This window comes from Schistocerca nitens, chromosome 1 (assembly GCF_023898315.1).
Source record: "Schistocerca nitens isolate TAMUIC-IGC-003100 chromosome 1, iqSchNite1.1, whole genome shotgun sequence".
Classification (NCBI taxonomy): domain Eukaryota; kingdom Metazoa; phylum Arthropoda; class Insecta; order Orthoptera; family Acrididae; genus Schistocerca; species Schistocerca nitens.
This window is the reverse complement of record NC_064614.1, coordinates 519,374,793-519,446,881: the sequence shown is the minus strand read 5'-3', so window position 1 is coordinate 519,446,881 and position 72,089 is coordinate 519,374,793. Positions and strand designations below refer to the sequence as shown.

The 72,089-nt window shown below is 41.5% G+C and overlaps 1 protein-coding gene across 1 annotated transcript; it reads right to left on the bottom strand.

Moving 5' to 3' along the window:
* Window positions 1-14,961: 14,961 nt before the first annotated feature.
* Window positions 14,962-65,853, bottom strand: LOC126236195 (mite allergen Der f 3-like). Its single transcript, XM_049945305.1, has 6 exons — window positions 65,740-65,853; window positions 59,497-59,650; window positions 47,899-48,034; window positions 34,465-34,581; window positions 29,032-29,184; window positions 14,962-15,427 (listed from the first exon to the last, which is right to left on the bottom strand). Exons 1-6 carry the CDS (start codon window positions 65,783-65,785, stop codon window positions 15,284-15,286), a joined length of 750 nt encoding a protein of 249 aa, XP_049801262.1. The 5' UTR covers window positions 65,786-65,853; the 3' UTR covers window positions 14,962-15,283.
* Window positions 65,854-72,089: the final 6,236 nt, after the last annotated feature.

The following is a 72,089-nucleotide window of genomic DNA, read 5'->3' as shown; positions in this document are numbered from 1 at the left end:
GAATCTCCAAAAGCTGTGCAACACGTATTTCTCATTTCTAACTCAGAAGCAAAATGCCAGCTTTCAAGGATTTAGTATTAAAAAACACTTTCTTAATTAAATGTTTTCATACAACATTTCACTTCCTTTACTGGTTGAATTTCCAGTTACCGTAAAAAGTGTGTTTTTTGATTTCTAACAGAAAAGTCAAATAGTCATTGATTTATCTTCAAAAATGCTTATGTATTGAAATATTTCAATAATAACGTTCATTACCGATTTCCCTCGCATGGGGGTTGAATTTCCTAAAAGAGTGTAACACGAATTTTGTTATTTTCAATAGAGCCACCAAACTCATTTTTTTTACAGATCTAGTTTTAAAAATGCTTTCGTTATGAAATAATTTCATGAAACATTTCATCCCCTATTCCAGCCGCTTAAGGGATGAATTCCCAGAAACACTGAAACACATATATCTTTATTTGTAACTGAGTAGTAAAACACTAATACACAAAGATGAAACTTTTCATTTATTTTAGTAGGTCTTTAATAATTATTTACTTCCAAAATAATCTTCTACCCACTATTTCACTTCCATAGGGGTTAAATTTCAATAAATGCTGAAACACGTGTTTCTTTATGTCAGATCGACGAAGCAAATACCAATTCTTGTAGGTCTAGCTTCAAAATTACTTTAATGGTGACACATTTTCAGAAAACTTTTCATCCCCTACTTCACCCACTAAGGAATGGACTGTCGAAAAAATCCATTCTTAGGCGCTACTGACAAGATTAACACCTTCTACAAATTTCTAGTTTCTATTCGCAGTGGTTTGAGCTTCGCAGTGATGAGTCAGTGATTCCGTCAGCCGGGTCATTGCCTTTTATACACGTATAAAGATATTCGGCGTTGAAAAAACGTCGAGTCGAAACAAAATTTCAGACTTTTGAGAATTCATACGTATAGTAAACGCTTAAAACCACAGTGCGCTCATAATTGGCTCTATGAAGGTCTGGAGCTCTACAGCAACTCACAACTTTTCCAAGGAACGTAAAAAACTGTGCTGTATTATTATCTTGTTCATAAATAGTAGCGTCTGAAAATCTCATTTTGATTCGATAGTCCTGTATATATTTGTAAGTTGTACATGAGACCTGCCACTAGGCCTGTCTTCGCGATTATTATCCCTCCTAACCGATATGAGCTTGGGTATCGTATTTCAAAGATGTTTCACAGTTCCCAGCCAATTGCAGGTTGAACGTTTGGCAGGAGAAGCCCTACACCCACAGTTAACATCGTATGGTCAAATAGATATCTGTCTTTTATAAGTAACACCCATTTGGTTCTGCTACCTGCAAAATGTCTTTTAAATGGGGTGTAACAAAAGGATCAGTTGTTACACTCTGCGTAAGAAACAGTTAATTAGTACGGGTTTTGCGCAAAGCCACGATATTTTGTTTGTTTCTAGTAACATTCACTTTTCGATTGTGGGTTACGTTCGTTTTCTTCTGCATTTATCGAATGTCCGATAAACATTATAACTTGAGCGTATACCTCTCATATAGTGGTCATTTATTTTCCCTAAAATCATATGTGTCATTGCTTTAATACCACCATTTATTCCTTTCATTGCTCTTTCTATCAGTATGCAGATGTCGAAGCACTTCAGCTTCTACCTGAAATGTTAAAATACACTACTGGCCAGTAAAACTGCAACACCACGACGATAACGTGCTACAGACGCGAAATTTAACCGACAGGAGGAAGATGCTATGATATGCAAATGATTAGCTTTTCAGAGCATTCACACAAGGTTGGCGACACCTACAACGTGCTGACATGAGGAAAGTTTCCAACCGATTTCTCATACACAAACAGCAGTTGACCGGCGTTGCCTGGTGAAATGTTGTTGTGATGCCTCGTGTAAGGAGGAGAAATTCGTACCATCACGTTTCCGACTTTGATAAAGATCGGATTGTAGCCTATCGCGACTGCCGTTTAACGTATCGCGACATTGCTGCTCGCGTTGGTCGAGATTCAATGACTGTTAGCAGAATATGGAATCGGTGGGTTCAGGAGGGTAATACGGAACGCCGTGCTGGATCCCAATGGCCTCGTATCACTAGCAGGCGAGGTTCAAAATGGTTCAAATGGCTCTGAGCACTATGGGACTCAACTGCTGTGGTCATCAGTCCCCTAGAACTTAGAACTACTTAAACCTAACTAACCTAAGGACATCACACACAGCCATGCCCGAGGCAGGATTCGAACCTGCGACCGTAGCGCAGGCGAGGTGACAGGCATCTTATCCGCATGGCTGTAACGGATCCTGCAGCCACTTCTCGATCCCTGAGTCAACAGATGGGGACGTTTGCAAGACAACAACCATCTGCACGAACAGTTCGACGACGTTTGCAGCAGCATGGACTATCATCTCGGAGACCATGGCTGCGGTTACGCTTGACGCTGCATCACAGACAGGAGCGCCTGCGATGGTGTACTGAACGACGAACCTGGGTGCACGAATGGCAAAACGTCATTTTTTCGGATGAATCCAGGTTCTCTTTACAGCATCATGATGGTAGCATCCGTGTTTGGCGACATCGCGGTGAACGCACATTGGAAGCGTGTATTTGTCATTGGTGAACGCACATTGGAAGCGTGTATTTGTCATTGCCATACTAGCGTATCACCTGGCGTGATGGCATGGAGTGCCATTGGTTACACGTCTTGGTCACCTCTTGTTCGCACTGACGGCACTTGGAACAGTGGACGTTACATTTCAGATGTGTTACGACCCGAGGCTCTACCCTTCATTCGATCCCTGCGAAACCCTACATTTCATCAGGATAATGCACGACCGCATGTTGCAGGTCCTGTACGGGCCTTTTTGGATACAGAAAATGTTCGACTGCTGCCCTGGCCAGCACATTCTCTAGATCTCTCACCAATTGAAAACGTCTCGTCAATGGTGGCCGAGCAACTGGCTCGTCACTATACGCCAGTCACTACTCTTGATGAACTGTGGTATCGTGTTGAAACTGCATGGGCAGCTGTGCTTGTACACGCCATCCAAGCTCTGTTTGACTCAATGCCCAGGCGTATCAAGGCCGTTATTACGGGCAGAGGTGATTGTTCTTGGTACTGATTTCTCAGGATCTATGCACCCAAATTGCGTGAAAATGCAATCACATGTCAGTTCTAGTATAACATATCTGTCCAATGAATACCCGTTTATCATCTGCATTTCTTCTTGGTGTAGCAGTTTTAATGGCCAGTAGTGTATAATGAAACTTACTTTATTAATGTGGTATGTGATGCATGGATAACTATTTAATGTGTATGGCTGATCTGTATCAAAGCGGTTTCCGTTCACGGTCGCTTTCTGTTCCCGAAAATATTGGTCATCGAATATACCTGTACATTATCTTAATAGGTACGATATAGGGCTGATTTCAAATTACTGTAGTGGCACGCGAGTGAATTAAAGTTCAGTTCATTGGTTTTATCTTCAAACATGGGTATAACCTGCGCTGTATCGTAGGGCTAGTCGGGCTTACGTGAGTCACTACAGTGAAACTGTATCCAATCCTACAGAAGATACTGAAGCATCGACTAATTGCTTCAAGTCCCAACAACTTTCAGTGCTTTGTCCCATCAAATATATCACGAGTTGCTCATCAAGCACCAAACACCGACTCCTGAATGTAGCATTTCTCACGACAAATACTTCATCAACAGGGCTAAATTTCCACCCAAAGTGACAGAAGGTACTCCTCACAAACGCATGTCGTACAGGGGCACCAAGCCTTCCTCCACACCATCCTCTCACATTCGGTTCTCGAAATATGTGCTGTTCAAACACAACATGGCCTCCATCCACCATTATCCTGATTCACCACTCGAAAAGTTCGTATGTTTTGAACAGCACATGGTATTTACAAAAGAATACTACCACAACATACATATTTCATTTGGAAAAAAATTACACTAAGCATTATATATTCTATGAATCGTGCGATTTGTGGCAAATGCATAAATAATGAATAAACACTGAATGGATTTTTAGCTGCCAGGGTCACTAAAATCATTTGTTCGTATAAATTTCGGTGATCCTCTGTTGCCATCTTCGGATCTACAAAAGGTGGAACAGAAATTGCTAGGATACAGTAACTAATGTAGCACGACCCATATTAAAGATCTGCAATACTTGAAATAACAACATACCTGTGTTTACACCATTACCCTATCGTTTCCTTCAATACAGTAAGCGGAGGTGTACAAAGTAGGTCCATGTTGGCATCGTGAGCTATACTAGAAGCCAGTTTGTTAGTTATAAAATAATAGCTACGAACTCGTACGTGCACGTCACTGCGCCGATTACAGTATTCAGATTGAACATCTAGATTAAACGTTTCAAAACGATATGACATCGAACAATCACGTAAGGTCTGTGGTACGGAAGGCGAATGGTTGCAGAAATATTAGGGAAGTGTGGCTCAGCTAGTTGATTAAGTGCATGTTCCATCAATCGTTTACATGACAAGTTTCAACGATATGGAACGAGTCATTTTACGTTCACATTGCAAATTAATTTGTAAATATGGCTACATGACGAGCATTTATAACTTCTATCATTTTCGGATGTGTAACCGGTTCCCGTTGACATTCTGCCACGATATTTCGGCCCGGAGACGTCCGGCCACATTCAGGTCAGAGGGCAACTACTGAAGAACCCAAGTGCATTCACGATATTTATACTGAATCTCGTGTATGCGACATGTGCTGGCGTCTTTCGGCATATGCGTCAGGCCATGTCACGCGCGGGACAGCCGAGTTGTACGCGCTGCTCTCGGTGTTGGAACTGAGAGATGATCTGACTACAATGAGTATCAAATGATACTCTCGATCCCGCTCTGACTGGATAATTTTATTTATAGATTTCCATTTTTATCCAGTTGAAAGCGTTTGTCACATTTTAGATGATTATTGACAAGACGTATTTTATAAATCTTTGATTACTGAACCCCAAAGACTGGAAACTGGATCTAAAATATTTGTTCTATAGTATTACATTGAGCGTCCCATCTAAAAACAGCGTTCTGCTAGTGCTGATTTTAACTGTTGCCGAAGACAGATGTATCTTTCGTGTTCTGTACAACGCTCTTGGACAATTTGTGTCGTCTGGCCTATATATATATATATATATATATATATATATATATATATATATATATATATATATATGCAGCACCACATTCACAGGGAATTTTGCAAACACCCACTTTAAATCAGCTTAAAATCAGCAGTAGCAGAACTCTGTATTTCCATCGGAAACTCAACGGAATACAATAAAGCCACCATTTTGGTTCCAGATTCCAGTTTTTGGGATTCACTAATCAAAGAATCGGTGGAAATGCGTCTTACCGATAATATTATAAATCGTGACAATGGCTTTAAACTGCATAAAAATTGGAATCCTGTAATTAAAATTATTCAGTCACAGCGGAATCGAGAGGGTCATTTGATACTCATTGCAATTAGATTATCTCTCAGTTCCGCCACTGAGAGCAGCACACACAACACGACTTTCCCGCGCGTGTCATCACCTGATGCGTGCGACGGTGGACGCCAGCACTTTTCACACGCGCGAGATTCGGTATAACTACCGTGAATGCACCTGGGCTCTTCAGTTGTTGTCTAATCACCGGAAGATGGCCCCACGTCTCTGGGCCAAAATATTGTGGCGGAATGTCTACGGAATCCGGCTGCACACGCGAAATTGTTAGATGAAGAAATGCGCCAGGAAAATTTCAGAAAGTATATTTATAGCTTTCTTTCTATTTATTATAGTCTTTTTTGTTATTAAATTTACTAATGTGAATTAGTAGTTTCTATCCACCATCTCTTACACACCGCAATAGTAGAAATTTTTCAGCGGAATATAAGAAGCTCTCAGGAAGACACTTTTCCATTTTGTTTTCAAATTTTCCTATCTGTCAGACACTTAGTATCACTGGATAAATTACCTAAAATTTTAGTTGCGGTGTTGTGCTCCTCTTTCCGTGCTAAAAATTACTTTATGTGAAGTAATGATTTTATTTTTCCTACATTTTAATTATGTACATCATTGTTGGTCTTGAACTGCAATTAATTATTTACAGCAAACTTCGTTAGAAAATAAATATGCTGTCAAGCAGTAGTAGAACCCCAAATTCCTTAAGCAGATGTCTATATGACGATTGTTGGCGAGCACCACGTATTACTCTTACAGCACGATTTGACCAATGAATTTTTTCTTCCCTTAATATGTCTTAGCCGGCCGCGGTGGTCTCGCGGTTCTAGGCGCGCAGTCCGGCACCGCGCGACTGCTACGGTCGCAGGTTCGAATCCTGCCTCGGGCATGGATGTGTGTGATGTCCTTAGGTTAGTTAGGTTTAAGTAGTTCTAAGTTCTAGGGGACTGATAACCACAGCTGTTAAGTCCCATAGTGCTCAGAGCCATTAATATGTCTTATCCCAGAACATAATGGCATATGAAATTCTTCTATGAAAATATTCAAAATATGTCAGGTTACTGATCTGTGTGTTCCCACGTTTTTCAGTGATTCTAACGTATGTGCAAATCTGGCTAAATTAAGTTGTGTTGAGGGGTTCAAAATACGTCTACTCCTGTTTAAATTCTCATCAGTAGGGGCCCCTAAGATTTTTCAAGTTTCCACACTTTCTATAAAGGAGATCGCATATACAACACCAGTGCGACGCTTTCTTGAGTACGTTTGACTTTCATAAATCTATTTTATTGTGTAAAATGAAATAATGGTAAGGCATTATTTCCCAGAAGTCCCTATCTGGTGTTATTCGGTGCCCTGGAGCATTTTTTTTTCTGTTTGAAGTGACTAGGACGTTTTGCCCATCGATGAAGATAAGTTGAAATCATTAGAACAACACAAACACCAAGTCCGAGAGCGAAGAAGATCACCGACCAGGCCGTTTATTGCACCCGGGTGCCTGTACTCTGTAGTCACCGACGATCAGAAGCGCTGCCTAGATTGTTCATACAGTTCTTGGGTAGACAACTTCATCTTCTTCGAGGTCTAACATTCTTTCCATTCTTCTGTAAATAATTATTGTCAGTATTTTGAAATACTGACTTGTCGAAAAGACGTTTATGTAATTTTCACAAATTTTAGCACCTGCTTTATTTGATATTTGAATTATTGCAGTTTTCTGCAAGTATGTCAATCCCCGCAAAAGTCTTGCATACCGATGGAATAGTTTTCTTGTGCTATGCTTCCACAAACATCTCATAATTCTCAAAAATGTCGTCTATTGCGAGTGCCTTCTTTCGATTTAAGTCCTACAGTACCCTGTTACACTCGATATTTCAGTTCAGTATTCTGCGCAGCTGAGCTTAGGACTATGTTAACTTTACAAAGGTAACTCAACATATGTGTCTGGAAGTTCTTCAAGGTTTAGAAGAAGTACTAAACTTTTTTTTAAATGTTAACCTTCTTTTCATGATTTCACTTTCATACAACACCTGCCCTTAGACTATACCCTTTTCCTATTATCGTATGTGATTTGAACGAAAGAATTAGATTATCCATTTTATTACAAACTCGAAAATTATTTTAAATAATGTAATATTATTCTGGTCGTGAGCAAAGCGACAGCAATGATACAATCCTGAATCAAATGCAACAGCGCTATGCGCTCTGTGATAAACTGTCTGTCATCTGATTGTCATCAGTCTAAATTTCGATGTTGGAAAAAGCCTTGTGATATACTACTCCATCTGTCAAAATTTCGATGACGGAAAAAGCCTTGTGATATAGTTTTTATTGGAAGGTGAATCACTAAAGATGTAAAGATCGCTTTATCCGCCATATTCATTCATTCTTCCAGTGTTTACTGTCATAATTTTGAGAGTAATGAATTTCACGTCAACCTATGGGCGAGTTTAATAAGGATTCTTGTGTAACTGGTAGTGAACAGTTGTGGTAATTAATGAGAATCATATATGGATTTATATTAGAATACGTTTGAACTATTTAATTTGAATAACCAGATACTCAGTATTTCCTGCAATGCAGTATTTCCTGTACTGCAATGAATGTCTTTATACGTCGTGGGGATGCGTACAGGATAACTGGGTAGATCGAAGCAGCACAGTCATTACGTACTTGAATAAATCGTTATTTAACTTGAATTTCAGTTGTAAGTACAACCGGCAGCTACCTTTTCAAGCGCCATGCAGTGAGTCCCACTAGCACACATGCGGTCTCCCCTCTGCTTATAATTATATTGAGAGACTCAGAATTAATTGCAGCTGCCCAAAATAAACGACTGCTGCCGGCCCTTTCGCATTTGTGGCAGAATAACTACGCTGAAACGACGTAAGAGCGCTTGTTGTTATTACACTATAATCATTACAAATCGAATATAATAAATTCATTGAAAGGTGTTAAGACTGAAGTTAAACTTGCTTTATAAAAGTTTCAGCATTGATGAATGTGCAATATGTGTGGGATTTGATGAGACTGATACTCAAAGATAAAGCTAAATCCAGTTGCACTGCTGCGCTCAGTGCAGTATACTTCGATTTCACATTTCATACATGATTTCCATACAAAAATATTGTTTATTTGTAATTACGTATTAGAGATAACATATTACTGGCGCCGTCAGTGTCCGGACTTCCGTGTTATACATTACTGGAATTGTCCTGATTTCTATATTGTGTTTTCCTCCACGTACCATGCTGTGGAACAAATACGTTTACCGTAGATGAAACTGCGTCTCTTGTATGATCCCAGAGACAACTGTTACGTTTTGTCGAGGCAAGCACAAGCATGTTGACTATCTTCAGGCACAAGCATGTTGACTATCTTCAGTGTAATGTACTTTCATTAATCCGTGTGGTAGAGCCTTTTCATGTTTATCTATTATTGATAGTGTTCAGTTGGCTCCATGTCCTCTGAGTAATTCTTCAACGAAGAATTTAATATTATACTGAATGTCATTTTTCTGCATGATTTCTTGTGCTTGTCTTATATTTAAGTTGTGAGCGTTAATGTTAAGTGTAAGAACGGATTTCAATATTCAGTGCATTGTTTATGTGTTATGGTGAGAACTCGCTCGCAGTTTAGAATGGAGCATCTACAGCTATTGAATACTCAGGCCGTAGAGGAAATAGAAGAGGATAGTGAAGCAGAAATAGTGAGTACTAGATCTGATAGCGAACATTTTGCAGCAACTCAGATTGTTAGCAGTTAGACAAGATAATCTTCGTACCAAGCAGAATGTAGCTGCGAATGTACAGCAGCAGACTTCACCAGTCAAGCGACGGAATAGCCAATGAAACAGCTGAGTCACGCAAAGCTGAAGAACAGTTTCCTCTGGAAATGAAAAGCCTGTTTACCATCGTGAACGAAATAAGAATCCGACAGCCGGCCGTTGTGGCCAGGAGGTTCTAGGCGCTACAGTCCGGAACCGCGCGACCGCTACGGTCGCAGGTTCGAATCCTGCCTCGGGCTTGGATGTTTGTGATGTCCTTAGGTTAGTTAGGTTTAAGTAGTTCTAAGTTCTAGGGGACTGATGACCTTAGAAGTTAAGTCCCATAGTGCTCAGAGCCATTTGAACCAATTTTTTGAAGAATCCGACAGTGAAGTTTAGATTAGACGGCATTCGAACTTGCAAAGCAAGTAGCAAATATAAACACAAGACACGAACAGTGATTAACGCCAAGTTTGAAGAGCAAAAACAGCACTTCGCAACCAGACTAAATGCGTGGGCAAATCTGGAAGAAGAACGAATCACTCAGCAAGTTAATCAGAGTTTCCAGTCAACTGTCGCTAATTTGTAATGTGCAAACTCTCACATGGATTCTCAGATGAAACATGATTTACACAGAATAAAACAACTTGGTTCAGTTTTCGTACACTGGAAAAGCAAGATAATCACAGTAGTGGAGAAAGTTACACAAGAGATCGAAGAGTTTCTGGGGACTGTCATGCATCCAGAGGGAATCAAAAGTCAGAACTCGAGCTGTGGATCACTTTGCGAGGATATAAATGCATTAAAAATGATGTCCACCAGATTTGATTCTGGTCATGGTGCATTTCCCCCAACAACATTATGTGCTACCATGTTAGTAGAGAAGAAATTATTGAAACATACTTGTAGCCCATTCCATGCATTCGTTCCTAATAACAAGGCAGTCAATCCTGCACTATCTTGCATCAAATCAGAAAATAGTCTCTGAGTGCGATATATCATCGCCGCCGGTGTTCCACTAAGGGCGGCGCCACCTGTCCAGTCTTGGAGGGCAGCAACTGTGGTGGGCGGTGCACGCGCCGTGTACAGTGCGAAGGCCTATACAAGACGATGATGTACAGCCTTGGCATCCCCCAACACAGCTTCTGTATGACCTCATTCCCTTTCCCCACGTCCTCCTTCTCCTTCAACATCTCCGCATCCTTTACACTGTCTGCAAGCTTGATCCTCCCACCACCTGGTTACATCTTTCCTCTTCACCCCCCACCCGTTGCCGCGCCTCTGTTGCTGTATCCCTCCCTCTCTCCACCTGCACACCCTCCATCTCCTTCATCAGGGCAATTTCCAGCACCTCCCACACCCAGATGTTGAACTTCGCCGTGACATCTACTCTTCCTTCCAACTGTAACCTGGCCTTATTTCTCCCATCCCCAGGGAACCCTTTTTTTTCTCTCCCCTTCTTCCCCCAGAGTGGTCCTCCTTCACTCCCTGAGTCCCTGCTCACCCTCCTTGACTGCTTCCCTCCCACATCCTTCCCTCCCCGGCCTTCGGTGCACCCCCACCCGTCTCCCCCATCTCCTCGCCTACCTCCCTCCCTCCCTTCACCCTCCCTCTCCTCCCCTCCTTCCCTCCTCACCCCTCTCCTCCCATACCCTCCCCTCTTGACTCATCCCTAGTTTGTATGCCCCTAGCAGATCCTCTGTTTGCTCATCGTCATCAGTGTGCTACGTCAGTGTTGTGTTTGGTGCTGTTCTCCTGTGCTTCAAGGGCTGTGGTTTTAATTGTATGCTGGACTTCTACATAGTGTTATTGTCAGTGATTGTTATGTGCTACGCCGTCCGTCGATACTTTTATGATCCAGTGTGTGGTTTTGTTTTGTGTGCGCAGATTTTTTATGGTTTTTATTTCCATTTTAGAGTCCTCCCCTTTTTGTCCTCTTCTGCCCTGTTCCCCATTGTTTTACATCTGTGTACGCCATATTTTCTCCATTCTGTTATTTTAAATGCCTTCTTTGTATAAGACATTTCGGCTGAAGAGCAGCGCATATGCTCCTGCCAGTCCGCCGCAGATGGTGCACTGAAACACAATAAAGGAAAAAAAAAAGCCTTGGCATCAGTTCTCAGTGGGACTGAGCAGCATCAGCAGCGTTCTCCTGAAGATGGCGAACAGCTGGATTTTCGAAATATTGAAGCAAGTTTATTTCAGGATCCGGCAGCAAATCCGAGGAGACTTCTCAGACTTATTACGCAGGAGAAGTCTATGAAGTCACGGCATCCGACTATGTTTCACATCTGCGTGGAATAATAGCAGGCACAGTGCTTTCAGCGTGACTTTGCATTCCGATAATCGAACTGATTCCTGACCATCCCACATCCTGCCGATATCGCGAAGGATGACCATCACCTGCAACCTAAAATCCATTACGCCCATTCTTTAAGTTTACTACTGTTGGAAATCTAAAAAGTCAAGGTTCAAATGGTTCAAATGGCTCTGAGCACTATGGGACTCAACTTCGGAGGTCATCAGTCCCCTAGAACTTAGAACTACTTAAACCGAACTAACCTAAGGACATCACACACATCCGTGCCCGAGGCAGGATTCGAACCTGCGATCGTAGCGGTCACGCGGTTCCAAAAAAGTCAAGGTTTTGTACCACAAGAGTATCATGTTCACCAATATGTCTCATGCAATGACAAGACGCTACACTCAAAACTTGCAATCATAAACAGTTAAAACTGCCAAATGATTTAATATGCGAAAGTTAACAGATTTTTTTCACTTATGAATTGTTATTGATCACTTTCGTAACAATGATTTGACTCGATATTTATTGTACACTCTTGTAAGATGCCTTGTATAGCAATCATTGAGTAAAAAAACCTGAAATTTGCTCTACATTGCTTACAATCGCTACTATTTTCCATAAATTAAATTAAAGGAGCATTGTTTCTTGTTAATCTTGAAATGTGAAATGGAGGTTGACCGAGCTCTGGTGTAGATTTTTCTATGGTTCCCTTTGGACCCGTCGCCGAATGGAAAGCTCGAAATCGATCAGTCACATTCACGATTTCGCTAGCAGCTCAAGAGGTAAAACAAAGCTACTTGCAAAATATAAATATCAACCTTCGGGTTGACCACCCAGTAGTCATAGTATCAAAAAATCTTCTGTCAATAACCACATAAAGCAGCAATCAGTTAATGACAAACACTGATAACATAACTGATGTGCAGTAGTTCCGAATTTTATTCATATTTCTTGCACTAAATATTGTTGGAACTTTTGTATATTATTGACATAAATTAACTGTTTGAAAAGCGGCCACTGCAATAATTTTGTGAATAACGAATTTCACGTCAGCCTGTGGAAGAGCTTGCTAAAGATGCTTCTTGAAAATGATATGTAACCCTTATAGTAGATAATAAAGAATATATGTATATGGATTTATATTAAGGTACATTTCAGTTATTTAATTTGAGTAAACTCATCGTCAGTATTTCATATACTACAATCCAGGCCTTTATAAGTAATGGGGATGTGTGCAGGACGACAGGGTAGATCGAGAAAGCACGGTGATTTACTTGTTGAATGAATCATTATGTAACTTGAATTTCAGTTGTAAGTACAAGCCACAGCCAACCTTGAAGCACGGTGCAGTGGATCGCAGTAGCACACATGCGGAGTCCCCTCCGTTTATAAATACGCGAAGAGACTCCGAATTAGTTGCCAGTGCCCAAAATAATCTACATCCACCAGCACATTTCAGATTTGCCGGAGAATAACTACGCTGAAACGACGTAAGATCACTTTTTTTTATTAGAATCATTACGAAGAGAACATAATAAATTCACTGAAAGGCATGAAGGCTGAAGTTCCTCCCGCTTTATTACAGTTTCAGCACTGATGAGAGTGACTGTATAATAGGATTTGATCATTCTGATAGTTGAGGATAAAGTTGAATTCGTTTGCACTACAGAACTGAGAGCAACGTATTTCGATTTCAGATTTCAGATAATATTCCAATCACAAGAGTATTATATATTTGTAATTAACAGAGATAACCTTTTACGGACCATAGTAGAACAGGGAGCTCCGCATTCGAGATTTCTGCAGATATTTTCCACTTTTCCAGTTTCCATGTTGTTATAAATACACTAACTACGCTATATGGTTTTTGTTGCCTTATGATTATGTGTGTACTCTTACAGTGTGGTATATTCATGTAGAAATCACTTCGTTGTTTGTTTTCTGCAGCTCAAAACGCTATGAAACTGTATTATGTCGCAACGAAATGCTCATTAAATCCCCATCATGTGTAAAGTGTCAGCCTATGGGGTGAAGCTAATACGAACATCCACAGTGTGCCACCTTCGAACTACGTCGAAGCAGCCTGCTTTGTGAACGGGCGATGATGATGACAGAGCTAATGATAATTGTATAAAATGTATGCATTTGTTTGTAAAATTAATTTCCTTAAAACATGTGTAAATCGATTTCCGAGAACTAAGATTCAAACGTTGAGTGTGATTGGGGAGTGAAGTAATTTTAACCACAGTTAATTTTCGCTCTGAAGAGGAGGGTGTGCTGATATGATACATCCTAAAGGACTGGTCGTGGTTCCATAGATCGGTCGATACCGCACTTGCCCACGAAGGCAAAGATCTCACGTTCAAGCCACGGTCTGGTGCACAGTTTTAATCTGGCAGGAAGTTTAAAAATAAATTTTGGTACGACGGCTTTTTCTTCAATGTCCGATCGGTTGGGAAATTAAAATCACTCTTCAAATCCGATGAAGCTTTGTGCAGTTATGTTGCACAGGGTCTCTAATATGAGTATAGATTGCATCACGCCGCACTTTTCACCTCTAGGCGCACAGTTAGCACGTAAAGATGCTTAAAACGACAGTGTCACCCGCCAAGTGCGTTATCTGGTTCTGGGGGTTACGCCTGGTTTCATGCAGTCTACAGTAACCTTCCTTGCATAACAGCGAAGCGTGGTACTGGTGCAGGAACAATGAAGCAGGTGCAACAAGGACCCTGCTGCAGCCTCTTCGATGGGAAGTATTTTATCGCACACCATACAGCGCGGACTTTGCTCCCTCTGATTCTCGTCTCGTAACTCGTATGAGCCACTCGCTATGAGAAAAGCATTTTGACACAGGCAACCAGCAGCAGACCAGCGTAGAGTATTGGTGGAAAGGGTAGGCGGCTGCCTTCTTTCAGGAGGGTATTGGATAGCTGGTAACGCGTTGTTGGTTTAAGGTCTTTGATTGCTTACTCTTGTGTTGCTCATATAGCAACGTCAAATAGCGTTAGGTTGGTTTAAGGTCTTTGATTTCTGTTGCTCATATAGCAACGTCAAACATCTTTGTCCGCTTGGCGACTTTGTTCCTGTGTGTGTTTTGAGCTTACGGGCGCACAACGCCGAGGTCATTAGCTCCCGGCGACTTTGTAGATAAATATCAATAATGTGTAGATAAATGTTGCAAATAAAACATTGCTGAATTATTGTACTAGGGTTTCCATTTCGCGACCAATCAGAGCTTAAAAAAGAAACAGTCCTCCTAGTTCTGTTGTTCAAGTATTTTGTCGTCAATCACTTTTTCGGAAATTTGTGGTAAGTAGCAGTCTTACACACTACTACTTAATCTACGAGTAACTTAAACTAACTTATGCTAAGGACAACACACACATCCACGCCCGAGGGAGGAGTCGAACCTCCGACGCGGGGAGCAGCACGAACCGTAACAGGACGCCTCAATCCACGCGGCTACCCCGCGCGGCTGTCAATCACTCTGGAAGGATTCTAGAGCTGACGTATCAGCTTTCATCTCGATTTCATTTCAGACAAAAATATTTGAAACTTGTAAGAAATTTGACAAAGCCTTGATACGAAGGACCACAGGAAAAATCTTACACCAAGTAGTAGCCCACATCGCTAAAGAAATGGAGACAAGCGGAATTCATGTTGCTCTATCTACTTGATTGTTATTGTAGGAAATGAGCAATCCTGTCAGATTTCGTGCACTCATTTCTTGTTTTCTTCGATCCAGTCGATGAAGGCGGAGACCCTGGTGTAGACGGTGGGGTAGCCCTGCAGGCCGCAGCCCTGCTGCCACGAGGCCAGCCCCACCACCTCGCCGTCCACATCCATCGGGCTGCCGGAGTCCATCTGACAATGCAAAATGAACAGCGCGAAAACTTTGCCTATTTGCTTGCATAGCAGAAGCATGATTCCATAGGATACGAAGAAAACCAATATTAATCTAACATTTATTGCGACATTTGGGACATTTACTGCAAACCGTTCTAGATGTCAGGAATATCACCGCTGCGACTGAGGCTGTTTACATACCGTGGGATCAGCCGTTGTAACCCTGTATGTGAAATCGACGTCACTATCTCCTGATATTGTGAATACTCTCCGGACTAACCCCTGAGATGCAGCGCAAGGTAGAAATGGTGTTTAGATCAATACCAAACTACGAATGGTCAAATGATTCCTAGCACAGCGTCAGCAAGAAATATTATCAGTGTTCAGTACAACTGGGTAAACCGGAGTGGGAGGTGGGACATTGTCCGAAGTCACCTGCGCGTAGCAATCCCTCTTTTGGTTCTAAATTATACATCACCGAAATAAAAGTAAATGCAAGAAACCTCTGAGGAATTAAGATTTGGGGTACTCCTACTATTACTATTAATTTATCATTCGTGATGGATATTCGGCAACTAAAATCTTCGTCACAGATATTTTGACACGACGTCATAAATCTGTCAGTGCGTGGCTCATTTGCGTAAAATGTAAATGTAGTGTGATTAGGGCCTCCCGTCGGGTAGACCTTTGGAGGGTGCAAGTCTTTCGATTTGATGCCACTTCGTCGACTTGAGGGTCGATAGGAATGAAATGGTTATGTTTAGGACGACACAAAACCCAGTCCCTGAGCGGAGAAAATCTCCGACCCAGACGGGAATCGAACCCTGGGCCTAAGGATTGACATTCTGTCGCGCCCCGACCACATAGCTGCCGGGGGGGGGGGGACACGCTCATTTGCGTTACGAAACGCTAGTGAAATAGATAAAGCCGTCATTGACTTTAGAATCGTGCTTTGTATTTTCTATGGAAAACTTCATTGTAGATCATGCCTCAGAGTTGATGGGAGAAGGAATCAGAACTGTAATTTTAAGCCATTGCGCCAGTGTTTTGCAAACATTCGTATGGTTCAGATGGTTCAAATGGCTCTAAGCACTATGGGACTTAACATCTGAGGTCATAAGTCCCCTAGACTTAGAACTACTTAAACCTAACTAACCTGAAGACATCACACACATCCATGCCCGAGGCAGGATTCGAACCTGCAACCATAGCAGCAGCGCCTTCCGGACTGAAGCGCCTTGAACCGCTCGGTCACAACGGCCGGCCATTCATATGGTATGTGGTATGTGGCGGAGGTTCCGTTGTGTAACGTGTGAGGAAGCTAAAATCGCAACTGTCAGGTATAAACATTCCGTGAATAATAACAGTCCTATTCACTTCTGATGACATCTCCCCATTACGTCTTACTGATTTCAGTTTTGCGTACTTTGTCACAGCGGAAATGAATGGAAGAATTCTCAGAAGTACGGAAACATGCTACCGGACCTGCCACTCCTGGTATATCATTCTGGACGAACCCAGCGCGCTGAGTGTCACAAGATATGTGCTGGCGGCGAAGCTGCAACGCTGCGCGCGGTCGTACGAGGGACCTCCGCTATGAAGTCAGGTTTGATTGCTCGGTTATTGCTCGGCAGTTTGCCCCGTTGGTTCCTGACGTTTGATTAAGGATCAAACATGTGTAACGCCTAATCTTAACTTTACAGCTGACGGCCGCCATTCTGCAGTTCGCCGTCCTGTGATCCAATGTTCTTACAGTATAGAGGAACGCTCACAGATGGCCTGTCACTCTACGTGACACATTTCGATTACATCAAAATGGTGAAATACATTTAGGGCTGGGAAAGGAAAAAGAGTAAACAGCCAACGAGAAGAAAAACATTCTACGAGACTGAGCGTGGAAATTGATAATCTTAAACGTGACAGGGAAGCTAGAAAGGAAGGAAGTGGATGGAGCTTATGCGAGCTCAACAGCGACGTTATCAAAGTGGAAGCCACGAAATCAGGAAAGCGAAATGTAAACGCACAATCTAGTAGCTGGAGGTCAGTGATGTGAAATGCGTACCGGAACTTGGATTTGGAGTGGCGATGTCGGGATGAAAGGCGTCCGCAAATTTAAAAATCATTTATTTACACTAAAAAAATCGAATCAAATACCACCCAGAATGGATGTGCATCTAGTTATCATTTACAAGTACGTTCATCATTCAATAGAGAAACCACATGCACATATAGCTAAAACATCAACGCAACTTCGTCAGTTCAATATCCAGTAACAATAGCTCAAGAACAAAAAATTAAACCCCTTAAGTGAATTTATTTTCAAGCAAATAAAATGCCTTCCTTGTATTTACTTAAAATATTATCAGTCTCTCAACTCTCTTGAAACGGTTGTAAAAATTCACACAAAACAATCAGGAATCATTAGCAACTACAGCCTAAAATACCGTAGCCACAAATCGGTTTTATCCGTATTAATTATTAACCACCAGAGGGAAGGGTACCAAAATATGGAATAACTAGAATTAACGTTAACTACGCTGTGCAGCAGGGTAGTAAAGAACTTACAGCAATTTGTTTGCTAGCCAGTAGGGCATAACACACTCTTTCAACAAAAGCTGTGCCCACTGGCAAATAGCGATTCAAATGCAGTTCCGTAAATTTGTATGACCACTGGCTCGCGGTGAACTAAGAAATTTAACGCATTTTCCAGTTCACTGATCTAGCCAGAAATAATGACTTTCGCAACTAATCAGCAGCAGAACCGACATGGGGCCCTAGAAGACACAGGAACTCCCTCGCTACGCGAAGTTTTGCACCGCACAGAAACTGGAGCAGATCGATACCGAACCAAGGCAGCTTGTTATTAAGAAGTCCGGCAATGAGAGCCAGTCGGTGGAGACACGGCACGCGGAGGGGACTTCCTGAGATCCCGCTATCACTCCAGGCGCTGTCGCGCGGCTGATCTGAAAGACCGGCAGTGCCTACCAGAAGGACGAGCGGCAGCCGTCTTCGCAGCGTCTCCATTGTCTGTGGGGCGCCAGGAAGTTACTCGGATAGCGCGCACGCCCCACGCTCCGATCGGCAGCGGGAGATTTGGATTCAGCGCTCGTCGTAACGGGATGGTACCGTAACAAAATGAAGAAGTTAAGGATCTCTGATCAGACAGAATATGGGATAATATTACAACAGCTGGAAATAGTGTAACGGGAGTATGACTCGTTGTGAACAGGAAGATAGGTCAGACTCATGTTCCGAAAAAAAAAAAGAAAAGCTTCAACGGTTAGAGATAGGACATTCACATTCATAGGATGTGTGCATTAATATGTTCTGTGGAAATGATTAGCATTTCAATCACATAGGCTAAGCATGTGCCCTGTTGCCTAGTAGGTATAGGGTCCGCCATGGGCACTGATAACTTGTTCCATGTGTGATGGCATCGACGCATATAAGGCGCGAATGGTGTCTTGTGATATAGCCATACATGCTGCTTCCGAAGTCATCTGTGGTGGTCGGCATTGGGTCACAGCACTGCGCCCGTTGTTTCTCCATATGTCACACATTTCCGACTGGCGACCAGTTTGGTGATTTGGCGGGCCATGGCAAAAGTCTGACAACTTGTGTCACCAAGCAGGCAAGTGTTCGTGCAGCAACATGCGGTCGGGAAGTGGCTTGCTGAAGAATGTCGTCTGGGGTGTTTTACAAAAAAGGTATGGCTACGGGTCGCAGGATGTACGTACGTGACATTGTTCGCAGCGCCCTAGACATACAACAACTGTGTTTTGTGGTAGTACACAATGCCATCCCACACCATAAGGCCTCGAGCGTTGTATGCATTGTGTGAATCCAGTCACTGTGATCCGCTCCCCCTGTATGCGCGAACCAAAATGCTGCCATAATTTTTTAAACAAGCAGAATCTGGATTCGTCCGAAAACACTGTTTGATGACTTTCCTCTCTACAGTCACGTCGTTCCATATAGGGTAGCATTCATCTCATGCTAGGTGAGGAGGACCCTACGTCATAGTAACGTAACGCTATGTCATCGTGACGTAAATGAAGCTAAATCGACTTCATGAGTACGACTATTGATCTTTGCAGTTGAACCACAGAGGTTGCACCAATAACGTAAGCAGACACGTACAATCGAAGTTACAGCAGTTGTGTGGTATGCTCATCCCTGTTGAATTACTTATTAAGCTGTAATCTCAACTATTTTGGATGTTATTGTTTGTTTCTTGATGTAATGAATGTCTGAACGAAGAACCATAACCACAACGAAAGTCAAAACAAGCGAGTAGTCATTTTTTTAAAAAATCCGATTAATTGTGCATAAATCATGTGAATAGAAACGTGAAATAGAGAGAAATTAAAGTGTTCCGTATTTTTATAAAAGCCAATGGATTGCACATAATTCTTCTGGGCAGAAATGTTAAACTGAGAAATTAATGTGGTTCCAACGATAATTCCGAATTTGGCAGGAATTTTTATTTTTCCTTCATGCTGTAGATCAGCACAGAAACTTGTGCTCTTCAGAAATAAATTATTGCGGATGATTATAATATACTGACCTGTTATAACACGTCATTATTTTTCTTTATACGTTGTATACTGTGAAAAAACAATGACATGCAAGTCACGTTTACCATCATTTTAAGCAACTGAAAGCAGTAAGTGCTGTCGCCATTTTCAGCTACTTTTTGTATGATTCTTAGGCAATATAGAAATAGCTGTAGTAATCATGCCAGACACCACCAAAATTTATACCATGTCTATTAAGAGAATAATCAAAGACAGTATTCCACTATCGCATATGAAACATCACTTAGTGCTGCTAAAAACTGTGGGCTGTTGAGGTTATTTTGTCAGGTAGCTGACCAATTGTGACAGTCACTGTTCAACATCATTTGGCAACTACTAGAAAACTTACTTTTTTTACAGTTGATACTGCTTAAATATTGACATGTGAGCAAGAATTATAGACGAAATATCATTGTTTGTTCACAGTATACAGCATATAAAATATGAAAAGTGTTATTAACAGGTTACATTATACATTATAATCATCAATAATAATTTATTTCTGAAGAGCAAAATTTTCTGAGTTGATCTGCAACATGAAGGCAAAATTAAAATTCGAGCAACATTCGAAATTATCTTTGGAACCACATTAATTGCTCGGTTTAACGTTTCTGCCCAGAAGAATTATGTACAATCCATTGGCTTTTATAAAGATATGGAACACTTTAATTTCGCCCTATTTCACGTTTCTATCCATATGATTTATGAACAGTTAATCGGATTTTTTTTTAAAAATGACTACTCGCGTTTTTTACTTTCGTTGTGGTTATGGTTCTTTCGTTCAGATATTCGTTATGTTCATGAAACAGACAATAACATCTCACATCCTTGGGATTACAGCTTATTAATTATTTCACGTTTCTGTCGACAGAATCGTGCACGATTCATGGGATTTTTTAAAAATAACTACAAACTTTTTTTTACTTTCGTTATGTTCATGAAATATCCAATAACATCCCAAATTCTTTCGATTACAGCTTAATAATTAATTATTTCATGTTTCTGTCCATATGATTTATGGGCGATTCATAGGATATAAAAAAAATTACTGCAAGCGTTTCTTTCTTTACTTTCGTTATGATTCCTTTGTTCAGACATTCATTATGTTCAAGAAACACACAATAACATCCGAAATTGTTAGAATTCCAGCTTAATAACTAATACAACTGGGATGAGCATACCACACGACTGCTGTAACTTCGTTTGTACACGTCTATTTTCATTTAGCTTTCACGTTATCGGTGGAACCTCTGTGCTACAACTGCAAAGATCGATATTCGTACTCGTGAAGCCGATGTAGGTTTATTTACGTCACGATGACGTAGCGTTACGTCACTATGACATAGGGTTCTCCTCACATAGCGTGAGATGAATGCTACCCTTGCATGTACTGTTGACGTCTGATACACTTCTACAGATTCGTCAAAGATGGGCTGAGAAGTGGACTACATGCACGTAGCCCGTACCGTAATAAACGACGACGGAGTGTCACGGTATGTTGCAATGTTCCGCTGTTTCGCCAGAGCCGAGGAGGACGCAGGTCTGTCCTGCAATGACTTTCGGATAAGGTGTCGATCTTCTCGGGGGACGGCCTGGGTAGTGCGGCCTGACCCATCTCGTCGTGTGCTACGGCCTGCAGTGAACCATTCTGCACACACCCATTGCACTGCAGAAATACTTCATCCCACACGAGCAGCAGTTTCCCGGATGGATGCATCACATTCTCTGTTGCCAATAACGCGCCCTCTTCCAAACGCACTGATTTGACGGTACGGTTCACGCATACATCTGTGAGGCATCCTGCACGTCTGGTCAAGCCATACTGATCCATTACTGTCGGTGTATGACGACAACGAGAGCCGCAGGCACAATTTACCCGTGGGTGGAATTGCGCCAAGATATTGATGTAGAACTTGAATCCCTGGGCCGATATGTTTGGGAGGCTAATCAGTTATGCAGAACATACTAATGTTCATGTCCTCTGAAAATTAACGTCCTATCTCTAGTCCTTCAAGATATTTTTTTATGAACATGAGCGTACTTTGAACAATTCATGGTAGGATTGCCCTTCAGACTTCACATTATTAAGACTGTTCTCCTCTCGAATGTCTCTTTTTCCTGAGGACTTGTACTTGTTTTCACTGACAGAAATTTTATCTTCTTCCATACGTTTGCCTCCCTTCTTCATTTTATTCTTGCACTTTGTCGTTTAAATTAAATATTCCTAATTCTTCTCGTACATTTTCCTTTGTTATCATAAGATCATTTCCTGATCAACCTTTTACATATTTCACTTCATTAGATACTACAATTGATTTTTTTAGTCCAGGATTCACTGCATAGCGCAAGACTTAGTGTCTTTCCTCGTCTTGTCCTTAAAGTTTTATTTTAAATTACACATATGTGCTGAAATTTGTTGGTTTTATTCTACACATCGTTACCGTTATTTAAGTTGATGTCGCAACCCCAATATCTAACATTTGAAATTTCGTCCAGTGTCTCACCTTGAAAGAGAAAGAAAACATCTAATCTATTTACATATAACGGCGGTGAGTTGAATGAAATGGAACTGGTTCCTAGTCAGAGGAATATGAGGTAGCATAGACAGCAGCACAAAATCATATAACGCAAGGAAGATACGTTATTACTAGGAAGGTAGGCCAGAGGTGAGTTACAGTGAGCAGTTCAGTGATAGGTTTGCTCTCGTCAGAATCGACGTCAACCAACGCCACGAACAAAAGTTCAGGTATACATGCCGACGCCACAAGCGGAATATCAAGAGATAAAGTAAGTATACTAAAATATTCAACACGCTATTCACTATGTAAAAGAGATGATAATGTAATATCCTGAGAGACTGGGAGGCGGAAATGGGGGAGGGAATAGAAGGAAGGGTTAAGGAAGTGTGTGGGCGTGGAAGGAGAAATGCGAGAAGAGAAAATCTAATTCATTTCTGTAATAGATTTCAGCTAGAAGCTATCAGAGGTTACGAATTTTCTGCACAAATGGTTTAAAGAACAGAAAGGGTGATTTGTGTAGGCTACTTAAAACAAGGGATGCGGAACACTTAATTTGGGAGAGGCTGGCGGTCTCTAGTTAGCGTCTTACAGACTGTCCTGCGTTTCCGTTAAGAATTTTCCGTATCAGTCATTGTAGTATATGTATTGCCAAGTAAGACATTAATCCTGCATGATTTTGGCGTTCATTAAGTTCTATGAAATTAACTATCTACTGTCTCACTTTCTACGTACTGGTATGCTGACGCCGGCGGATCACTTTCACTAGAAGGACTTTTACCGATTCTCAAGTTCTCTGCATGAGAATATGCAATATTTTCTAAGTTTGTTACAAACTGGAGTGGGGACTGCCTTGAAGGCATTACTTATCATCGACGTACACGGTGGTTCAGTGATAATGTGACAGACTTTCAGGTATGGTGGAGAAGCTTAAAGGTACCAATTTTAAGTAAGGAAACCTAATCCGGAAACGACAGAGTTGACAGTTATAAGCGGGAAACGTTGTGAGACCTCAGACAGTGGATCTGTGCTACTGCAAGCTCTTTGCTTTCCATATTTTGGGAGGAGGTAGTATGGATCAATGCAAGAAAAAATTATCTAGCATACGTGGGCTCTAAAATGTATGTCTTAAAAACTATGAGCATTTGTTCAGTAGAAGGGCTGTTATTTAACAACAGCAGAGTTCAGTGCTCACGGCCCTTAGGGTATTGATTTTCGAGCCCATGTTAACTGGACATGTTTTTCTTGTTTTAGTCCTCCCCAGCTATTGAATGCAAAAAACTTTCTGTAACAGATGTCATCTCTCACAAGCATCAGAGCGTTATTCGCTTGTAAGTTTCGAGTAGGTCATTTGCGAACCACGGTCCCTTACATCAAATTGATAAATTTACCGTTTTCCATTATTCCTGGAAATCAACAAGGAGTCATCCAGTGTATCTGTATGTCGTGTTACGGAAAATAGATTAATGATAATGTAAGACTAATTTCCATTTCCCCAGCACTTGGCAAGATTCCTAATCTCGCTACAACGTCCATTCAGGCTGCCGAAACATTGTTCGGCGTCCGTCCTGTTGCCACCTGTACAGTACTTCTCAACTTGAAGGGAAGTCCTGGGTGCTAATTTCTTCGAACTCTTTGCTCTCTCTGTGAAAGATTATCCCTAGTTTTGTTTTGCTTTCGTTTTTTAATAGGAGGAAAGGGGTGCGACTGTCTTGAGCTGATGCAAAATACTTAGTATGTTGAGAACGACATTCGTATGCGACTTTGCTTTCGTTCTCTCTGTCTGTGGAATGTACAGGAGTTGGACAAAAATAGGGAAAAAACGGCGAGAAATGCATGCTTGAACGTATATGCCGTTGCTAGCCAAGCCTGTAGGTTACGCCGTTGTATCTGAGAAGAGCGGCACCTGTTGCAATGTCTTCAACACGTTGCGAGTGTCAGTGGTGGTCAGAACAACGTTTTGTATGGTTGTGAATAGTTCTATGAAGTAAATTAGAACGTGGGCAAATGGTTGGTTCGCATATGGTGGGAGCTTCCGTAACCTTGGCTGACGAACTGTTTGGTATTTGAAGAGTCACCGTATCCAAGATTTATACCGCATATCGCGAAAGCGGAAAAATATCATCCGCTACGTCACAACGCGAACGAAAGTGTGTGTAGAGTGATTATAACACATGCTCATGGAAGACGATTGTAACGACACCAGCAAAAGTCATTGCCGGCCTGAATGTCATGTCGCATCGCGAACCATGTCAACACCAACAAAGCACGACTAGAACTCTGTAAGCAGGAAATTGGAAGTCGGGCAGGAATTCCATAACGACTCTTCAGTGAAGTAGTTGCCTATAACAGGAAAAGGTGGTGCCCAAGCCATAAAACTTGGAGTGCGGAGCAATGGAAAAAAATCATGTGGGTGAATGAGTCTTATCGCATACCGTTTGCAGCTTCTGACTGAATTTAAGTCGCAAGAGTGAATCATGGCGTCAGTTCAGGAATGATTTGGGTTGCCACATCGTGCTATTGCACAGACGTCATGCTTGCACTGCAAGTTCGCTCTAATGGAAAGGGTTATATGATCGTTTAGGCCGATCAGGTACATCCCATGATACAATATTTGTTCCGCAGTGGTGATGCTACGTTCCAAGACGACAAAACTCCTGTTCACACAGCTCACATCGTCCAAAACTGGTGTTGTGAGGACGAAGGTGAAGTGTCGCATCTCCCTGGTCACTACAGTGACCAGATTTCCATGTGACTGAGCCTTTGTGGACTAATATGGAGAGAAGTTCGTGTGATCGCTGTTCATCTCCCTCATTTTCACCTGAACTTGACACTATTCTGCAGGAAGAATGGCATAAGATTTTCTTGAAAACCATGCAGATCCTTTATTTATCTATTCTGGCAAGAATGGAAGCTTCTGTAAATCAGGGATGGGAAAAACCGACCGGTTGAATCCCATACCCGTATTTTAGTTCCGAATAACGGGTATTTCTCTGTATATGTTTGTTCTCAATTATAATATATTTTATTTATTTCTTACTAATAACCGAATAAAAACCCAGAATATCAATAAGCCATAACAACAGTGCAAAACTCTTTCGTTTTTAAATAAAACTTTCTAAGAAAAAGAAAGAAATTTTTATACGTAAGATTTGTCTAACTTTGAAATATTGTGTTATTACAGAAAATGTGATAAGCGGTAGGTGCTATTTTAATAAGAATATCGACAGAAACGAGCAACTAACATTTATTTATTTATTTATGTAACCTGATCAGATGTGGGCCATCAGGCCCTCTCTTAGATCGGACCAGTGTTCCACACATGCAGCATTTCACACATCAGAATTACATCATGACAATACTTTGAATAAGAAAATTAGATTACTCTAGTCGCAATATGAATATAGAGTAATGACTAAGACCTAATAAAGTAAGTACTGGCAGTATTTTTACAACAGGTGCTATACATACAAATTATGATAAAAGCAATAATAGTAACAGTAAAAAATCATATAATGATAAACATGAGGAAAATTAGCAATAGTAATGAAGATTTGTGCAGATGTACATTAATATCTTGGTGTGTAAAGTAGATGTTTACTAGTATAGCGAGTTTTGGGGGAGGGAGTTTTAAGGAGGGGGAAAGAGGGAAGTAATGAGGTGAAGTGCATTCGTGTACAGAGGAAGGCATTACTGTTGCTTAAGTAGATACGTCAATAACTGTTTTTTGAAGCCGAACATGTTTTTAAGTTCTCTAACATAACGAGGGAGGTTATTCCAGAGTCGGTTTCCCGCTACTGTAATGGAGAAGGTGACTGATCGTTGCAGTGGAACAGAGAGGATTTTATTATGATGGGAACGTGTGTTTCTGTCATGTTGTTCCGACATAAGTGTTAAGGACGAGGAGAGATATGAGGGACAGTGTACATTTATAAGGCAGTAGATGAGACAGAGTGTATGGAAATCTCTGCGTTTGTCTGCACGCAGCCAGGACAAATTTGCATATGCTGGTGAAATGTGATCAAAAAAGTCGAACGTCACAAATATATCGGACGCAAGCATTCATGACCAGTTCCAGACGTCGCGAGTTTTCCTGAGAGAGGCCTTGTAGGATAATATCGCTATAGTCAATGATTGGGAGTATAAGCGTTCGTACTAATTTCTTTTTCAGATCGAAAGGGAAGAGTTTTTTGTATTTTTGTAGGACATGAGGGGATGCTGATGCTTTTTTGCACACTGCAGTTACGTGCTCTGTCCAATTTAGATTTTCATCTATTATTACTCCTAAACTCTTTGCTGAGGGAGAGAAGTTGATATTTGTTCCATTCAGGATAAGAGATGTTAATGATTCCCAATGTTTTGGGCTAATGAGCTTAGAGTGACCAACAAGTACCGCTTGGGTTTTAGATGCGTTTAGTTTTAGTCCTATGTCCTTTGCCCATTTTGATATTGCATCGAGATCAGTATTGAAATTTTCAATAGCTTTCTTAAGATTTCTTGGTATCGCACTTAGATACAACTGAAGGTCGTCAGCATACATATGATATTTGCAATAAGTCAGAACCGATGACACATCATTGACATACAGAGAGAAGAGTATGGGATCTATTACTGAGCTTTGGGGAACGCCGGACGCTACCTTCCGCCATTGTGATTTTATATTCCCGGGCAGGACGGGTTGCTGACGAGACGTCGTGTATGAGCGAAACCATTGCACTGTACTTGGTGAGAAATTTAGACCGCTAAGTCTGGCTAGTAAGATGTCGAAGTCGACAGTATCAAATGTTTTGCTGAAATCTAAGAAGCAAATGATAGTCGCTTCTTGTCTGTCCATGGCAAGTTTCAAGTCATCTGTCACCTTTATCAGAGCGGATGTTGTGCTGCGATGTTTACGGAAACCTGATTGGTATTCGTCTAGCAGGTTGTTAGTAGTTAGGTAGTTGGTGAACTGGTCATGCACTATATATTCTAAGGCCTTTGATAGTGCAGGAAGAAGGCAGATTTGTCTGCTATTTCTGTGAATTCATGAAAGAGGAAAGAGATTACAGTAACAGTAATGCATTAAAAACTTAACGAGTGTACACTCATAATGCGCAGTAAAAATATAAGGTAGCTGATCTGCTGCCAGTGTGTACATAATATGCCCCTATCTGTTTGTAGCCCTTGAAAACGGACAAATTAACATGAAAAACAGATTTCTTCAACCTCCATTTTTGTCCTTTAGCGTTGACTATTCGTAAAGCCCTAATACTTATACGATCCCTGATTACATCATGATTTTTCAGCAGAGTTTCAGAAAATAAGAATCAAAATTAATATAGTGATAATTTCAACTAGTATTCAACCAATTGTCACTCTTTGGGAATAGCAGCGAACGGTGGACGAAGTTCTCTTTTACTTGCCTATTTAATTTAATATTTTGATTCTATGTATCTTGAAACTGAGAGACTCAATTTTTTCAGTCTTTGTCCGGTTTCTACATTTATTGCAGGTAATGATAGTAACAAAAACCCGATAATGGGTTATTATGAGTGGTTTAACAATCGGAGCAGGAAAAAACAATATAATAAAACCAGTTGTTTCAGCGATAACCACCATCCCTATTTTGTATGCCAATGAGTTTCCTACCACATATTAGACGTAGTAATGTGTACGTGGTGGTTCCATATTTTTTGTTCAACCCCTGTATGTTGCATTCAGTGTTAAAAATTACTTGTTGTAAACCACTGTCCGTCTATACGTGTTAAAGTATACACTGAATTCTGCTGGTAACTACGTATTCCATCACCTGCAGAGCGGCAATTTTGACAGCTTACGGCTATATTAACTGAACTTTTCATTCAGTTTCCAAATTTCTCCTTGAAATCCTTTACTGCTTGCTCAATGTACAGATTGAATAACACTGAGAATATGCTACGATCCTGTCTCACTCCCACCGCAACCTGCTTCCCTCTCATGTCTTTAATCTCTTGTAACTGCAACACAGTTTCTTGTATATACATTGTAAATAATCTTCCATTCCCTCTGTTTTACCCCTGCTAGCCTCAAAATTTCAAACAGCATATTCCAGTCAAACTAAAAATTTTTGTTTAAATCTATAAATGCGGGTTTACCTTTCTTCAACATCTTCTAAGGTAAGGTATAGGGTCAGTATTGCCTTGACTGTTCCTGCATTTCTCAAACCACAAACTCATCACCCGACAGGTCAGCGGCAATCAGTTTTCCCATTCTTCTGTAAATAATTTATGTCATTATTTTGCAATCACAACTTACTAAACGGATGTAAAGTAATTGGATGGATAAGAAAAATCTACTGACCAAACAGTGGTTGAAGAACACTCATATAAATATGTTGATTGAAATCATCAAGCTTTCGGAACCAGTGGCTCCTTCTTCACTCTTCTCCTACAAACTGAGTTTGGTGAACCATGTTAACATCCCCCAACCTTCACCATTGCCTCTCAGAGCAGTCATAACTCATGATCACAAGAACCAGTCAGATATCAGCAGATATTTATGGCGTACTCACGCTGCAGGCGCCCTTGCCCGGTTGCGGCACCTCCTCGCAGATGTGGCTCTCGTATACGGGGTCTCCGGGGGCGTAGGCGGCGCGGCAGGTCTCCAGGTCCACGATCACCGTGTCGACCTTCTGCAGAACGTTGGGCAGCAGGTCTACGTCCCGCTGAAAACACGACCAATTCACGTCGAGAACAAACCAAATATTCCCTCTCGTCTTTTCTGGAGAGGGTACCTAATTAGTCTCTGAAAAGATAACGTACAGTTCCTTTTTCTTCGACTATTTCTCACAGTATACACAGAAACCCTATAGCTAAATACGAAAACAGTTTCATTACAAAGCTGACACATATAAAGCAACGTTCGTTGTTTCGCTACTAGTACTGCTGCGAGAGGTAGACTCACAGTTTAATGACATCGTACTTCACACCACATGCCGGCAAATTACGTAGGACGTGTCTTGGAATCGTTTCTCTCTAAGAGAACGTACACACCGATTGCTGTTCGTTCTCATCGGCACAGGTCTAAGAAATGGAGAAAGGTACCAGTGGGACATTTCACCTGTCAGACATGACACGACCAGAAGAGTAGTTTAAGATTAAAGAACGGTAAATTCTCCGAAAGAAAAGACGTACAACCACGTGCTGTCATACCACCATCGGAATATAATGCTGTTGCTAAAATCTTGTAAAAAGAGATATCAAGTTCTTAAATGAGGTGCCCTTAAAGGAATCAAAACTGAGCAGTGCACACGTGGCGACTTGCGTATTCATTACTGAAGACAACGAGTTCAACTGAAATGGGCTGAGAATACATGTTTTCTTTTGCTCCCATTAAAGAGGATGTCCAGTAGCTAAAATAGAACTGAAAAAATAAATAAATAACATTCGCTTACGAGGGGCGTTCAATAAGCAACGCAAAATATTTGTTTGTGAAAGCAGATATTGTTTCTTCAGGATTCCAATCCCCAGTCTTTTGTCTACAAAACCCCATTTTTCAACACAGTCTCCGTTCAGTGCGACAGCCTTGCGCCACCTTACTGGCAGGGCCTGTGTGCCCGCATAGTACTACTCTAATGGTCGATGTTGGAGCCATCATCTTACTGCATCAATAACTTCCCCATCCCACACGCACTGCTTCCTAGGGAGTGCATCTTTCATTAGGTGGAAGTCGGAAGGTGCGAGATCCGGGCAGTAAGGTGGATGAGGAAGAACAGTCCAATGAAGATTTGTGAGCTTCTCTTGGATGCGCGGACTTGGGTGAGGCCTTGCGTTGTCTCGGTGAAGGAGAAGTTCATTTGCACTTTTGAGGCGACGACCATGCTTAAGTATTTTCTTCAGTATCGTGAGGGTAGCACAGTACACTTCAGATTTGATCGTTGTACCATGAGAAAGAATGTAAAACAGAATAGCCGCTTCAGAGTCCCAGAAGGCTGTCGCATTACTTGACCAGCTGAGGGTGAGGGTTCGAATTTTTTCTTCGAAGAGGAGGTGATATGCCTGGAATGCCGTTTTGTTACCGGTTCAAAGTGATGAACGCATGTTTCATTGCCTGTGACGATGTTCGAAAATAAATTGTGACGATCAACCTCGTAATAAGCAAACATTTCCGCACCGATGGTCCTTCGGTGCTCTTTGTGTCTCCTGTTAGGTGGCGAGGAACTCAGTGGGCAACCATAAACTGGCGGGTGAGTATGTCAGCACTACCAACAGAGACGTCCAGTTGAGCATGGATGTGATTGATTATGGTCCATCCATCAACTCGAATGAGAATGTCTGCACGTTCCATTATTGCAGGAGTCACATATGTGTACGTTCCACCAGCACAGGAGATCGGATAGGTTTGGGCTACCTAGTTATAATGACGACGTTCGCCTCGCCCGAAGACTCACCGTGCTTTTGTTCACTGCCAGTTCCCCGTAGATATTCTGCAAACGCCTCTGAATATCTGCGACGCTCTGGTTTTCCGTCAACTCAGTAACAGCTCTATTCTTGCAACCTATCTCCGTTACAGCTGCCATTTTGAAGGCTACGTATAGCGACGCCACCTATCGGAACTTCTTGAATCTACGGGGGATTAAGCGGGAATACTCAACGATGTCCCACAACAAATTCTACATTTTTCACCGAAATTGCCCAAGGAAAAAATGAGTTGCATTAGTTATTCGATATCTCTCGTATAATAAAGAAAAATTGTTCAGCGACTAAGTAACCTGGTGTGTGTGTGATGAAGTGCCATTAGGCATTAAATGTTTCACCTGAAACACTGCACACACTTTTCCGTGACTCTCACATTTTTAACTAAGTTCGATGAGACATTGCAGTGTCTCTTCCTTTAGAAAACACCCGATCCATTTTTTCAAATCAACACAACTGAGGTAGGTCGAACGTAAGCGATGTATAATGACTCCAAAAGTATTCGTCCGATCATATCGCGTACAATATAACAATGACAAACATAAAAATATAGCTAATAGGCAAACAATAGCTATTTCCTTATATCGTACCTTTATTTATAAATAAAGGGCTATTTTGACTCTTATTTTGCTTAATCAGTAAACAAATCCATGTTGTTTGAAAACACTCCCCAGTTGACATCTCTCAAGCAATATCGCACGTTGGTGCAGCTCTGACAAACACCATTCTTCCTGTCCTTTATGCACTTGTGTTTCATCCATTCCAATGGATAGTCGCTTCTCTGTTTTCGTAGCCATTGAGTGGTATTTAAGTAATATACATCAAAACGTCGTGAAACTATAAAAAAAGAGAGAGAAATTTGCATAAGGTTGTTTCGAAAAGGAAAATATTTTTAAATAATTAGAGAAACCACTTGCAGACCTATCAGTAGAGAGAGGACTGTTGCACAGATGATTAATGAGAGCAAAACTTACGAAAACCAATCACGAAGCGGCTGTAATGCAGTTCTGTTCGAGATGGGAAAACGTCAGCTACTTAGAGAAGTCAATAAAAATCCAAAACTAAGCGCTCTAAAAAGACTGTAAGAAATTTGCTTTTTGAAGCTGGGTATGGAGGCTGAACAGCCTGTAGCAACCATTTCTCAATAAATTCAACAGAAGGAAGCAAGTTGCATTTGTAATAGAACATAAATCCGGTGAGTTTGATTTCTGGAAGAAGGTTGTGTTTACTGGCGAGAGTCGATTTGGGCTGTTTAAGTCAAATACAAGAGTAGATGTGCGGGGAAGAAAGAATTATCAACTTGAAGAGAGAATTACAACAGCCCCAGTTAAACATGGTGGAGGTTCAGTATTTGCCTGGTGCTGCAAGGGTCCAAAAGGCCTGGGCTGTTTGTGTTTCACTGATGGAATAAAGGGTCATAAGATATTCATGTAGTTCTTAAAAACACGTCTCCCCAGGAGTGTGAATAACGTGGGTCCTCCAGGGATTATATTTTAACACAAGATTATGATCCAAAATATACAGTTCTATATGCAAAACAGTGGCTGTTGTATAAAACACTCGATGGATGCTGACACCACCGCAATTCCCAGTCATTAACTCAATAGAGTATTTGTTGAATGTTCTAGACAAAAATGTGTGGAATCATCAGATATCGAATAGAAATGATCTAAATAACACTACTAGAGGAATGGCAAAAACTTACAGTGCAAACAACACATTCTCTGGTGAAATCGAAGCCAAGGAGAATGCAAGATATGATACAGAGGAAAGGAGGGTCTCCTAAGTACTAACCATAATTATGTTCAGCCTGTCATTTACAGTGCTACAGACGGATACTTCTTTTTCCTACTAAATTACCTTTCTTTACTAATGAATGTTTGGCGATGTTTATGTAAATAGGAATCTTAGTTTCTTTATTGTACTTTCCTTTTCTGTGTCCCTGTATTGCACTCGGACAATTTTCCACCATCTACACACCGTTAAACTCATGTATTAGGTATTCAAAACATGTGTTACTAGTATTAGACATCGTTCTTTCGACCTTATAGTATTAAATAAAAGTACACCATCCGTCGAAAAAGTTACGAGACGGATTTTAATCCTGGTGTATAAATGATGTCACCTTGAACTAACAACTGTAAGCAACAGAAAGGCATTCGACTAGTGATTTGTGTGTAGGGTGTGCTAAATACTGGAAGCGCGGCTATGTTATGTCAGCGTTGTTGTGACACAAATTGCAGTCGAGCAACATTTCTAAAATAAGTGTTGAATACATTCATCCAGAATGCAAATTTAGTTCCGCACACCTTGGCTCCGGAACGAAAACGACACCACCTGGACGGCTGCGCGTCTTGATTGAAATGCAAAACACGGACAATTCTCTCTGAAACAAACCATCACGGGTGCTAATACTCAGTGTTATCGAAACAAACCTACCACAACACGAATTTCTGCAACTGAACGGTCAGTATTTGGAAGACGTAACCGTCGTCTTCTGAATAACATTCCACGGAAGGACTTCTCTGACAGTTTTATGAATGTTCTACGCGTTGTAATCAAGTGTGGCGAGCCTATGTAGAGCACCTAAAGCTTTGAAACGATCACTTAACTAATGATTTTTATGGGACTATTGCAGAATGACACTTTACACTGTGTGTGCAATATGTGTGTCTGTGTACGAACTTATAGACATTTTTATACGTCTTATTCTTAAGAAAAATTTTTTTCAGAAAAAAAGCAACGATGAAGGCTAACATGACGCTGAGCAGAAATTAACATACGTTAAGAATGTAATGCCAGATAATCTTTCCCTTGCGGTAAAATCATACTGTAAATCAAGAAAAAAATTTTTCCTCATGTACGAGTAGGACTACTAGAGCACGAGGGTTCCGTACAATCTATGGAGAAAGTTAATTCATTCCGGGAATTGAGGACTTCCACGATTTTTGCCTGTTACTGACACTATTCCCAGTATGTCTTTCGATAATTTTTAATTACAAAATCAAAGTCGGATAACGGACGACGGAAAAAGTTTTTTTCGTTTGATATAAATAAAAATTAACATTTTTCGGATTATTTTCTTGATATTTATGATTCTAGACCAACAGGAAGTACCCTATGATTTTGACAAGTGAATTTGCAAGTATCAAAATATATAACATGAATGGTCACATCTTTTCGTTGCACTGATACCGACTGATGATGAGAACCCTAAAAATATTCCCAGATTTTTTTGGTATCTTTACGTTGTGAAAGTTCTAAATAACGATCTCAGCTCGATCAACGTAATATAAGTGATGTTTACTCCTCATGTGAATACTTGACAGGATGTCCTTTTCAGCCTTACGTGCTGCTACCGAACTCGGAAAGCTATAGGTTCTGGGAGACTAGAAGTGGTTAAAATGTATATTATTGTCAATGCAGAAACTACAGTAACTAACACTGTATCTAGAATCCAATGATTTGCTTATTACGGTGTGTGTGAATTTACAACCGCAGAGATCACAGGAAGGCAGCGCCTGACTCACCGAGAGCAGCCCCCAGCCCATGATGGTGGCGGGTGTGCCGGCCGGCGTGTCCTGACCCATGGCTGGCAGCCTGGCCGCCGCCACCGTCACGTTGTCGATCACCAGCTCGGGCTCCACCTGCACACAGCACACACCACACACACACACAGTCGTGACGAAGGCTAAACTCTCCAGGCTGAAGCAACTACATTACATCCAGAAAATAAAATAGGCTATCGCGACTTGCAGTAGCGCTAGTGACAAACTGTAAGGTAAACTTGACACAAGCGTTGGGTGGACGGGTTGAATAGCACAGAATAAAAGTTATGGAGAGTAGTGATATGTGAATAAAGACTTAATAAGTCACAAAGCTGGGGAATACGTAGACATAGTTTAAAGAATTCATCTAGACAATATGAGAAATACCGAAAAGGATCGAGATAATCGTGCCATCGGAAGTAAATTATTGATCGCATAGGGACTTTTGTACCTTCATAAGTATGCAAAATGCTGATGAATATGGGAATTCAACTCAGGAGAATGTTCATGAAACTGTTTAGAGCACCTCATTTGATAACAATAAAACGTGCCATGTTGGGAAACCAGAGACGAAGAGACTGGGAGAATATGAAATTTGCTCCTACCAGAGAAGCTCTTCAGGAACTCTTAGAAGAATAATCAGCACAAGTTATTCCATATATTTTTGTGGAATGGGTACAAAAATGTATTGGTGTTTGGTGGCGGCAGGGAAAAGGGGTGGAGGTTTAGGGGGTGGGTGGAGGGGAGGGCGTCGGAGGGGGGCAATAATAAGCTGTATTCCAGTTCTACTTGTCGTCACACTTTCACTGCAGCGTGTCCTCCCATATCTTTCATGGAAATTTAACTTATACATCGAATGTATCAGGTCACTTTACGTGTCTTTGATGATGACACAATTGTTTGAAATATATTTCTTTGCCAGAGTTCTTTGTTTTGTTTGAGTGACCAATAACTATACTGTACATTAATTAAAGAACGCGAATTATGAAAAACGCCTGTTACCTTTTATTTACTCCCATCATTGACCACCTGCATGTATGTTAGCTTTTTATCGTATGTCATCATGATCTATGGCATTATTTATATTTATGGTTAGAAGTGTAGTATAAGCTTCATACCCGAAACCTTCCCTCCATTTCCTTTTCCTTATTTTCAATGTTAATATGTTTGACCTACATCCGCCAAGATAACGGGGAGCGTGAAACCGCTTTCCTCCAGAACACGGGTAGAAGCCTCCGCTCTCGATAGAATCTGCCTCCCTGATTAACGATGGGGGCCAGGGGGCCATTGTGCCGGTCAGCCTGGATGTGGTTCCTAGTCGCCTCCCCACACCCACCAAGGTAAATACCAGACCGTTTCCCACATTGCATCTCAACTACACGATACATAAACAGTTTGTAACGCGGTGTCACATTTGACCACGCCGTTACCGTAGACACAGTCAGCAGGCGTACACTGATATATTCCTAGGGTTGTCAAATGCCTTTGGGAGTGGCGACCCCCGCAATGTTAGCCTATAAACGAGTATTATTGATTCAGTGTGAGACAGGAGAACTACCATATCAGTTCAAACCTGGCATTAGGTAGTTAAAATTCACTGGAAGGAAGGAACGATGCTTTATCTATTTTTTGTGTTCCGATGTAAATAGGATGTCGGCTGAGGTAATATGAATACGACTGTTGGATTTTTAATATATCCCGTGTCCCACATCTACTTAAATACACTGTACAGCGTGTGGCGGAGGGTAACCTGTACCACTACCAGCCATTTCCTTTACTGTTCCATTCGCAGATACAGGAAGGGTACAACGATTGTCTATGTGCCTCCATATGAGCTCTGATTTCTTGTATCTTTTCTCCGTGGTCCTTACGAGGAACGTATGTTGCTGGTAGTAGAACCATTCGCAATCAGCTGAAAATTTCGTTTCTCTACATTTCCCCAGTATTGTTCCTCGAACCTACCAGCAACAAATCTAGCAGTCCGCCTCTGAACAGCTTCGATGTCTTACTGTATTCCGACCTCGTGAGGATAGAAACAGTCGAGTTGCACTCAAGAATAGGTCGCACTAACGTCCTATAAGCGGTCTCCTTTACAGGTGAACAATACTTTCCTAAAATTCTCCCAATAAACTGAAACCAATCATTTATCTTTCCCACCACAAGCCTAACATGGTGGATCCACTTCATATTGCTTTGGAACGTTACGTCCAGATATTTAAACGACGTGACCGTGTCAAGCAGGAGCCTGCTAATGCTGTATCAATATTACGGGTTTGTTTTTCCTATTCAGTCTCATTAAATTAAATTATTTGTACGTTTAGATCCAGCTGCCAATGGCCTTGGCGAAGTGGTAACACCGGTTCCCGTCAGATCAACGAAGTTAAGAGCTGTCGGGCTGGGCTACCACTTGGGTGAATGACCATCCCGTCTGCCGAACGCTGTTGGCAAGCGGGGTGCACTCAGCCCTTGTGAGGCAAACTGAGGAGCTACTTGACTGAGAAGTAGCGGCTCCGGTCTCCTAAACTGACATACGGCCCGGAGAGCGTTGTGCTGACCACATGCCCCTCCATATCCGCATCCAGTGACGCCTGTGGACTGAAGATGACATGGCGACCGGTCGGTACCATTGAGCCTTCTAAGGCCTATTCCGACGGACATAGATCCAGCTGCCCTTCATCACATCAGCTAGAAATTTTGTCTCACTCACCAGAGTGTGGTTTCAGAGTGGGGTTTCAGCTGTCTGAGACTGCCGTCGAGTATGCAAGTTCCGTTTGTGTGTGTGTGTGTGTGTGTGTGTGTGTGTGTGTGTGCGTCTGTGTGTCTGTCCTCTATTGTTGACGAATGCCTTAATGGCCAAAAGCTTTAATTGTGAGAGCCTATCTGCGATGAACATCTCCGCTATATGGCGAGTAGGAACTTTCCTTCTCATAATATTATCATAATCCGTCCTGGATTTTCCGTTGTATTCTCCTATACTCACACAACTGCGACACCTTCCCATACAGAACAGTGTCATCAGCAAACAACCGCAAATTACTGTCCAACCTGCCCGCCAAACCACTGATGATGTAGAAAACAGTAGTGGTTCTGTCACATGGCCACTCCCGACACCCTTTTCTCTGACGACCACTCACCGTCGAGCACAACATACTTGGTACTATTACTTAAGAAGTTTTCGAGCCATCACGCGTCTGGGAACGTATGGAATATGTTCAGCGTAATACCGGTTCCATTGTCTCATCACATTCACACATGCAAGTACCCTGACACAAATAGAAAATGTTACACGATGAAAGTCTTGACCATACGTTACGAAACTGACATTACTATGTCTTTTTTAGATGTAGATTAGAATTTTATAGCAATTTTACTACAGATAAAAGCTTTTCTTACAGTCATTGTGATTACATGATGGTTTTGGTAGGCGTCCAACATTACTGGCACCTTCCTTGTGGAACTCAGATCACAGCATGCATAATGACGAGCAGAAGCAGTATATCACAACCTTTCAAATTTCGAGAAATGCTGAATTACCAGCATTGTTTTTTTTTTGCTTTTAAATAGTTTTTAAAGTGAATGTGGAAAAGAGGGAAGTAGGCTACTATGAGTTTCATTCTGGTACTAGAGTTGCAGTTGTTAAAAGAAGAATTTATTAACTATTTCAATAAAGCGATGAACAAAAGTATTATTAAAATTTGTCTCCTCAGGACAAACAACCGAACTTAGAAGGTGCTATTACTTATTTTCGGAACTAAATTAATCAAGGGAAGTTTGTATTGGCTCCTTGGTCATTATTAAATGTTGCCATCGTCTTTTACTGGAAAAATCTAATTATTAAAACGCTAATTAAAGGGAACAGTGAAGTGTAGTGTTAAATTTCCACTAATTCTTTTGGAATAACTACGATATCCTTAACAACATTCAAAGAAGTTTACACGTGGTCAACATTTGAAAAGAGATTTAATTCAGGTAAAGGCAGTGCTCGAACTGTAGATTTTATTATTACCTCTGAATCCATAGCTAGAAACGATGACAGCCACTCAAGATTGCAGCACGGTCACGCAGTTTAGTATACTTGACCAGCCTCTCGTAATAAGGTAATAAAAGGACGCGATATTTAGCAACAGAGTAGAGGTGTGTAACGTCGTTCTAAATTGGCTGAGTGCAATGACTGCGGAACTAATGGTGACGAGTTTGTAAGGACTATAGCCGGCCAAGATCAGACACGACTCCTTTCAGAAGGAGAACACCATGAGAACTGTCTCTCACAATAGCTGGAAATCTTGGCAAAGGTTAACTGCATTGTGCCGTCAAGAAACTGCCGGAGAAAATTACTGGAAGCTGAGTTAGATTCTAAAGTGTTATTTGTTAACACCATATCAATGGTATGATTACCATCACACGACAGTCTGGTGTAGTGCCCGTGTCAGTTTGGATATTGATAGTCTGTGACATTCAGCAATGAGTCTCATTTCTGTTTGTGGCGGTCGGATCGACGCCGATGCGTTTCAGTTTCTCTAAGGAGGTACTGACTGCCATAAGGAATACAGAAGTTGAACAGACAGATATACAAGGAAGGTAACTGCCCAGAACCCTTGGCTGACAGAAATACTTCAGCTGAACGAGCAACGAAAGAAGCAAAGAAAATTTCAGGGGAAGACAGAAATACTACAGTATAAGTCATTTTGGAATTAAGTAGAAAGGCCAGAGAAGATAAAGTGAACTGACTGCAAGAAAAACGCGAAGAATTGAAAGACAAATTGTCGTCTGAAGGAATGATTCAGCATAAATACAAGTCAAAAGCGATTTCAGCGCCATCAGAAGCAAGGGTGTCAACATCAATAGTGCAACGAGAATTCCACTAACAAACGTGGAGGAGAGAGTAGATAGGTGGAATAAGTACACTGAAGGTTTCTATGAGGATGAGAACTTGCCTGATAACGCAAAAGAGGAAGAAGTGGGAGTGCAGATTAACATACAGGGAACCTAGTTTTATAATTTTTCGTTAACTTGGAATTCTTACGATAAAATAATGCAGAAGGAATGGACAACATTTCTTCGTAATTTTTGAAATCGTTAGGTCACGATACAAACACTTCACTATTCAACTTGATGTGTAAGATGTTTGAGACCGGACACATACCATCAGCTTTTCGGAAAAGTGTCATAGTTACAATCCCGAAGACAGCATGAGCCGGGTCCGAGAATTATTTCACATTGTGGTTAACAGGTCATGCATCCAAACTATTGTTAAGATTAATATACGGAAGCATGAAAAAAATTAGGATCTGTCGGTTTAGGATCACTGTCGATTTCGGAGAGTAAAGACACCAGAGAGGTATTTCTTACGTTTCAACTTGTAATGGAAGGAAAACTTGAGAAAAATCATTACGCTTTCATAGTATTTGGTTATCTAGAAAAACGTAATAATGTAATAATGTAAAATGGTGCAAGATGCTCGAAATTCTAAGAAAAACTAGAGTAATCTATAGGGAAACGAATAATGTACCATTTACTCGTATACAACAACCAAGAGAGAACGCTAAGAATGGAAGAGCAGAAATGAAGTTCTCGGAGTTAAAACGTGGTTCATGTATACATAAATCTGTTATAATAAACAGAGTACACCATACTTTGATCGCGTCTGCGCTCTAAAAATGTTTTCAGACCCTGAATCCCCACAAAAATAAAATGTTAACAACAACGAAGAGCTCGTATTAAACTGGGTGTAAGACAGGGAAGCAGTTATTAGACTGTATTGTTCACTCTACGTATTGAAGAAGCAATGAGGGAAATAACTATAAGGTACAAGAATGGGATTGATATTCAGGATTTCAGTGAAAGGGTTCACTGATGACATTGCTCTCCCCAGTGAAAATGAAAAAGAAGTACGGGTCCTCTTGAGCGGAATGGACACTGTAATGAGTACGGAAGGAAGACGAAGGTTACGATTAGTAGCAGAGATGACACTGCCAACCTCAGGGAATCTGAAGAAGTATTACAAAGAACTTTTGATTAAAATGAACAGTTTTATTAGCAAGAGAATGGATTAACAGTAAATCGAAGAAAGGCGAAATGAATGAGCAGTAGAAGAAATAAAATTTGCGATAAATTTAACTTAAATGTAGGCACTCGAAGCAGACAGAGATAAGAAATTCTGCTTACTTGGAAGCAAAATACCACAGGAAGGACGATGCATTGGGGACGTAAGACGCGGACTAGAACAGGCAAAAGAGGGTATTCCTGGACAAACGTGTACTTGAGCAAGCAATTGAGAACGACGTTTGAAGCATAGCGCTGTATGGTAGTGATTCATGGACTGTGGGAAAACTGGAAAAAAAGGGAATCGAAGCGTTTTATGTTTGATGCTCTAGGAGGATGTTGATAATTAGGTTAACTGCTGAGATAAAGAGTGAAGTTTCCGCGTAGTATCATTGAACACAGCAACATGTGATAAACCCTTTAAAGAAGACGGGGCAGGATGTTAGGTCATGTGTTAATACATTAGGGAATAACTTACATGATACTAGAGGAGCTGAAGTGCGTAGAAGCTGTAGGGGAAAATAGAAATTGCGACACAACAAGCAAATAAGGATGCAAGTGTTGCTGTGAGGTGTAGAGATTGGCACAAGAGAGGAAGTTGGGGCGTCTCGCATAAAATCGATCATTCAAAAAAAAAATAAATAAATAAATAAATAAATAAATAAAAATAAAAAAAATAAAAAATAAAAAAAGTGTTAAATTATGGACCGCTACTTACTGGCGTATCACTCTCCGTTTCTAGCGGTGTATAAATATACTGGTGTCAAAAGTTAAGGCAACGAACCACTAATGCCCCCTCCTGTGTCTAATTCACGAGATGATCATACAAACAGTCATCGGATGTCTGTACGATTATACAGGGTGAGTCACCTAATATTACCGCTGGATATATTTCGTAAACCACATCAAATACTGACGAATCGATTCCACAGACCGAACGTGAGGAGAGGGGCTAGTGTAATTGGTTAATACAAACCGTTTTACAATGCAACAAACGGCACTGATTACGTATTTGTTTATATGTTCAGATGTGGTAACAAAACTAACGTGGTTCCATTTAAAAAAAAACGTAGGTTTGTGTTAAAAAACATACTTCCGTGCATTTTTTTATGGTTTGTATTTAACAATTACACTAGCCCCTCTCCTCACGTTCGGTCTATGGAATCGGTTCGTCAGTATTTGATGTGGTTTACGAAATATATCCAGCGGTAACGTTAGGTGACTCACCCTGCATACTGCATGGAAGATGTCATTGCGGTCAACGTAGGTTTGTGTTAAAAAACATACTTCCGTGCATTTTTTTATGGTTTGTATTTAACAATTACACTAGCCCCTCTCCTCACGTTCGGTCTATGGAATCGGTTCGTCAGTATTTGATGTGGTTTACGAAATATATCCAGCGGTAACGTTAGGTGACTCACCCTGCATACTGCATGGAAGATGTCATTGCGGTCAACGAACAACCATGCCAACAATGACGTCACGGCATCTATCAAACGGCGTAGTGTTTTGCGGATAGTCCAAATTCACAATCACTGTTTATTTATTCGCACCGTCGGGCAGACCGTTCACCGGGTGCCGGTCTTTCAATTTGACGCCACTTCGGCGACCTGCAGTCGATGCGGATGATAGGATGATGATGAGGACAGCACAACACAAAGTCCCTGGGTGGACAAAATTCCCCGACCTAGGCGGAAGTCTAACCCGGACCCAAAGGATTGAAAATCCGTCACGCTGACCATTTAGCTACCGGGGGGCGGATGCAATCACTGTGTACACAGTCATAAATGGTATTGTATGGCACAGTGAAGATGCCTACCAGACTCTCTGCGGCGGAGGAACTTACGAAGAATGGAAGCAGGACAGCCGCAAACTTATGTGGTCCGATGGCTGAATGTGAATCGTTCTGTTGTTTTACGGATTTGGCGACAGTTCATTGAGACCGTAACTGTATCCTGCAGGGCAGATAAGAGCCGAGCACCTGTGACATCAGCGTAAGGGGCGGCGGTACTGTCTTAGTACTGCAAGACAGCTGGCATCTGACGTCGCAGCACCCTCTACAGGTGTTGCATCGATGCAAACTGTGCACAGAAGGCTTCGGGGGAGTAGCTTTTACTGTCGGAGACGTGCTGTATGTGTACCTCTGACGCGAATTTATCAGAAAGCAATGTCTCGAGTGGACCCGTCAACGTGCCACGGTCGAACAGTGGGCCAATTTTCTTTCCGCAAATGAGTGACAATTTGGTCTGGAGAGTGATTCTCGACGGTTTCGCGTCTGGAGGAAACGTGAAATACGATTTCGGGACCCAAACATTGTGGAAAGAGACCGATGTCGAGAAAGGTCACTAGTGGTGTGAGCAGATACTATGTTGACCACTGGAACGTCTTCTAATGAATTTGTATGGCTGAATCGGCAAGGTTGGTTGCTGCCAAGTAACGTGGCGATATTTTGGGAGCTCATGTGGGGTTTTTGCGAGGTGCTGCGGGACTACACTTCGTATTGATGGACGATAATGCTGATCTCGTAGAGCACGGTTGGTTAATATTTTCTTGGAAACGGAAGAATTTGCACGCATGGCGTGTCATGCTCGCTCTCCAAATTTGAATCCCATTGAGCATTCTTGGGTGCACTAGGGACACTTGCATCACGTTAGCATTCGCCAACCGATCTCCAAGACCTGTGAGCAGCTTTTCAGGACAAGTAGGCCGTTATTGCCTCAGCATGAGACTGATGACATCACATACAGTATGCCCCATTGTTGTCTGGTCTGTACTGCTGCCATGTACTGCTGCCAGAGGTGGTCACACACCATACTGAGCACATTAACCAGTTGTCGGAACGTGTGTCTAAATTCAGTAAGTTGAAGAAAAACGAGGAACATATTTGTCTACCGTTATTCATTTTGCAGTGGTTTACGTTCTGTATTCTTTATGTTGCTTCTAATTTACTTCACCTCTTTATACTGTTTTGTGGAAAAAAACACAACTTCGCAATTTTATTTTTTTTTTTTATTTTGGACACCCGTGCACATGTCACTTATGAAATCAATAAAGAGCATCTTTCATAACCTATCCTGTAATACATTGCATCACTAGAACTCTTCACCGGGTGATTTTGTAAGTGTTTCACAATGACGAAAGCATTTATTCGTAATGCAGCATCCTTCTGCACTTGAAAAATAGGTTTGAACTGATTGTAATATCATATTCGGAAACGCAAGGAAATATGTTCATTTCCAAAGATCCAATGACGAAAGCATTTATTCATAATGCAGTATCCTTCTGCACTTGAAAAATAGGTTTGAACTGATTGTAATATAATATTCGGAAACGCAACGAAATATGTTCTTTTCCAAAGGTCCAATGTAAAAAAAATCTATTTTCACTTACTCAGCAATGTAACATGAGATTCTAGTGTCCTGTCAAACAATGTTTAGGTTATAGAAGCCTCAGTCCTCACATTACAAGCTATGTTTGTTCTCAATAAGTAGTTACGTTCACATATTCGCCAGAGCCCGGCCTATTTTTCAGTAGTCTTGCTTATGCAGAACTACTCACTATACTTTCTAAAAGAAATAGACTACAGAGCGAAGACAGTTCCTTGTGGAGTGTATCTCTTGGTGACACCTGGTCTCAACCGTCCTCTGCACTCCACCGATCTCCAGAACGGCGTGTTCCCGGCGGGGTCAGCGTTTCAACAGTGCTGCGGCAGTCTTTATATACTACCTTGTGTATCTTTCGTAAATTGGAAAACATGTACATATCATGGTGAATAGGAGTGAAATTAATAATAACTAAATAAAATATTCTTCCTCCATATTCTAGTAACCTCATAAGATGTAATGGTTATCAATGCTTTCTTCTGTATAAGAAATGCAGCTAAGGTTCGTTGCTCTGTCTTTGGTATGCTTGAATTAAAGTTAAGAGAAAAATAAATTTAAATAGTCATACATGATATTTGGAATTTGACTTCTTATCCATTCCCCTCAAGCACAACGTGAAAAATGTATTGGCTCACGAACTTAATAAATACAGCGAACAGGAACAAACATAGGAAGACATAGCAATTGAAATCAAACCTTATCTCATAAAAGCAGGTGCTGTCAGAAACACCTCAAAAAGTATTAAACACAAAGTATCCCGGTACGGAAAGATTTCCAAATCATTGTTACTCTCAGTGCATTCCATTTGGTATGACTTAAACAGGATTGATAGAGCAAATGTGACGATTTAGGAGTACCAAAGTAGCTGCGTGACGAATTGTGGTTCCTTTTTGGCTCATTCTACGATTTGGCAAATTATTTTGCAGAAATCACCAGAGAAGTCCAGAACTGCGTGTCGTACATGAGAATCCAAAAAGGTCGTTTTTTTCGGTAATGCTGTCGAAAGCCTGTAATGTCTTTCTGCTTGCCGTTATCCCACGTGCTATAATGTTACACAGGCTTTCTCATCTAAATACTGTACAACGACGAACGCCGTCGCTACAAGTCCGATGAGATACTGCAGCGTCCCTTGTAAAATACCACACAATCGTGGACAATCGTTGCCTTATGTGGGAGCCGTAAACAATGTGTTTGTATGTACTGCTGTTTGGAATAAAACCGCTTTGCCCTTCAGGTCAGCTCGTTCGACAGTGCCTTTTACGCGCCTTGTTTATCCGACATCGACGCTGAGGTTGACACAGTGTTCATGTAACGCTTAGAGCAGAGGTTGATCCTGACAATATGCAGTTATTACTTGTGCATAAATAGCCGAAATTATTTACTTAACTACATGTCAAAGATCATTAAAAGAAATCCAGTATATAATACTCCAGTGACAAACAGATCTGACAAAACATCCGGCAGTTGGGAACGTAGTCGGCATGTGGTGAATCATATAAAAATTTACGGAAACATGCAGCATATCTATAGAAGAAATCATTGACAAAGTTATTTTCCATATATTGCTTGGCATTCCTAGGAAATAAAGGTCACTAAATAGCAATAATATTTGAACATTCGTATCATGAAGAGTTACAACAGCCTTGCGACGTGTAGACGTCAGAAGAAACAGAAAAATATCGTTTTGGGCCTCCTTTTGCCAACTCGAAGTGGCATGGACTCAACAAGTCGTTGGCAGTCCCCTGCAAAATCATTTAACCCATGCTACTTCTATAGCCGTCCATAATTTCAAAAGTGTGTGGGATTTTGTGAACGATCTGACCTCTCGATTACCTTCGATAAATCTGGGTGGTCAAATAATTCGCTGTAATTGTCCAGAATGTTCTTCAAATCGGTGACATAGCTTATGGCCGTCCATAAAAATTACATCATTGTTTGGGAACATGAAGTCCATGAATAGCTGCAAACGATCTGCAAGTAGCTGAAGATAACCATGTAAACACAGCCCACACCACTATGGAACCCCCATTTGCTTCCACAGTACCTTGTTGACATCCTGGGTCCATGATATCATGCAGTCTGCACCGCACTCGAACCCTATCATAACCTCTTAACAACTGAAATCGGGACTCATCCGCTCAAGTCACGGTTTTCCCGTCGTCTAGGGTCCAACCGATATGGTTACGAGCGCAGGACAGGGGACGCGGGTGATATGCTGTTACGAAGGCTCTCTCGCCGGTCGGCAGCTGCCACAGCCCATTAACGCACAATTTCACCGCACTGTCCTAACGGATCCGTTCATCGTATGTCCCACATAGATTTCTGTGGTTATTTCACGCAGTGTTCCTTGTTTCTTAGCACTGAAAACTCTACGCTGTTCTCGATCGTTAAGTGAAGGCCGTCGGGCACTGCGTTGTCCGTGGTGTGGGGTAATGCCTGAAACTTGGTATTGGGGCTCACGCTGTGGATCTCAGGATATTGAATTTCCTACTATTTTCGAAATGGAATGTCCCATGCGCCTAGCTTCAACTACTATTTCGCGTTAAAAATCTGTTTATTCCAGTCGTGCGACCATACTAAGGTGGAAACGTTTTCATATAAATCACCCGAGTACAAACGACAGCTCCGAAAACGCACTGCCCTTTTGTACCTTTGTACCGCCATCTATACAGGTGGTTATCGCTATCCCATGACTTCTGTGACCTCAGTGTACGTCCCAGGCTTTAATTTTAAGCTCACCATGTGTCACGTTGTGAGATGTCCGGTTTCAGATAATCAGGTACAGCGGTAAACATACTCTTAATCATATCTGTGGACAATGCACTGCTCCTGTGGGAGTCTAACCTAATCTCAATGAAAATTCCCATAACTTCACGTTAACATTTTCTCTTACTTTATACGGAGGCTGAGCAAACCAGAACAACAAATATGAGAAATCCGAAATCTCTTGCTAACGTAATTTTTATTACAGTTGTGAAATAAAATTAGCCTTCTTGAAACTGATCTACACGTCACTATTTTCAAATGCCATTACAATTGTTAAGAAACCTCAGCCAAAATGGAGAAATTACAAAAGTTTAAGAATATTGTTACGTCTCAACAGTCCAGCACCGGTTGTTTGCCGCTAACAGCCGCTATAATTTACGCAGCACAGCTGAATATTAACTGCAAATATATAAGTGATGCAAAGCAAACTTTAGAAGTACAATTTCGAATTTAACTTATCTAAAGATCCGTATTGATAAACGTCTGTGCGAAATATAAAACTAGCTATTGCAATTTAATATTACAAATTGCACGACAATGAAAGATGAAATGTATGTTGCAGAAGAAACAATTAGCTAGAAACAGACTTAACTATCTCTTGGGAGACAGCAAACAATGTATTGTTGAAGCGAATCTTAAGTCGAGGGTGAACACTCACTCACCAAAAAACAAACAGAACACATATTACGTTGGAATAAACTGTGTGAAATGACAGAAACGTGTAAAGCGGGAGACTTCCTGCGATACCCCACAGCTAGGAATTTGTGTAAAAGTAATTTCAGTAGGCATACCACTAATAGCAGTCATTCCAAGTTCATGTCCATGAAACTAAGCAATAAATCTCCATTTTAACCAGAATGGTTGGAGTTTCGCAGTGAACGTAACTAGGCAAATTATTAGAATGGGCATGACACCATAATACCAAGTTGATCACCACTTGTTGCGAGTGAGACTTATTTTAGACGCTAGGGAGGGTGATTTAATATAGGCAATAACATCGAATAAATCGCTCAAAAAATGTAGATGTTCCCAACCCTACACAAAGGATTGTATTGATAGTTGCTACAAGTGTACATTTTCCGTCTCTTCCTAGTCCATCAACAGAGGTCATCAGAGTCAAATTCTGATTGTGTTTTGAAACTAATAACTGAGTCTATCTCAAATATTTCTGATTATACTAAAATTGCGCTGAATAACGTTAGCGATGATCAAGTGCGAAATTTACCTTTATGAGTGCGATGTCGTTGACATATCCATCTCTTGGATTGTAGTCAGGGTTGATTACCACCTTTGTGACCGTATGCAAGGAGCCCCCAGACGTCTGATCCACAGTACCAGCCAGGATTGTCAGGTTTTCTGTGCTGAAACAAGTACACGCTCAAGTTTACATTTGTGTGATATTACAAGTGTATTCACTCTGATATGTTGAGATTCCTCTGCTAAACAGGGACACACTGCAAGGACTACGTATTCACCCACATCATCGAGGCAGGAGTAAAACTCGCGTTCGCTGCGACGCGAGGCAGCTGAGATACACTCAGACAGGAGAGGTTGCGATAAGAGTGGTAGTTTAGACAATTCAGTTACAATGACCTGTTTTTTGATAAATTCTCTCTGACCTCTTAGCGCTTCCCAAATAGGGCTACAATACAGTAGTAGTACTAGGCTCTGATTGGCTTACAGGGAGGACAGTGACATATTTTTTCCGAAAAATAATTCAGGTCGAATAATTCAGGTCGTTCGGATACTTTTGAAGACAGTCCAGATGGGGCTACCCTTTTAGTACTAGGTTATCGCTGGAGGAAAGGCGAGCGTTGTGTGACGCATTTGTTTAATTAATAATTCAGGTCATTCGGGTACTTTTGAGAATATATCACATGGGGCCGCACTGTAACTGCCTCTTGCATTTTAATACTAGGGTCTTACCGGTGGAGAACAGACAGGTTGAACAACATGCAGTGTGTGTGTGTGTGTGTGTGTGTGTGTGTGTGTTTGTGTGTATGCACGCGCGCCATATACAATGCATATTTTTGCCCATGAAATCATTTTAATATTATACATTAGTACGCGATTTACGAGAAAAAGGGAAGTATTCGCTGGAATTACCTTCGTCTTTCTTCGATTTACTCTGAATCCATATTCTGCGATAATTCTCGCACTTGTCAGCTCTTGCAGTCCTTGAAATTGTGTGGATGATATTTTTCAGAGAGTCATATGGTATGCCGTCAGACTCATTCATTCTACACACCAATATGAATAGTCGTCTTTTTTTGGCATTTCTCTCAATGATTTTAGAAATTCTGATGGATTGTTATCTATTCCTTCTACCTTATTTGATCCCAAGTCCTCCAGAGCTCTCTTAAATTCTGATTCTAATACTGGATCCCCTTTCTCTTCTAAATCGACTCCTGTCTCTTCTTCTATCACATCAGACAGATCTTCCACATTATAGAGGCCTTCAATGTACTCTTCATACCTTCCCGTTCTCCCCTCTGCATTTAACGGTGGAATTCCCTTCTCCCTTAATGTTACCACCGTTGCTTTTAAAGTCACCGAAGGTTATTCTGGCTTCCCTATATGCTAAGTCAGTCCTTCAAACAATGATTTCTTTCTCGATTTCCACACATTTTCAATGCAGCCATTTCGTCTTGGCTTCCCTGCACTTCCTTTTCATTTCATTCCCTAACGACTTGTACACACACTAAAAAATGTTTTGCATCACCTCGGATCCGAGGGTTCCGGAACCTGTACAAAAAATTGGAATAGAGATCAACGTAAACAGCATTTCCGCCCTTTTTATTGCTCATGAAAACCACACATTGCAATAGACAGCCCTTTTCAATCTGTCCCAGGCATTTTCGATAGGGTTCATGTCTGGAGAACATGCTGGCCACTCTAGTCGAGCGATGTCTTTGTCCTGAAAGAAGTCACTAACAATATGTGCACGTTGGGGACGCAAATTGTCGTCCATGAGGACGAATGCCTCGCCAGTACGCTGCCGATATGGTTGCGCTATCGGTCGGTCGGAGTGAAGTTGCTCATCATGCTGCCTTTGGCGCCCAGCTTGAGTCGTAACACGACGTTCTTTGGCTGCACGAAAAGCATTATTCAACATGGTGGAGTCGCTGTCAGGGTTCCTCCGAGCCATAATCTGTAGGTATCGTTCAGTAGTTACGGCGCCTTCCATGACCACCAGCGTACGTCAGCCATACATAATGCCACCCCAAAACATCAGGGAACTTCCACCTGACAGTGTGTCTAAGGCGTTCAGCCTGACCGGGCTGCCTCCAAATAAGTCTTCAACGATTGTCTGGTTGAAGCCCTATGCGACACTCATCGGATGCCAATCCTGAACGGTCCATTCGGCATGTCGTTGGGCCCATCTGTACCGCGCTGCATGGTGTCGTTGTTGCAAAGATGGACCTCGGCATGGACGCCGGGAGTGAAGTTGCTCATCATGCTGCCTATTGCGCCCAGCTTGAGTCGTAACACGACGTTCTTTGGCTGCACGAAAAGCATTATTCAGCATGGTGGAGTCGCTGTCAGGTTTCCTCCGAGCCATAATCGGTAGGTAACTGCCATCCAATGCAGTGGCAGACTTTGGACGGCCTGAGCGAGGCATGTCATCGACAGTTCCTGTCTCTCTGTACCTTCTCCATGTCCGAACAACATTGCCATGTTGTTGTTGTTGTTGTTGTGGTCTTCAGTCCTGAGACTGGTTTGATGCAGCTCTCCATGCTACTCTATCCTGTGCAAGCTTCTTCATCTCCCAGTACCTACTGCAACCTACATCCTTCTGAATCTGCTTAGTGTATTCATCTCTTGGTCTCCCACTACGATTTTTACCCTCCACGCTGCCCTCCAATGCTAAATTTGTGATCCCTTGATGCCTCAAAACATGTCCTACCAACCGATCCTTTCTTCTAGTCAAGTTGTGCCACAAACTTCTCTTCTCCCCAATCCTATTCAGTACCTCCTCATTAGTTACGTGATCTACCCACCTTATCTTCAGCATTCTTCTGTAGCACCACATTTCGAAAGCTTCTATTCTCTTCTTGTCCACACTAGCTATCGTCCATGTTTCACTTCCATACATGGCTACACTCCAAATACTTTCAGAAACGACTTCCTGACACTTAAATCTATACTCGATGTTAACAAATTTCTCTTCTTCAGAAACGATTTTCTTGCCATTGTCAGTCTACATTTTATATCCTCTCTACTTCGACCATCATCAGTTATTTTACTCCCTAAATAGCAAAACTCCTTTACTACTTTAAGTGTCTCACTTCCTAATCTAATTCCCTCAGCATCACCCGATTTAATTTGACTACATTCCATTATCCTCGTTTTGCTTTTGTTGATGTTCATCTTATGTCCTCCTTTCAAGACACTGTCCATTCCGTTCAACTGCTCTTCCAAGTCTTTTGCTGTCTCTGACAGAATTACAATGTCATCGGCGAACCTCAAAGTTTTTACTTCTTCTCCATGAATTTTAATGCCTACTCCGAATTTTTCTTTTGTTTCCTTTACTGCTTGCTCAATATACAGATTGAATAACATTGGGGAGAGGCTACAACCCTGTCTCACTCCTTTCCCAACCACTGCTTCCATTTCATGCCCCTCGACTCTTACAACTGCCATCTGGTTTCTGTACAAATTGTAAATAGCCTTTCGCTCCCTGTATTTTACCCCTGCCACCTTCAGAATTTGAAAGAGAGTATTCCAGTTAACATTGTCAAAAGCTTTCTCTAAGTCTACAAATGCTAGAAACTTAGGTTTGCCTTTTCTTAATCTTCCTTCTAAGGTAAGTCGTAAGGTTAGTATTGCCTCACGTATTCCAACATTTCTACGGAATCCAAACTGATCTTCCCCGAGGTCGGCTTCTACCAGTTTTTCCATTCGTCTGTAAAGAATTCGCGTTAGTATTTTGCAGCTGTGACTTATTAAACTGATAGTTCGGTAGTTTTCACATTTGTCAACAGCTGCTTTCTTTGGGATTGGAATTATTATATTCTTCTTGAAGTCTGAGGGTATTTCGCCTGTCTCATACATCTTGCTCACCAGATGGTAGAGTTTTGTCATGACTGGCTCTCCCAAGGCCATCAGTAGTTCTAATGGAATGTTGTCTACTCCCGGGGCCTTGTTTCGACTCAGATCTTTCAGTGCTCTGTCAAACTCTTCACGCAGTATCTTATCTCCCATTTCGTCTTCATCTACATCCTCTTCCATTTCCATAATATTGTCCTCAAGTACTTCGCCCTTGTATAAACCCTCTATATACTCCTTCCACCTTTCTGCCTTCCCTTCTTTGCTTAGAACTGGGTTGCCATCTTTGGTCTTGATATTCAAACAAGTGGTTCTCTTCTCTCCAAAGGTCTCTTTAATTTTCCTGTAGGCAGTATCTATCTTACCCCTAGTGAGACAAGCCATCCCTGCTTAGACATTTTGCACTTCCTGTCGATGTCATTTTTGAGACGTTTGTATTTCTTTTTGCCTGCTTCATTTACTGCATTTTTTATTGCCATACCTGGCACAAAGTAACAATGTGGACGCTATCGAACCGCGATATTGACCGTCGAGACATGGTTGAACTACAGACAACATGAACCATATACCTCCTTCCTGGTGGAATGAGTGGAACTGATAGGCTGTCGGACCCCCTCCGTCTAATAGGCGCTGCTCATGCATGGTTGTTGACATCTTTGGGCGGGTTTAGTGACATCTCTGAACAGACTAAGGGAATGTGTCTGTGATGCTATATCCACAGTCAAGGTCTGTCTTCAGGAGTTCTGGGAACCGAGCTGATGCAAAACTTGTTTTGGTGTGTATTTCTGTATTACTGAATTTCCATGAACGTTTTTGTACTTCTTTCTTTCTTCGATCAACTGAGGTATTTCTTTTGCTACTTATGGTTTCTTAACAGTTACGCCGTTTGTACATATGCATTTCTTTGCAACTTCTCTGTTTGCCCTTACTAGAGATGTCCATTCCTCTTCAACTGCGCTACCTACTGAGCTATCCCTTATTGCTGTATCTATAGCCTAAGAGAAATTGAAGCATATCACGCCATGCCATAGTACTTCTGTATCCCACTTCTTTGCGTATTGATTCTTCTTGACTAAACTCTTCAGCATATTGTGATCTGAGTCTAAATATCCTTCTGGGTACACCTTACAATCGATTATCTGATTTCGGAGTCTCTGTCTGACTATGGTATAGTCTAACTGAAATCTTCCAGTATCATCCGTTCTTTCCCATGTATACCTCCTTCTCTTGTCATTCTTGAACAGAGTATTACTAGCTGAAATTTATTACAGAACTCAATTAGTTTTTCTCCTCTCTCATTCTCTGCCCCAAGTCCACGGTCTCCTGTAACCTCTTCTTCTACTCCTTTCCCCACATCTGCATACTTCGCTTACATAATCGTATGCTGCAGTTGTACTCATTGCTACAGGTTGCTACAGCATGCGAGACGGCATGTCGAGCACACTAGCACATGCCGTATCGCACGCACTTGCTGCTCACCAATGCTTCCGTTAGGTGGTCAGCAGAATATGTAACCGTCGTTAAATTTTGTCTCTTATGATACATACGACAACCAGAAGATATTATAAAACAACGAAACCGGTTGTGACACAGTAAATGTGTACTAATAGTGCTGTAGTCGTTTTCATTAGTAATTAAAATCAGTGGAAGTTGGTTGTAGAGGACAGTATTATCAACAACATATCTCGTATAACATGTACAGATAGTGAGTCTCCAAACGATCCTATTAATAGGTTCAGTCAGACCAGTTATTTTATGAATAGTGACGTTCAAAGCCAACAGTTTCTCACTAATGTACTGGAAAAGAAACAGTCGCATGAACAAAGGATCAAAGGAGCAAAAGTCTCAGTCAACGCACTGTGCTCCTTAAAACGTTTATTGCTTCCAAAAGGTCCTGTAATTCTTCCTCGCTTTCAGTAATAAAAACAACGTCATTAACGAATACTATCACCGAATTTTTCGCTCTGAATGACAATCCCACTCAGAAAATTTCCTTTATTTCCACCACTACTTTCGATGTACAGTTGAACTATATTGGAGAGAAAGTTCACTATTTCTCTACACCTGTTTTAATCTGAGCAATTGACTCTTGGTCTTTCATTCTTATTGTACCGTCTTGGTTCTTGTACACGTTTTATATTACCCGTTCGTCAATAGAGTGTACACATATTTTTCTGAAAATTTAAAAAAATCGCACTCCAGTTTACATTGTAGTCTATCTGATGCCTTTACCATGCTTAAAATCAAATTGATCGTCATCTAACAGATCGTCAGTCTTCGGTTCCGTTACTCTGTATGTTAATTTTGTCAGGAACTGCAAACAATGATCTGGTAAGCAGATTGTGCCATAGGTTTCTCATTTATCTGCCTTTGCTAGTTTCACGATTCTGTTGATGATATTCTTCCAGAAGTCCGATAGTCTGTAACTAAAAACATCAATTTCACCCACTCATTTGCATAATCATTTGGTTAGCAGTTCCCCCTAATGAATTTCGAAGGTATGAATGAATGTTTTCTGTTCATTCCTTTTTGCTCCCAAGTCTTCTGTGTCACGCTGTGAAACACGTATCTTCTACTGGATGAGAGCGCATGGTTCTTAATCTGTGCGTTTTATAGCTCTATTCACTGGACACGTTTCTTTGTTTTTATCCATATTTCTTCCTCCAAAAATATGGAAACCAAAGAGATTGTAGTAGCAGAGATGTGTTTCACACTACTGAACGTGAACCAGTGCCCACAGATGCTAAGGTATGTATCTGAGAGCCCATATTTACTAAACATTGTTTTCTTCTTTTGGTCCATGCCAACACTTCTGACAGTTGCCTACACTACAGTCTTAGCAACAACAGTACCGGTAAATATCAGAGATGTCAGAAAGATTTTCACTTATAACTTTCGACTTGGTCGTTTCAGGACCAGGGTCCATTACCTCAAATTGATTCGTTTACGCTTCTCTATCCTCCGTAAAAGTATGTAACATACACACCCTGTGTAATACTGAATTTCGTATGTCTTCCAAATCGATTAGCATTTGCTGTTGTATCACGTCAGCAGAAAGGTTTCTCTCTCGCTCTCTCTCGTAAAGGACCTCAATGTGCTCTTTACCCTCTATCAACTCTTTGTTCTGCGTTATTAGTTTTGCACTCTTAAATGTGTTGCCCTTCCTTTTAATTTCGACGAAAGTTATCTTCAATTTCCTACGTGCTGAATCTGTCCCGCCGACAGCTATTTACGTTTTATTCATATTTATCCTGAAACCATTTCATTCCCAAATGATGTATTGTTGTTTGCTTTTTCTGTTCTTATCTGTAATAGTTATGTATTTCATTCTTTCACCAATCAATTGAAGTTTTTTTATTGTCACCAAAGGTATCTTCTTAGATACCTTCCATGGAACTATATTTGTCTGTCCAACGACTGTGATTAATCATTTAGGAAGTTTAATTCGTTTTCAATTGAACTTCCTGCTCTGGTGTTCATTATCGCAATATCTAGAGCCTCACACTAATTCAGGAGGAGGAGATTAGTGTTTAACGTCCCGTCGACAACGAGGTCATTAGAGACGGAGTGCAAGTTCGGGTGAGGGAGGGATGGGGAAGGAAATCGGCCATGCCCTTTCAAAGGAACCATCCCGGCCTTTGCCTGAAGCGATTTAGGGAAATCACGGAAAACCTAAATCAGGATGGCCGGAGACGGGATTGAACCGTCGTCCTCCCGAATGCGAGTCCAGTGTGCTAACCACTGCGCCACCTCGCTCGGTCACCAGACCAATTCAAACCCATCTTAACATTACACGCTACTTCACTATCCCACATTTTACACATTGATTGTTAACTATAATGTAAGTATATATATGTCCTCAGTACATAATAAAATCTGATACCTGATTTCGAAAACTCTGTGTCACTATGGTTTAAACCAGCAGATATTTTTCAATGCTTAAATGCCTTGTCAAGTTTACCTCCTCCTCGTGTGATACTCGAACAGTGTATTTGTTGTCAATAGCAGAATTTTACTGCAGAACTCAAGGAGACCTCCGCCTGTTTCATTCCTACTACCAGAGCAAAATCTTTCTATAAGTGTCGCTTTCATCCTTTTCCTGCCTCTGCGTTGTAATCCCCTATGAGCATTAGGTTTTCACCTACCTATCCCGAACTCTTAGTTCTTGACAGCTGTTGTCTTGCATTTGTGTGACTTTTAGGGATAACGTAACTCCAGATGCAGAACCTCTCCTAATATAGGTACTTGATTCATACAGTACACTTCAGATATTGTTGGCGTTGTAATATATTTTTATACCAGAGAAAAAACGCCTGACCTTTCACATAAAGACACACAGTAAGTAGTTAAAACAGAGACTTTATGCTTTTTATGACAAATACAACTTATTATGTACTATTACAGATGGTTCGGACGAATAATAGTGATGATGTTTCAAAAGATTCGTGTTACCGGAGGTTGTAAGTGTCTTAGACATTGGGTCTACTGAAAAATTTTGTGTGGGGTGGAATGTCAGGTGTTTGTCGATACAGATATTGTAGCTAATAAAACTTCTAGGAAGTACGTTATTCGACTTCGATTTTATAATGTTGTACAATCTTTGTCACTCATATTTTACAACGTTTACGTATCTGGATAGGTACGTGACAATCGTCAGTAAGAAACGGTAAAAGGAACTGAGATTAATGAAAAAAATAAAGTAAAATGAAAGTAAAAGAGTAAAATACATTGAAAATAAAAAAGAAAAAAATTGAAAACGATATATCAGAATATCATCTCGACGGTCTGTCACCAGACAAGTATACATTTCTTCTTCCAGTGTCTTAATATACGTGGGATACATACTCGTAATTTACGTGTACGCAGGAAGCATACAAACGCATGTTATCCAGCCGATAAAATATCTTTTCGGCTGAATGGGTACAAAATACTTGAGCCAAGAGCAGAACTCGACACAATACACAAACTCCATATCATCATCGCTATAGGCCTACAGTTCCGGTTTCCAGCGTTCTGCTCATCATCCTCTTCCATTTTCTTCCGTCCAAGTAGAGTCTGTCACGGAGGACATCAACTGCTGTCCTCCCTCTGACAGCGAGGCCTTCGTTGATTATGCTCAACCAACGAGTTTTGGTTCTACCACCTGGACATTATCGTTCCAACTATGTTTCCAATTTGACTTGAGCTGTTCTTGTAGTAACGAAGCCCATTACATGCCGTTACCATAGTAGTGTGGATCTGCTAATTCTGCCTAAAATAGATGGATATATTCCGGCTTTCTTCTTGATCTTCTCTTTCTTAACTTTTCCACTTTAGTTTTCTGGATCGTTTATCAAAGGTAATTCATTTCGGATACCTGGTGCCTCGATGATTTTCTTTGTGATGCTGCATGCTTCGGTAATGTAGAGCAATATTGGTATGAAACTTCCTCGCAGATTAATACTGTGTGCCGGACCGAGACTCGAACTCGGGACCTTTGCCTCTCGCGGGCAAGTGCTCTACCAACTGAGCTAACCAAGCACGACTCACGCCCCGTCCTCACAGCTTTACTTCTGCCAGTACCTCGTCTCCTACCTTCCAAACTTTACAGAAGCTCTCCTGCGAAACTTTCAGAACTAGCACTCCTGAAAGAAATGATATTGCGGAGACATGGCTTAGCCACAGCCTGGGGGATGTTTCCAGAATGAGAATTCTGGAACATTGGTACGAATTAGCTATTGAACATAACTAATTTTGCTTTTGTTGGTATCTTGGTGCCAAATTAAAGTGTTCTCCCTTGTTGATAGAATTCAGCAACCTTTTTCACTCTGTTACTAATCTCCCGTCTAATCGAATTTTCCCTAGAGATTATACTCCAGAGGTATGGAAAACTGTCTGCACACTTTATGCGGTGGACTCCTAGTTTCATATTTGTGGGATGCCCATCTCTGTTGACTGCCACCACTACTGTATTGGCCTCTCTAATGTGGAGGTTATAATGCTGAAACCAGGATTTCTATACCTTGAGTCCAATCGGAACTTCTGTTTCTCCCCAGTTCATGACACCATGTGCAAAGTCACTGCATTTATTTCACAAATACTTTTCTTGGTGTTCTTTATTATATCATCCACAACAGTGATGAACAGTAGTGGGGACAATACACTGTCTTGCTGCCGGCCGCTGTGGCCGACCGGTTCTCGGCGCATCAGTCTGGAACCACGCGACCGCTACGGTCGCAGGTTCGAATCCTGCCTCGAGCATGAATGTCTGTGATGCCCTTAGGTTAGTTAGGTTTAAGTAGTTCTAAGTTCTAGGGGACTGATGACCTCAAATTTTAAGTTCCATAGTGCTCAGAGCCATTTAAACCATTTGAACACTGCCTTGCTGAACTCTTGTTTTGGTCTGAAACCTCGAAGATCGTCTTCTCCGACTTGTACACAGCTGATACAGTCCTGGGACAGCATGTGGTTTTACCTGACCAGGTCTTCAGATACATTCCTTTTTCTCAGGTACTTCCATAGCTTCTCCTTTACAAAACTCTCACGTCACTTTAACATTTAAGGATACAACTAACAGATTCTTCCCTCTCTCCCAGTATTTTTTCATCATCGTCCAAAAGCTCATACAGCGCAGAAAATCTGTTCCGAGTAACCAATAATTAGAATCAGCTATTACACAAGTAATAAAATGAAGGACAAAGTTAATCGTAACATCCTGCAGATTAACTGTAAATTAACTTTGTAGATATACACAGGTGAAACAAGAAGAAATGTGAATATAGGACTTTGCAAGTATGTGAATATTAAACAAATACATCTTTGTGATAAGTGTTGCCGAATATGGGCCTTAGGTGCCAGAAAAGTACAAATAGTGCACCTGACAAACATTAAGAAAATGATGACTCTGATAGAAATTTCTTCATCGCGACATGTTCCTGAACAAATGAAAAGGCGTTGCCAAAGGAACTTTCTTGGAGTATTTAATAAATTTCATTTCTTCGTCACATTCAAGCGTGATTAAAAATCACGATAAGCTAATTGATACAAAAAGAAAATCTTGTGAAATATTTCCCAGTATGGCCCTGAAATAACTTACTGACACGTTAATGGTTCAAATGGCTCTGAGCACTATGGGACTCAACTGCTGAGGTCATTAGTCCCCTAGAACTTAGAACTAGTTAAACCTATCTAACCTAAGGACATCACAAACATCCATGCCCGAGGCAGGATTCGAACCTGCGACCGTAGCGGTCTCGCGGTTTCAGACTGCAGCGCCTTTAACCGCACGGCCACTTCGGCCGGCGACACGTTAATGCCAGTACGTTATTTTTCTACGTGTACTCTCCAAAATTCTATCGCCTCTCTGTTGTAGACAATGACGATGGGTTTTCTTGTGATTAACTAGTCCTTTGTCGAATTCCTTTCATATTATTTATGGTTCTTTGGGATTTTTTCTGCTAGCGGTATAAACGATGTCTTTACTCCACTGGTTGGACTACCATTTAAACTGTGTGGTAGCGACAAAATAAAACTAAACGAGTGAGCTCTTTATGTCTAATAACGTTCTTATGCCTAATAATATTCTTTTTGATTCGCACAATATGATGAAAGTATTGTACACTGATTTTATTTGTACACACGTGCAGCCTACTCTCCTTGCAATTCTTTCTCTTTTCTTAGGTGCTGTAATAGGACCTGTAATACAAATGGCAGCAGCAATAGCTCCAATTCAAGAATGGCACTTTTTCTACGAGCGACATATCGGGCACAGCAGGTGGCGGGCGCCCGCGCTTACTCGAAGTTGACGCAGTGGGTGACGGTGAGCAGCCACGAGGAGTCCAGCACGCTGGCGCCGCAGTTGTGCTCGCCGTTGCGGTGCAGTGACGTCACGTACGGGAAGTCGCCAGGAGACGCATCCACGCCGCCCACGATGCGCTCCTGCGCTGAGCCTGTGGGAAGGCGGACAGCCTGCTGTAGGCACGGCCACTACAAGAGGAAAATGCTGCCTGACATGGATAACAGCGCACTGTTCAGTCTGAAATGGTGAACGAAATGCTGTAACGAGTAAAACACCTTACGTGTACCACTTTTGTGCGAGGATTGCTAAATATTCGCTCGAGTCACTATATTTTACCCTCAAAAACTGCAATGAATTTCGAGACTCAATCTCTGCCCTTCAAGCATATTAGCTATACATCAAATTACACCAAGGAGCACAGCAATGTGCATGTTATAGATGTACGTGACGATATTAAATAATGGGGATAAACTGTCAGAAACGTTCTTTAGAGGATAAGGAATAAGCGAGAAATAATTACCTCCTCGGATAAAATAATTATACATATTAGGCCTCGTCGTAGTAAACTGCTAAATCAACTAACGTGCCGACGTTTCGACCGACTTGCTGCGGTACTCTTCAGGGTGGTTGACTGTGAACCAATCTGAAGAGAACCGCAGCAGTTCGATCGAACGTCGGAAATTTAGTTGATTTTGTGCTTTACAATGACCCGGTCCAATACCCAAAATTATATTACCCAAAATGATACCGGCCGTGGGAGCCTACGAACTTACAATTGACACGCTCCATCACCGGTAAGATCCATACACCTGCCAATATAGTGCATTCCAATGGATAACTCCCTGCTGTTCTCGTTGTCTATGAGCTGCAGAGAATCTCCGTCATGTGATGGTTCCGAATAATCGGTGAGGATTCTGCGATAATGTGTTGGCGGCGATTATGGGCGACTGTCTTGAGGGACCGACGGTCCGTTCACGATGACCTGCATGAGATATATCCTGCGTCTCTAACTAAAAGAACTGTCTTGAGAAATCCAGTTACAAAGTTGGTCAATCGAGTTGCATTGGGCTATAACATTATTGGCAGTTTATGTAGGCATGAGATGTAACAAGTATCTTTTTCAATGGGGTAGGATTTAGGGGGAGAGAGGGGGATGGAGAGAATTTGTGGATTTACATTTAGTTAAGCCCCTCAAGCACGGAAATAATGCATTTTGGGTCATTTGTTCATCATACCTTCTTATCCTCTGAAGCATTGTATCCCTCATTTTATCTCCATGGTTCAAAGCACTCTGTTTTGTGTAAATTGGCGTATTTTTACTATGTAAAAAGTGACTTGATATTGAGGGCATAATCCCAGAAATTAATGTGTAATAATATAAAACTGCTTGCTGTTTTTTTTTTCCTTTTCGTGTGATGGATAAAATTAAATTCCCCTCAGTTTTCTCAGGCACGAGAGGTGCGTGATGCAAGTTTCAGTGTTGGTCTCTGTCTTTTATGGGCAATTATTTGTCATGACATCTCGGTGTTTCTACTGGGTTAGAAATCGCTGTGCTTTTATTAGATTCGCTATCGGATGAAGTGAGGTTTCCATGGTTTCCCGACATCGGTTCAAGCAGACCATGGGATGGTCAGGAAAGGACGGCCGCTTTCCTATCCTGGTCTTCTACGAACCGAACTCATTCTCCACCCAAAATGATCTCAACGGCTACAGGGCATTACAGTTCAATGTTTCATCGATACCTTCAAGAAAATTTTTCTCATGACTTTCTCCACTTTTTCGAAACTAAACCGCCTTTGCCACATGGAAGGAAGAACGCAAAATTGAATCTCTACAAGCTGAACAGCGTTTGACGTAACACCCTTTTTTCATCAACTTTTAAAGATATGGAAACGAGGTTTCAGGCGAACGCAGACAAGCACGTAATTATGTTGCAACATTAATCCTCTAAATCCTTGTATCAACCGAGACACTGAAGCAAGCATTTTTTTAAAAAAATTATCACAATTCGTAAGATCTTGAAATGGCAAGTACCGAGATAAAACACTCGTCAGTGTTGGCGTTGGAACTTTTCCCGAAACGTAAACATGTTAAAACTGAAGCGCAATTCGGCCGGAATCGGCTGTTAAGGTGCAAAGGCCGCTAGACGTACTTTCAGTCCGTGATTTATAATGTATTTCTTCTTGGCCCTACTTTATAAAGAGATACAGGGCGTAGCTATGGTTTTTACTAATGGAACTGAAATGTTAACTTCTAGTATGTCAGAAGAGGCTTGGTAAACTTTTTCCAACGTGTATACATCGTCGTTTTCGTGTGAACAGATTTTATGGAACATCTGCATTTGCGCACATATATACCATTTTGCCCCATGGCCATTACCTATAACCACTGAAATAGAGACACGACCTATTTTCAATCATGAAAAAGGACACTGTCCACGGAAAAATATCTTGTATTGAATTCTGAGTTCAGGAAGAATTGCTGCTGTATTACATGCTTCTTAAAGATAAAATACCTTTCGTCGGACAACTGTGACTACTGATGCCACTCGACAATGTTATTAAATTTAATACACAAATCAGGAAACTAAACATGTCACCCACAGTGATTCTCGTAACTTTATGGTTCTCTTAATATATAAGTCCAAGTTGTTTCCCATTGACTGTGTCGAGGCCCTATGCGGAGGGCCACTACAGTGGTAGGGTTGAGTTGAGGCCTTGGGTGAACGTCAGGATGCAGACCGCTGATGGCTCAAGAAAGAAGTACGAAAAGTCACATATTTTATTAGAAATAGTTACGCCCCCTTCGTTGTGGGCTGCTAGAAGTGGAGCCGGCGGTTCCTGATGCAGTGGCTGTCCAGTAGCCGGCTTGACGTCAATAGCGAAGCAAGACTGTTTTATGCGGGACGCCTGTCGCAGCACGCCCACCGTCGTGACATGACTCTGTAATTCAGCGCAGGATGCACCTGCTGATTTTGAACCCTGCCGTGATTCTTGTAGTGGAAGATAGCTTCCCGGCAGTGGTGTCAGCTCCCGCGAGCGGAAGTGAACAGCGTCAATTTCTCCTCACAAATAAACGCAGACGGCTGGCTGCACTGTCCCGGTTACGACCGGCTGCCGGCCGTGGTGGCCGAGCGGTTCTAGGACCTCAGTCCGGAACCGCGCGACTGCTACGGTCGCATGTTCGAATCCTGCCTCGGGAATGGACGTGTGTGATGTCCTTAGGTTAATATAATTGCGTAGGCTTCCGCGGCGAGAGTCAGTCGACATAAAAGTTTCTGGGATTGGTACCGCGTCATAATGTAAAAAAACAATTGCTTCTATAGAAAAGCCAACGTTTCGGCCACGATTACAGCGGCCTTCTTCTGGGTCTAATGAAGAAGGCCGCTGCAATCGTGGCCGAAACGTTGGTTTTTCTATAGCAGCAGTAGTTTTTTACATTATGACGCGGTACCAAACCCAGAAAACTTTTATGTCGTCCTTAGGTTAGTTAAGTTTAAGTAATTCTAAGTCCAGCGGACTGATGACCACAGATGTTAAGTCCCATAGTGCTTAGAGCCATTTGAACCATTTTTTCTATCACTATATTAGACAATCTAAAGACTCGATTTCTCACGTCGTATAGTACTTTATCGGACTGCTCTGGAACAACCTTTCTTGAAGTGTGATTCTAGATTCCATAAGGATCCTCCCGCGGTTTTTTTTTTTTTTTTTTGCGCCACTTTGGCCGATTCCGATAGCTTGCCTTTCAATTCTAACTCGTTTTTCACACACGCCAATATCAATAAGCATTACATTCTTCTTTTCAGGTGCGTTTGAATCCAATTAAGAACGTGTGTTGTTCCACAAAACGATCCATGTGAGCTTCGGTATCTCTGTAAATACTAAGAGTCAAGACGATTAACGTTAAAATTACGTCATCTTCTTCGGGCCATCGTTTTCCGAATATCTCGTTTCAGTATCCTGAATCGACCACGAAAAAGAAAAAGGGCATTAGCGTGTACGCGTACGCTATTTACCTTGTATACGTTGGGTTGAAGACTATCGACCTCTCAAGCTAATAACATTGCAGTGAACTGATTGACTCAGTACGAAAAGGAGAGATATCCCCGTACCTTCCTGTCATATAAGAAAGGCAAAAGATCATTGGTCACAGGAAGAATAAATCATGGACTCAGTCAAATATCCGTACAGTTTCAGTGAAGCCTGACCGTGGTCAGGTGAGAGAGACGGTGGTCTTATTGAGACTTATTAAACAAAAACATTTTAAAAATAAAAGCTTTTAATGCTTAGACCGCAATTTTCCTACCACAGTTAATGTTCGATTGCTAGTTTCGGTTGCTATCTGCAACCATCTTCAAATCGTTCAAAATATAAAAAGGAGGTGAATAAGCATTGGAAAGCATCGTTATCTGTAGTCATGCCACAACATGCATTCGTAAGTACCAAAACAATAACAGTACGTAGTTCAAAACGTCATCGCGATGAATCCAACTGGCTCACTCGCGGTCACATTTTCGACTACGTACTGTTTTATTGGTTTGGTATTTACAAAATGCACGTTGTTGCATGACTACAGATAACGATACTTTCCAATGCTCATTCATCGCCCCTTCGTGTGTTGAACGATTTGAAGGCGGTGCAGATAGCAACCGACACTAGTTATCGAACATTAATTGTGATAGGAAAATTGCGGTCTAGGCATAAAAAACTTTTATTTTTAAATTTTTTTTATTTAATAAGGCATACAGCTTCAGTTGTCAGAGAGAAAGGAAATGAGGAACAGATTACTTATTTTACTGTATCGCAGTATGACTGTACGTAAAAGATGTAATGAAGAGGGTGTACAGTATGTGTTGAGACGATTTTTATGGAAAGTCTTGTGGATCTGCTTTCCTCGAGGATAAAAACCACAGAAATTATAATAAAAATTTCCAAGATGTAGAACAGCGTCACGTTTAAAATAACTGTAAATAAAAGAACAAAAGAAACGATTCATTTAAGTTTGCCATTCCATTCCTCTGCGTCATTCACCTCAGAAAAACGAAAGTAAGTCCACTGCAACAGTGTCCACAACGTCGTTTGTTTCTCATCCATTACAGTTATATTACAACATGACGCGGTTCGAAAACCATTATGTTAACCGACTGCGACCGTGAACATATATTTTCATCAGTAAAGTAATGAGAGAGTTCACCAGAAGCATACAGTTGACTCATTGCTCTCAAAGCCTTATTGTGTGCTACGTATTGTGTGTCTAATCGAGTTATCTGAGCATGGTCTTAACCTTTATTTAACTACGCTCAGTGAGACCACCGTAAGTGTTGCATTAGCCTGCTGCTGAGTCATACAAAGGTGATCTCACGAATGTCATTTTATGAAATAACAAAAAAGACTGATTATCCTGGTACAATGAAAGGATTAACATTGAAACATGTGGCTCGTCCACAAATTATTTGACGTACTCTGGCACAGTAGGTAAAACGCTTTCCTTTCCATGAATTATGGCTACAAACAAAGGGATAGGTTTCTCAGCCTCGGAAACTATTTAATCCAGAGAGTATACCTTTGCATAAAAAATTAATCCGTTTTTACACGATGTATAACATGATCTTATCACAAAAAAAACAATATTCAAATACGATTTTTGAGTGATATATCAACTTCATAATCTTTCTTTACATGCAGAATTTACTCCTGTCTACTTCACACGGTTCCGCTGAAATGTTAATGACTCGCATATCTGAGCGTGTTGTACATTTCACGTCAGTTTTATACTTCATGTAATTTTATGGATCAGCAGCGTAAATGTAGTTGAATAGCTTGAAATTATTACCCGTTAAAATGCTATATGGTCACCGACTGGATGAGTGATAGACATAAACAAATGAGTACATAAGGTCATACATCACACACCTATTTCACGCACAGAGGCTCAAATTTCAGAAAGGATGTTTACGTAGGAGGAATAATTATACGATGTATATTATAGTATTAGTGTCACAATAACTTCCTTAAAGACAGAGGAACAAAATAAGGGATACGCAACAACTTGACTTACGAGCACCATATCTCTTTTTAGACGAGATGAAAATGACTTCACCACCTCTTATACACCTTAAGGAACTGCAGTTAAATATTCAGGTTACATTAAGTTAAACCACAGACTCTTGCTCCGAATAATACACGATTTGTAAGACGAAGACATTTATCGATAACTGAGTAACATGAAGAGACTCACCATGAACCGCGAGGAAAGAAGTACACAGGATGAGCAGCAAAAACATGTTGTGGCTTCTCAGAGATATATATTGCTCGAATAACTGCAGTGCACGCGCATATAGATCCGTGATACGTGGATCTATTCGAGTCGACAGATACAACGATAAGATAGCGAGGGACGGGTCTTGAGCATACTATCTACAGGCAATCAGCTGTCAGATGCGGCTGCAGTCGAAAATATCTACAATTATATGCTTCGGCTGCAAGTAAAAGATCGCCCTTTCTTCGGAGCTCAGTAAACACTAGAAGCAATTAACGCTATCTCTCACATCACTGCTAGTAAACTTCTGGAATAAAGCACGTCATTTCGCCATTACTTAGCAACTAATTCCTAACCCTTCTTCAGTCTTATGCTGATGACAACGTTGTGGGTATAGACGATATGTAAACTGACCTCGTTGATAAGTACTTTGCATATGCTCCTGGAAGTCGAGCAATGCGTGGTTTGTCCGGCCTCCCTACGTGGTTAATGAGTGTATTAGTTTCAGCAGTGAACATGACTGTTTTGTTTACTGACAAGTAAAAAATGTTGGAATAGATATACAAAGTAAATAAGCTAAAAATGGTTCAACTGCCTCTTAGCACTATGGGACTTAACATCTGAGGTCATCAGTCCCCTAGCCTTAGAACTACTTAAACCTAACTAACCAAGGACAGCACACACATCCACGCCCGGGGCAGGATTCGAACCTGCGACCGTAGCGGTCGCGCGGTTCCAGACTGAAGCACCGAGTAAATAAGCCCCCATGTCGACGGCACTCAACATAGTCGAAGAATACCTCAGATCAAGTGGAGTCACATTAATGCTTTTGTGCTTGAAGCATTATCGGTACTAGCAAAACTCCGAAGGTTTCCATACATCAACTGCCGATGATTGCAGTAAAAACAAGGTTACTGATTTCACGAGGAATGACCTAGCAGTGAAACCGTTATCCGCAAGGACTTTTCATGCCAGCAGACAATCTATAATGTTTCATATGCACAGCTGAATAAGCTATACTACGAAAGTAGTGGAAATACAAATCAAAAGATGGAATCACTTGTTCCCTGTACTCTCTTAACCTCTCTTTCAGCGCTGTCGGGTAGACCAATACCGTCTTCTCCTCTTTACGCAGCTACTTCACTGAACACTCTACTCCTATCACGTAGAAAGAAGTAACTTTTTTTCTTTTCTTTGCGTGACATACATTTCAGAAGACTCATTGATGATTGATTTCGTTTGACCTGTGACATCGCATAAGAAGAAAATTATTTAGATTTGAATTAAATATTGAGAATTAAATACATTCGCAAAAAGGTGGTTATTTCAATTGTTTTATACTTTGCTATAATCAAGGAGCAATTGTGGGGATAGCAGCGTGGCAAGCTTTGAGTCAGCATTCGGAACATTGTATCGTTAGTGGTAATTCTCGGGAATGGAATAAATGAGGTGAAAATAGATGTTATAAGCTGAAGAAATTCGAGCTATGTACTAGCGGCTTAATGAATAAAGATGAATTAGCGATATTTAGGATAACGGGAGTAGTGTTTGCCCTTATTGTATCAAGTAAGAAGAAAAACAGATTGGAATGAAGCCTGCGAGTTCTTTTTTAATATTCCACTAAGGAACAAAGAGATGCACTGTATGGAAGCCAGCTAATTTTGTGAAAGCCTGCTGTTTCCTGGACTAAAGTGAATTTATCACGTTCATACACACATCAAAAAGAGTTTTGCCTCACGCCGGTTCCCGGAACTCCTGAAGGCAGACGTTGACTGTGGTTACTGTATCACAGACGCAATCCCTTTGACTGTTCAGAGATGTCACTAAACCCGCCCAAAGATGTAAACAGCCATGAATGAGCAACCGCAATGTTACTTTGTGCCAGGAAGTACTCTCATCAAGGAAAGTGTCCAGGCGTCTCGGAGTGAACAAAAGCGATGCTGTTCTGACATGGGGGAGATACAGAAAGACAGGAACTGTCGATAACATGCCTCGCTCAGGCTGCCCAGGGGCTACTACTGCAGTGTGTGACCGTTACCTACGGATTATGGCTCTGACAAACCCTGACATCAACGCCACCAACTTGAATAATGCTTTTCGTGCAGCCACAAGGCGTCATGTTACGACTCAAACTGTCCGCAATAGGATGCGCAACTTCACTCGCGACGTCCATGGCGAGGTCCATCTGTGCAACCACGAGCCGGCCGCTGTGGCCGAGCGTTCCTATGCGCTTCAGTCTGGAGCCGCACGACCGCTACGTTTGCAGGTTCGAATCCTGTCTTGGGCATGAATGTGTGTTATGTCCTTAGATTAGTTAGGTTTAAGTAATTCTAAGGTCTAGGGGACTGATGACCTCAGATGTCAAGTCCCATAGTGCTCAGAGCCATTTTGGCAACCACGACACAATGTCAGTGCCGTACAGATGGGCCCAAAGACATGCCGTATGGACTGCTCAGGATTGGCATCACGTTCTCTTCACCGATAAGTGTCGCATAAGCCTTCAACCAGACAATCGTCGGAGAAGTGTTTGGAGGCAACCCGTGAGGCTGAACGCCTTAGACACGCTGTTCTTCGAGTGCAGCAAGGTGGAGGTTCCCTGCTGTTTTGGGGCGGCATTATGTGGGGCTGACTTACTCCGCTGGTGGTCATGGTAGGCGCCGTAACGAGTGTACGATACGTGAATGCCATCTTCCGACAGATAGTGCAAGCATATCTGCAGCGTTTTGGCGAGGCATTCGTCTTTATGGACGACAATTCGCGTCCACATCGTGCACATATTCTGAATTACTTCCTTCAGGATACCGACATCGCTCGACTAGAGTGGCCGGCATGTTCTCCAGACAAGGACCCTATCGAACATGCCTGGGATAGACTGAAAAGGGTTTTTTATGGACGACGTGACCCACCAACCACTCTCAGGGATCTACGCCGAATCACCGTTGAGTAGTGGGACAATCTGGACCAACAGTGCCATTATGAACTTGTTGATAGTATGCCAGGACGAATACAGGCATGCATCAGTGCAAGAGGACGTGCTACTGGGTATCAGAGGTACCAGCGTGTACAGCAATCTGGACCACCACCTGTGAAGGTCTCGCTGTATGGTGGTACAACACACAGTGTATGGTTTTCATGAGCAATAAAAAGGGCGGAAATGATGTTTATGTTGATCTCTATTCCAATTTTCTGTACATGTTTCGGAACTCTCGGAACCGATGTCATGGACAACTTATTTTGATGTGTGTATATATCTGTACGGATATCTGAGCTATTTACCAGATAAATTATGTTAAAAATCATGTACATTCATGATACAGGATAAAGTCACCACATATAGTATTCCCACAACAACAAAACCAATGAAGACCTATTGGTTTTCATTCTGAAGTTCGTTCCGTCTCTGATTACCAGAAGCATCTAAATAAACTCCTGCTGGGTTGAAGGCATACGGTTAGGAAGCAACCTATCTCATAATAGTTAATTTATTTATTGTTTACATATTAAATTTATTAAATATTCTATAAAACGAAACTTATTTAATGCTTCAATGGAGAGTTGTATTATATCTTCCAGCCCCTGGTAAAATAAAAGGAATTGTGAGTATTATGTTCTCTAGCTTGTCATCGTCACCAGATGAACTGAAAACCTGTCAAAGTATAACTACGGAGGTCAGGCTGGGCTCGAGCAGCGACGGCCTCTCCTCGCTGGTTCATCTGTACTTTGACGAGCTCATACACAGATGATCTGATAATGATGTTAGCAAATGAAGCCGGTAACATTTCCATTTGTGTGAAATCATACTGTTATTGGATGTGTACTTATCCGTGTCTTCTTAAATGAGACGATCTTTACACGAATTGAGCGAACGTCTGGAGGGTACCATATGTAAGGGGAAAGGAAGTGTTACACGATCCAAAACACTATCACAACGTGCTTAATAGCGTCGTGGTCAATTTTTGCATCACAATATAGCAGCGATTCTGCTTGGCACGGATTTGACAAGTCCTTGGTGGGCTTTGGAGATGTGTAGCTCCGAATGACTACCTATAGCTTACACAATTCCCGTAACTTACCGACTGAGGCATTGTGGTTGCGGAGCTGGCGTCATACATCTCACTATCAGGGGGCTAATCTAATACATTAACTTGAGTTTGTCGTGCTCCTCAAACCACTGTAGCACGTTAACAGTTATCACTTTGAGTTCGTCTAGTTACCACTGCATGAAACGAGTTTGCCTTTATTATTTGAAAGCTTAAGTGGCTGGGCAAAAATGTGCAAACGCAAAAGAAGGATACATTGCCGTGGCGAATACGATTGGCATTCGAGACAGCTCGGAATGGATTAATAAGCCCTCGTTAGAGTTTTCAAGGGGCTCTTATACCACTCTTCCTGCAAAATAGTTGCAAGTGGATGTAACGATCATGGAAGTGACTTTCGATCAAGCAGTGCTAAATGCTGATTGCTCATTAATATTGAGATCTGCTGACAGTGCTCACGCAACCAGTCGTGGACCATACGATCTGTTGCGAAACAGTACCACCACTGGGGAAAAGACATTGCACCATGGAATGGACCTGATCAGCCAAAGGGGTGACATAATCCTTGAAGTAATGTGACCTTGCAGAGTAACAATGGGGCCCACGGAGTATCAAGACCGATCTTCGCCATGTTTCACTCTCGGGACTTAAATTCAGTCAAAAGTTAGTGTGAAAGAAGTTATCCGACGGAATTAGTTTGTTCCATTGCTCTATAGACCAGGTTTTATGGTTTCGCGACCATGTATTTCTAGCAAGGCGTTTGTACCGCAGATGAGTGGTTTGAGCCTTCCACCTCGCCCTGCAATTCCCAGCGTACGGATCTCCCTCGTTGTTTTGGCGCCGACATGGTTCGCAGGTGCGGCATCCAGGTTTGCAGTGACTTCTGTAGCTATCGCCAGAATCCTCTTCAATGACCGTCCGTCACAACGACACTTCACACATTGTCGTCCGCGTTGTGTTTTAGCAGATGAAGTATTTCCGCTTTTTCTGTATGCGGCGTTTAACTTCGATACGGTGCTTCGTGCAACACCAAACACTTCGGCTCCATTACTTACGCAGGTACCCACCGTACGAGTACCAACAAGTCGCCCACGTTAGAATTCACTGGAAGACTTTGGACAGGTGTCGTTCGTGTTCAAATACAACAGTGCAACCTGCATCCTTGGCTACCAGCAGCATTTACACGTATATCCGAGCATACGTTCCCTTCGCTGTGTATTTTTGTCCAAGCCTTGCATCATCACTGCTTTGAAATATATACATATCTGCGTTTACAGTGTCTTATTTTACATTCTGGACATTATTCATGGAGGTAATAAATATCTCTCGCAATTTCTGATTCTTTTATGATATAATAATTGAAATTCTACTTCGAGATTTCAAAGGTGCTGCTATTCAAGTGTTCTTCTTCCTGTTCTATACCTGTTCTTCGGCTTATTGCCATTCGCATTTATAACTTTTCGTCCAGCACTAAGAACTGATTACCCATTTACTTCATGATGTTTTGTATGTCGCTGTTAACTGTTGAATGTTATTTCCAACTGTCGAACATGGGCTGGTGATACCTTTGGTACATGTGTGTGTGTGTGTGTGTGTGTGTGTGTGTGTGTGTGTGTGTGTGTGTGTTTACGCGAGGGTGTAAATCGGTGGGGATTTATTGTGATTAGATGTACAACTGGATGCATTTTACTTTTTTCTTTCCTTAATGTGTGTGTGTGTGTTTGTGTGCGTGAGTGTGTGTGTACATTTCATAGATGGAACCAAATAGAAGTACTTCCATTTAGTTGTAATTAGATGAACCCAAAGTGACAATCATGAAAATAACAGGCCATGCAACAGAGGACGATGCAAAACCACACATCAAAGGAGTCACCGTAGCTCGATAGCTGCCTGCTGTAAGATAACTAATGTTAGTCCTTGTAGAAATTTCAGCTTGCGTTACCATAAATATTCGATATGCAGTTATATCAAGCGATGGGAGATTTTCCAAGCAAGTAACTAATGAAAATAATGCAGAATGAAAACGAACAATAAAATAGTAAGCCAAGCTTGCCCTGCTTGAACATCATCACTTAGTACAAAATCAGCACGGGCACGATATGAAACTGATAGTCCATGTAGCACATCAACAGATTTCTTCCTTTGACGAATTGTTGCAAGGAGCCCCAAATCATTTTCACTTCGTCCACAGCTGCCGTGGTGCCTTCCAGTACTACCACACATCCCATGGATGCCCAGGCGAATGAGTCCCGTAGCATAATACTCCCCACACCGGTCTGCGTCCGTGGCCGG

Coding starts and splice junctions, on each gene's coding strand:
- LOC126236195 (XM_049945305.1), bottom strand. CDS start 65,785: ATGTTTTTGCTGCTCATCCTGTGTACTTCTTTCCTCGCGGTTCATG. Junction 34,582..47,898: donor ACGACATCGCACTCATAAAG/GTAAATTTCGCA, acceptor TGCTGTGTGCAG/GTGGAGCCCGAGCTGGTGAT. Junction 29,185..34,464: donor TGGGCTGGGGGCTGCTCTCG/GTGAGTCAGGCG, acceptor TCGTGTTTTCAG/CGGGACGTAGACCTGCTGCC.